Source organism: Chanodichthys erythropterus, chromosome 24 (genome assembly GCF_024489055.1).
Source record: "Chanodichthys erythropterus isolate Z2021 chromosome 24, ASM2448905v1, whole genome shotgun sequence".
NCBI classification, from domain to species: domain Eukaryota; kingdom Metazoa; phylum Chordata; class Actinopteri; order Cypriniformes; family Xenocyprididae; genus Chanodichthys; species Chanodichthys erythropterus.
In genome coordinates this window covers 31,119,871-31,191,959 of record NC_090244.1, presented here as the reverse complement: position 1 = coordinate 31,191,959, position 72,089 = coordinate 31,119,871, and the positions used below count along the sequence as shown (strand labels likewise).

General features: G+C 41.5%; 2 protein-coding genes across 2 annotated transcripts; both read left to right on the top strand.

Moving 5' to 3' along the window:
• Nucleotides 1–21,091: 21,091 nt before the first annotated feature.
• On the top strand, nt 21,092–36,876 carry LOC137015296 (alpha-2-macroglobulin-like). The gene is made up of 33 exons (XM_067380156.1): nt 21,092–21,180; nt 21,479–21,659; nt 21,781–21,937; nt 25,616–25,668; nt 25,763–25,783; nt 25,946–26,111; nt 26,220–26,304; nt 26,486–26,606; nt 26,705–26,825; nt 26,943–27,052; nt 27,134–27,304; nt 27,376–27,609; nt 27,685–27,897; nt 27,986–28,135; nt 29,308–29,439; nt 29,568–29,658; nt 30,095–30,188; nt 30,370–30,595; nt 30,666–30,792; nt 30,870–30,991; nt 31,066–31,117; nt 31,196–31,279; nt 31,365–31,541; nt 31,705–31,780; nt 31,967–32,123; nt 33,192–33,266; nt 34,005–34,167; nt 34,244–34,437; nt 34,530–34,742; nt 34,852–34,970; nt 35,290–35,479; nt 35,581–35,686; nt 35,804–36,876. The coding sequence occupies exons 1-33, from the start codon at nt 21,098–21,100 to the stop codon at nt 35,842–35,844; spliced, it is 4,305 nt and encodes a 1,434-aa protein (XP_067236257.1). The 5' UTR covers nt 21,092–21,097; the 3' UTR covers nt 35,845–36,876.
• A 7,652-nt stretch (nt 36,877–44,528) lies between these two features.
• On the top strand, nt 44,529–46,669 carry LOC137014848 (uncharacterized). The gene is made up of 2 exons (XM_067379353.1): nt 44,529–44,573; nt 45,218–46,669. The coding sequence occupies exons 1-2, from the start codon at nt 44,529–44,531 to the stop codon at nt 46,667–46,669; spliced, it is 1,497 nt and encodes a 498-aa protein (XP_067235454.1).
• Nucleotides 46,670–72,089: the final 25,420 nt, after the last annotated feature.

The window sequence follows — 72,089 nt, the reverse complement described above, 5'->3', positions numbered from 1 at the left end:
GTAGGCTGTGAAAAAAACCTTCTGTGATGTCTCAAGCTCATCATGATATATGAAACATACAGAAAAATATTATTACAATATAAAGTAATGATTTTATATTATACTTTAAAATATAATGTATTTCTGTGATGCAAAGAGTCTGAATATAGGCTTTTAGTTTAAAAGCATGCACATTTGGAGAAATATTGGATTCTCATATGCTTATGTCAATTTTCTATACAGAGGAGATATATATATATATATATATATATATATATATATATATATATATATATATATATATTATATATATATATTTAATATTCATTGTCATTACTATGAGCGCTGGTGTTTTCAATTCATCCTTGAAGTCTGTGCATTTTTAGTCCACAAATTCATCTAAAAGAAGAAGATGCTATTCCATAAATGGAGTTTCCAATTCATACTGCAGCCGGAGGGCGCTAAAGAAACAAAAAACTCATCTAAAATTCATCTAAACTGCATGTCTTCTAGAGCTCCCAAACCATGACTTTTACATCCAGATAAACACTTTTCAAGACAATAAATACACGATTGAGACGATGAATGCATGTATTGCCTCTGAATTTGCGTCTGAATAGCGCTGGCTCCGTGGGCGTGGCCACATTAGCAGATAATGAGCTGAATCACGGACTTCTGACATGGCTCTCTTTTCATACAGATTACATAAACACAGTAGGTTTGTTTTCGATTTGACTTACATGATTTAAAACCTGACATCTTAACGTTTTTTTAGACATAAGTTTAATTATTCTGTGATTGGTATTCACTAAGTAACAGTTCATTTTCTGAGAACTATCAGATTGGACTGCGTTCAGAGGGAGAGGAGAAATCACGCATCATGTTAGTTTTCTTTATTTTACAAAAAGCACAACAAATACTCTGAGTGTATACAAATAAAAGAAGATATTCTATAGTTTCAATTGATATATTACTTATGTCTCTATGACAAAAAATGACAGAGTATTTTAAGTCTGTTTTGCTGCAATGTAAAAAAAAAACATGCAAAACGCGCCTGCACGTTTTCAGACCTCAGAGTGTTAAAGCTACCGTGTTTCTTCCTTGCAAATTACTACACCCGGTTCTCCCTTTCAGATGCTCTGGAAAACTCATGTTTTCCCTATGTGGAACATGTGCTCGGTCTGAAAACCAAACAACAAGCTGTAACCATACTGATGAAGAGAGGTCACTCACAGGTTGTTGGGTCAGTATTAAGCTTTTAAAAGCCATTGAGAAGGGTTACGTGGTAGATAGGATCTATGAAGTTTGGCATTTTCAGCAACAATTTGATACATTGTTCTGCGATTATGTAAAGACTTTTTTACAATTGAAACAGCAGGTCTCCGGTTACCCGTCAAACGTTGTCACGGATGGTGACAAAGCGACTTACATTCATGAATATTTTGAAAAAGAGGGGATTCATCTTGACCCCGAAAAGATCAAACACAACCCGGCTCAGAGGTCAATAAACAAGTTAATCTTGAACAGTCTTTGGGGTCGGTTCTTGATGAGGTCAAATTTACCCCAGACTTAACTGGTGAGAGACCCTGAAGAATTTACCAGAGTTGTTTTTGGTAAAACCGAGGGTCTAAAATTTTTCACATTCGTCTCAGACGATGTTGCGCTTGTCCAGTATAATACCGCAGAAGGTTATGAGCGCGAGACCCGTGACATTAATGTGTTTGTTGGTGCATTTACAACAGCACACGCCCGTCTGGAATTGTAAAACTCATGGATAAACTCGGCGATCACTTGTTATACTCAGACACAGACAGCGTTATATTTGTATCAAGGGTTGGGGACTGGGTACCGCCTCTGGGTGATCATTTGGGGGAGCTGACGAATGAGATAGATGACAATGATTATATCACAGAGTTTTGCTCTAGCGGGCCAAAATCTTATGGTTATCGTACTGCCAAAGGGAAAGTGGTCATGAAGGCTAAGGGTATAACGCTGAAAGCTAAAAATTCGCAAGTTATCCGATTAGATTCTCTGATCGACTTAGTTGATGGGTATGTGACATCACGTCACACTACACAATACATCCTGGCCCACACTGAAAACATTGTGAGGAAAAGGACTCTCACATTGTACAACAAATCATCAGTCGTTAAAAGGTTTAAGGTGGTGTATAATAAACGCAGACTTTTGTCTGATTTCACCACAGTACCTTATGGCTACTGATTCGATGATGCACAGAGGGTCGCGGGATGTCTCTGATTTCGATTTCAGACTTCAACATCCATTCAGTGCAGTGATAAGTGGTCCTTCTAATTCGGGGAAGAGTTATTTTGTAAAAAAGTCTGTTAGAAAATGGGTTAAATATGATTTCAAAAAAAATTGAAAACATAGTTTTTTATGATGTTTTAATGACAAAATTCGGGAGGAGCAACGTTCAAATAATCTGACTAATCATCACGTCATCTCGGCCAGCTGTCAGCAATCAGTAGTCAACATATCTACCCAATCAGCACAAGTGAAAGCATATATATAAGAAACGGTCGACTCACCCATATTCCTCGACAGTTTGACAGCATCTGACCCACCCTAAGTTCCCACCATGTCCGAAATTAATCTCTTTGTTGTCTGATGAAGAATCTTTCGTCCTCTTTGCCACAATCCTCTGGCCTTACTAGGAGCAATTACACCGCCGCCGATTCATCTTCATCTCGTCAGCCCAAACAAACGGGTCCCCGCATGCCAAGACGCCGAGGCCGACTCTCGTCACTGTGGTCGAAACATCCGTGATCTCCTTCCGTGTATTTCCTAGTCCTGCTCATTCTATCATTCCTGCCATAAAGAAATGGACAACAAGGCAGTCGAGCACCAAGCTCGAGTCTCGGGTAATGCCGCCTCTTCCCACGAAGGAACGGGCCTCGTTCCAGCATCAGGCCGCCGCAGCAGGCCTTCAGCAAGCCAGAGCCGCGCCGCAGAGCAGATTCAATCCCAGCCAGCTCGGATCTTCCTCCCCATCGGCTCAACCCCGTAAAAGCACAGTTTAAATCCTTCTCGTTTTCCGTCCCTGAATTAATTTCCACATTATGACATCTGTATCAATGCTGATCAGGGGAATTCACATTTTAAACTGTTTCTGTAAAGTTTACCGTTCTAATTAACGTGCCGCTTGTGGTTTAAACACTCAATCAGCTGTTATATGCTCGTAGCCTATGACGTTCAAATTGCACGCACGTTCGCATAGATTCATTAAACTCAGAACTTATTGTCATCGCTGTTCTGCGATTCATCAACAAATCGCTTAGAATATGTATTTCTGTTTCGAAGTATAACCACAGCTTCACTATTGGAGACGCAGAGACTGGTAGGACAAATTCTTTTCAAATCGTTATTTTGATGCAATGATGGTACAAACAGTACTGTCATTTACAGTATCAAACCATTGTGTCAGAGGTGAATATATGCAGGTTTAAAGGATTTCAGGCTGCTTCTGAGAAAATAAGAATATGTAAAAAGTTTAATAATCTCTCTCTCGGCCCTGCACTTTCGCTGAGCTCAGGTTTCCAATCGCCCCGGATAAACGATGGGTCCAGCCACGTCCATTGAATTTCTGGGATTTAACTTGAATACAGTTCATTTCCAGGCATAAGGAATCAATAGGACATTTTTGTTTGCTTCCACCTTTCTAAACAGTCCAAACTGTTCTAAACAGGAATTACTATCTTCGCTCAGCTACTTAAACTTCATCATGCGAGTAATTCCACAAGGCCAGTCTTTCATCTTACATCCTCACTCTTGTATATTCAATTCATGTGCTAGAAACAAGCGTCAGGCCACAGCAGCAGCAAGCGTGGGTCGTGCCCCAGATTCCCCACTTTCTTCCTCCCTCCGCTTAGCCACACACCGCGGCTTTCACCGGCGCCGCACACCATCCAACAATTCCTGCCCCTCTTGGTGAATGCATTCCCTCCTAACGTGAGGATGCCTTTACTAGCGGAGCAAGCTCAGCCGTCTCAGCCATTTCATCCCACCATCTCTAACCCTACCTCTCTTTTGCCTTTGGTCTACAGTGTCAACTGCGGACCTTAGCGTGAGGCTGCCTCCGCTTTCGCCGCAGGCCTAGACGTCCTATTTTCCCCAGCTTCCCTCTTTTTCTAACCACCCTGTTCCTTCCCAGGCTCCAGCGGCCAACCCGAGCAAGAGGCTGCCTCTGCTAACGGTGCAGGCCCGGACACCCCAATTTCCCTTTCTCAGTTTCCCTCTTTTCTAACCTCCTCATCCCTCCCCTGGCTCCAGGGGCCGACCCGAGCGTGAGGCTGCCTCCGCTAACGGCCTTGGTCCCGGCCTTTCTTCCTCCTTGCACTTTCCCATAAGCAAAATGCCGTTCACCCTGTCTACTACAACACTGATGCCCATCCCACCAAATGCTACAGCCTAGGAACCAAACCCCTTTGCCAACAACATCAGATTCTCTTAGAAATTCAAGCTGTTGGCAAGAATTGCCTGGAATGTGGACCCATTCCCAACCCATGTACCTTATTATTCAGAGCTGATATTTCCATAAACCACCTACTTAAAACTATCCTTGACACTTCTCTCAACTAGATTCTTCAAGCTGTCTCCCCTAGAACCCTACAATCCATTCTGCATTCTGCAAGCCGCCATATCCAACTCAACTAATACCATCATTCCAATACAACGGAAACTTTCTATCATTTCCGCAGCAGTGATGTGCCTCGGCTCCCACAGGAGCTCAGTTCCTCAGGCTATTCTCTCCACTGTCGCAGCAGTGATGTCGCCTCAGCTCCCGCAGGAGCTCAGTTCTTCTGGCTAACTTGTCCACTGCCACAGCAGTGATGTCGCCTCGGTTCCCACAGGAGCTCAGTTCCTCTGGCTATTCTCTCCACTGCTGCAGCAGTGATGTCGCCTCGGCTCCCGCAGGAGCTCAGTACTTCAAGCCGATTTCTCCACTGCCGCAGCAGTGATGTCGCCTCGGCTCCCGCAGGAGCTCAGTTCTTCAAGCCGATTTCTCCACTGCAGCAGCAGTGATGTCACTTCGACTCCCATAGAGGCTCAGTTCTGGCTAATTTCTCCACTGCCGCAGCAGTGATGTCGCCTCAGCTCCCGCAGGAGCTCAGTTCTTCAAGCCGATTTCTGCTTGAAGCAGCAGCAGTGATGTCACCTCGACTCCCACAGAGGCTCAGTTCTGGCTAATTTCTCCACTGCCGCAGCAGTGATGTCGCCTCGGCTCCCGCAGGAGCTCAGTTCTTCAGGCCAATTTCTCCACTGCCGCAGCAGTGATGTCGCCTCGGCTCCCGCAGGAGCTCAGTTCTGGCTAATTCCTCCACTGCCGCAGCAGTGTTGTCGCCTCGGCTCCCGCAGGAGCTCAGTTCTTCAGGCCAATTTCTCCACTACCGCAGCAGTGATGTCGCCTCGGCTCCCGCAGGAGCTCAGTTCTGGCTAATTCCTCCACTGCCACAGCAGTGATGTCGCCTCGGCTCCCGCAGGAGCTCAGTTCTTCAGGCCAACTTCTCCACTACCGCAGCAGTGATGTCGCCTCGGCTCCCGCAGAAGCTCAGTTCTGGCTAATTCCTCCACTGCCGCAGCAGTGATGTCACCTTGGCTCCCGCAGGAGCTCAGTTCTTCAGGCCAACTTCTCCACTGCCGCAGCATTTATGTCACCTCAGCTCCTGCAGGAGCTCAGTTCTGGCTAATTCCTCCACTGCCGCAGCATTGATGTCACCTCGGCTCCCGCAGGAGCTCAGTTCTTCTGGCTATTTCCCCCACTGCCGCAGCAGTGATGTCGCCTTGGCTCCCGCAGGAGCTCAATTCTGGCTAATTCCTCCACTGCTGCAGCAGTGTCATCACCTCGGCTCCCGCAGGAGCTCAGTTCTGGCTAATTCTTCCACTGCCGCAGCAGTGATGTCGCCTCGGCTCCCGCAGGAGCTCAGTTCTTCTGGCTGTTTCCCCCACTGCCGCAGCAGTGATGTCGCCTCGGCTCCCGCAGGAGCTCAGTTCTTCTGGCTGTTTCCCCCACTGCCGCAGCAGTGATGTCGCCTCGGCTCCCGCAGGAGCTCAGTTCTTCAGGCCAATTTCTCCACTGCCGCAGCAGTGATGTCGCCTCGGCTCCCGCAGGAGCTCAGTTCTGGCTGTTTCCCCCACTGCCGCAGCAGTGATGTCGCCTCGGCTCCCGCAGGAGCTCAGTTCTTCAGGCCAATTTCTCCACTGCCGCAGCAGTGATGTCGCCTCGGCTCCCGCAGGAGCTCAGTTCTGGCTAATTCCTCCACTGCCGCAGCAGTGATGTCACCTCGGCTCCCGCAGGAGCTCAGTTCTTCAGGCCAACTTCTCCACTGCCGCAGCAGTGATGTCGCCTCGGCTCCCGCAGGAGCTCAATTCTGGCTAATTCCTCCACTGCTGCAGCAGTGTCATCACCTCGGCTCCCGCAGGAGCTCAGTTCTGGCTAATTCTTCCACTGCCGCAGCAGTGATGTCGCCTCGGCTCCCGCAGGAGCTCAGTTCTTCTGGCTGTTTCCCCCACTGCCGCAGCAGTGATGTCGCCTCGGCTCCCGCAGGAGCTCAGCGCTGTCCAGTGTCTTCAACCATATGATGATAACTCTACCGGTCCTTTACTAACCCTCCTAGCAGCACATTCTGCCTAAGCAAGGCAATTTTGGGGGTCATCAGTAATGTTCCGGCTGCTGTCCTGCATTGGTTTGTTTTATTAACAAAATTCGGGAGGAGCAACGTTGAAATAATCTGACTAATCGTCACGTCATCTCGGCCAGCTGTCAGCAATCAGTAGTCAACATATCTACCCAATCAGCACAAGTGAAAGCATATATATAAGACACGGTCGACTCATATTCCTCGACAGTTTGACAGCATCCCTCCACCACCCCGTCTCCTCACACCTGCACTGGTTACTTTCCAGAATACTAACCAGAATGGGGGGAGTAATCTGGGTTCGGGCCAAAATACCGAGCTCGGAGCCCTCTCCTCGGACAGCACGCCAAATACGCATACTACTACGCATACATTTTTCTATCTGATTATTTGTAAGTGTGAACTCGTGAATGTATGATTGTTGGCAACGTCTGTATGATGAATTACTTAAATTGTATGACATTAAATTTGTGGAAGGAGTACCCGAGAGTCTGAATAGTGATGATTTACTACCTGTAAGGTACGGGTCTTTACACAGTATGTGCATCATCGTAATCTCAGCGCTATATACATTGTCCAAAATGTATTTGTTCAAGGTAAATCCAGCAGAACCATTTTTTTAAACACCAGTTACTTGATTCTGTTTAAAAACCGCCGGGATGCCAATCAAGTCTCGGTGCTAGGGCGCCAAATGTATCCTGGAAATGCTAAATACTTTTTGGAGTGTTATCAAGACGCTACCAGCCGCCCTTTTGGATATTTAATGATAGACTATAAAGCAAAAACTCCTGAACAATTCCGCCTCAGAACCGGTTTGCTTTCCGACCGCCAAGTGGTTTATCTCCCGAAAAAAAAGAAGAACGTGATCAGTTCGCCATGTCTGCCAGACTTTGTAAGCATCTACCGTTGTTAAAACTGATACATATAGCTACGCCTAAACAACGACGGCTTATTTTACAATCAGCGTCTGACAAACTAATTTTAACATTGTGTGAAGTAACCCTTAACATCCTCTATGGTACGATCCCTATCAACAGACAGCAGTACCAGAAACTTAAAAGAAGAAAAAAGGAAATTTCATTTGTCACCAATAAAAAAATTGGTATATCGGCCAAGAAGCGAGTCTTCAATCAGACTGGAGGATTTCTTTTACCACTCCTAAGCATTGCAGTACCCTTTATTTCCAGCTTAATAGCTTCTAGACGGGGTTGAGGATGGAGTATGCGGAGAAAATGTATTTAGTACCCCAACACCAGTTGGAAAAGCTGAAAAATGAAAACATTCGCGAGAATATTCAACAGGTCGTAGAGAACGATCTGGATGCATCCATAAGAAATATCTTACTCAGGTCTGATTTGAGTCTCTACTCAAACATCCTGAACAGGTTTTTGACAATCGTTAAACAAGGTGATCAGGAGAGTAACGTTTTAACGCTATCGTTACCGTATTCTGAACACGATCATAAAGACGAACAGCCAACAAGAATGCCTGAAGACAACGGCGGTGTGGATGACGTTGTGAGTGAAGCTCTGAAGAATTTACCGTCAAGAAGTGTAAAAAACAGTAGATACATATTGGACAAAATGCTAGATGCTAAAGCTAAAGAACAGAGTGCATGGAACAAGTCGGGGGAGTTTGTGTTCAGGGGGGAAGCTATACCTGGTTCACACATGCTCGACTTGTTAAAGAATGTCACATCACTGCAAAAGGTTCGGGATGACAGAAGACCGCTAGGATGGTCAGAGTTTCTACACTCATTTGCCGAGTTAAACATTCCTTTTTCTACTGTGCCGAATCATAATGTTAGACGGGCAATTAATTCTTTAAAAAGACCTGATACTGCTACACCGGAATATGAAAGTCCTTCTAAAAAAGTAAAAAGACCTGATACTGCTACACCGGAATATGAAAGACCTTCTAAAAAAGTAAAACCTTCTGATATTGTTACAGCAGAGCGTAAATCGCTTTCTAAAAAACCAAAAAGAAAAAAAGTACATTGGTCGGCTGCTTCAGAAGGTTTTGTCTTTAAATCACCGACTACCGGTCAAAGTCAATGGTTAGAATTTTAACATGATTGTGAATATTTCGTCTTATGATGTGTATATGTATTGATCAAATTTAAAATAAAACACAATAATAAAGATATCACTTTCAAGAGTCGTTATTTATAATAATAAAAATACAATGTAAATTGATTACTCAATTATGGTTCGTATAAGTATTACACGTTTGCACACACTGAATACATGAAATTTTTTTCAATACAAACATTTGGTTTTAATCTTTTCACAAAGCACGATACCATTTTATCATTTTTAATGTAATCATCGCTATACAGTTTCATCACGTCGTTATAGTCATGACCACTGGCCAAATGATACAGAAAAAACACACAGTGCTGCCCGCAAGTGTCCGATTCAAAATCCTGGACACGTCTGTCAGAATATATGGTCTCATCAGCATTGGTTAGCAGAAAGTTTTGGATGGTGACTGGAAAGCGGTCGCTGTCAAGGGGGTTGCCAAAACTGTCTAAAAAATACCCGGTACCATCACTTTGTAAATAAACAGCCTACCAATGTTCTCCCGATAACTTGGCTGGATGGGTATTCATTATCAGCATGGAAGGTAAGTTTCTTAATGGTCTTTCAGGCAGTTGATCGCTCGGGAGAACCCAGAGAAAATGAACATTACACAAAATTTTGTCCATGATGGCCGTGAGCTGTATGGTGTTCATTTCAATAGTAATCGACCAGAACCTGTCTGCGGTTAGAAATTTCAATCAGACTGTCAAAAACAGCATAAACAATTAAGTTAATAGTACGCGGTAACGGCTGTCTGAAGCGGGCCTCGAGTCTGATGTTACTGGACTTGATGAGTGATATGTGCTGACCACAGTCTTCGTCAGGTGTAAGATTAAAGGCATAAAGGGTGTAACCGTTCATAAAATCATTTCTGTCGATAGAGAGCGGTTGATTTTTAAGATGTCTTCCAGACGCCATCGCCAACTGATAAAATTCTCGTACAGCCGACCCTGATTCAAAATTTGGTTGTAGTGGTTTGGCGGGGAATTGCTGACCATCGACGTAGACTGCAAGGAACTCCAAATTGTAATGTTTGAATGCAAATGGATTTTTCTCGTAGGTGCCTGTGAAGGCATCATTATCAACCATACCCAGGATGATAGATTTTGGTAGTGTTCCTAAAAACAAATGTTCTTGATTTGAAACATGAGACCCAGCCTGTATGGAGAAATTTTTCAAGCAAACTCGATCTATCGGATACTTGGCTGTGCTCAAGAGAGTAATGCCTGGGCATGTCCCAGTCTCACAGGCGGTGATACAGTGACTTTCTTGACGAATAGGCTCGCTGACTGAATATTTAATTTGTATGCCACATCACCGTCTCTCATCAGGCAGAATTCGTCTTTGGCTCTGATCATACGTATTTTAATGTCCACACCATTCAACTTTTCCTGAAAGAAGATATCGTTGTGTATAGGCGCCAGCAGTTACACCACTCGACTGTTCGCTGTGTAAGAAGCCCTCTTTGTCAACCCCTGGTTATCACCGCCAGGGTCGGTCTCATCCATATGCCCGGCTGTGTCTTTGTAAAACAGCCCTGCGGAGAAAAGCAATTCCAGCGCATCTTTACTGTAGTTGATGAGACTCTCGATGATACATCGATAAGCATATGTGCTTGAACTTTGAGATATCAATCGATCACCGAGACTCACATCGACTTGTGAAAATATAGTAGCCCCAGGGTAATTTAGCAGTCCGACCTTTGCATCATTTGCTAAATCTGCACCATTAGGTCTCGTGATTTTCAGACGTAGATACAACAATGTGTTATTTAGATCGATGTAATCTTCTCCAGTTCCAGCTATAAAAAACTCCAAAGGTGAAGAATCAGATATAGCCGATAAAGGGGTACTTCTAAATACCCGTTTTTCTCAATGACTGTTTGCGTCAGAGGAACCTTACATAAATCCAACTCAGACTTGATACATTCTGCTGACATGCGGTGAAGTAAGGCCATGTTAGAATATGGTTCTCTTAATTGATACGTTTCGCTTCACAGTCTTCTTACGCTTTCTGTGCACGACTGAGTGCTTCTTAGGTCTACGCTTTGTTTTCTTTATTGAATGACCACGCCTCCTTATACCTAGCGGTTTAGACATTCTATTACGGGTCATGACCATTAGACCCGAGCCGTCTTGAGGTTTGGTGTTATCGTTATATGATCTTGACAACGCGTTTGAGACGACATCGGTTACTATATTTTTAGCGGCCGATTTTAGGTGGGGTTTAGCAATACTGAACCCCCTTTTCAACAAAGGTATGGCCATCCTAAACAATCCTCTGAAAAGTCCACCGAGCCCCGACCCATACATAACACCCCCTCCTGCGTATCCGGGTAGCCCCGCTCCGTCCTGATTTTGGTAATAGTTAACATATTCCGTAGCATCCATCCCGCATGACTTTTTTTTTTTAAATAGATTGTTTCACCGGTTTAAAGTGAAGTTTTACGATGACTTTCCCATAAGAAAATGGTATTTCACGGTTTTGGTTTAGCTCTATGGTAATGTCTGTGATGAACTCCTTGTTGATCGATGTGTAATGGGGTTTTTCGTATCTAACACTGACAATATCATTGTTTTCACCCGTTATATGTACGCATCTCAAAAGGGGGACATACGAATCACCGACCGATTGATATTGGATAATGTCGGTGTATACGTACATCGTATAGAAACCTGCTCTGATATCGGTTGAATGAGGAGCGTATATAATTGTACAAAATCAGCATCTTTATGGTAGGTCGAACGTCCAAAAAGGATCATCCGGGGTAACACTTTATTTTAAGGGTCCAGAATAATGCATTAGTTAAGCATTAATTAATGATTAACTTGTTCACATTAGTTAAGAATAAACACACTAGTAATTAATGATTAACTTTACATTGTAAGGGTCAGAATTATGCATTAGTTAAGCATAAATAAACTAGTAATTAATGATTTACTTATTCACAATTATGCATTAATTAAGAATGGACACAATAGTAATTAATGATTAACTGAATGTACAGTAAATGCCTTTTAGTCATTATCTACAACTTAATAAACCATATATTATTTTTGTGAAGTGATGTAATTATATTTCTGTGCCATTCTATTAAGTTAACTGAACAATAAACTAGTAACTATGCTTAATTGCTGATGGTTTTGCAGTTATAAATTGCTAAAATAGCGTAATAAAGACAATTTGACCCCCAAAGTGAAATGTATATCCTCATTAATTATGGCACTTATTGAGTGATGTTCAAGTTTATTGAGCAGAATAAGCCAACAATTAAGTGATTAAGTGAGTAATTCTAAAGTGTATACTAAATACATGGCCCTTATTAAAACAATTATTAATACATAACTTTTACAGACACAAAACATAAGTTTTTTTGTATGTTTGGATAAAGGGTGATAGATACAACATGGACGTATTGGCAACATTTAAACGTAAGGATATTACGCTTTTAGCTACCGCCGAAATACTTAAAAGATTTACTAATCTTTTACATCATAAAGATATCTGTATAATTTCCCTTTTACCGTTTTATAGATAAATGTTTTATCCCTAAACTCAAACATAACCATTTTATAGAGAATATAAAATGAACGTAATGGATTTTAATATTTAGAAAAATGACAATTTTAGTAACACTATAGCATTAAAAGAATGCTTTGAGCCACTAAATCCACTCAAACCTCTAAACCTAAACATAACCATTTCTTTAAAATATGTTGAATAGTATAAAAACATAACAGACAGAAAAGTGTAACTTAATCACAACAATTTCTTTATTAAGAAAATTTCAAAAGCGATACCAATAGCTGTCCGAATGACGATGTGTTGCAGTATACAATCGTTTTATATCAGGTAGAGAGCAGAATTTAAGTTATTAATTCATACGAATGGTATTCCGCTTCACTTCACGGCATGTCGCAATCTGTGACGAAGCAGGCGAGAGCCAATGAGCGTTGACATCACTGCCGTAAAACATGCCGTGTCAAGCTTTTTGAGGCGGAAATTTTTGAATTCATAACGATCGCTGGAGTTGTTTACACAGTCGCTGTTGAGGACGGAGATGAAGATCGGCGGATGAAGAATTCAATTTGTATCTGTTCCTCGCAGTCGTATGGATTATAAAGATGTGGATTAAAGCGGATTAAATTGACGTCTTTTGTGAATTTGTTGCATTTTGGTGTATTGTCTAGTCCTGTGTCTGAGAAAACGCCCTTTGTTTCCCACGGCGAACAAAACAAATATTACATGATAGTTAGATGATTACAGAAATGTTATTCATTTTAAGGTTTTAAAGTGATGTTTTGTTTAACATAATTCTTTGAAACGAGTTTGCAGTGAAAGTCACGAATAGCAAACTGTTTTTACATGTAATAATTTTTAGTGCTGTCAATATTGTAAGATTCAGTGTATGAAAACGTAATTAAATATGTGTTGTAGAACCACACTTTGCGTAAAAATACATTCTCGTGCGATCACGCTGCAGAATAATTCAAAACAAATAGTGTAAATAAGAACCTATAAATGGATCAAATTATCTTTACTGTATTAGTGGCAGTTTAGCCTTAATTATTGGCTTATTCTCCTCAATATAGTTGAATATCACTCAATAAGTGCCATAATTAATGAGGATTTAGCTTTCACTTTAGAATAGGGGGTCAAATTGCCTTTATTAGTACTGTATTAATGGTAGTTTTGCCTTAATTGTTGGCTTATTCTGCTCAATAAACTTGAATATCACTCAATAAGTGCCATAATTAATGAGGATTTAGCTTTCACTTTAGAATAGGGGGTAAAATTGCCTTTATTAGTACTGTATTAATGGTAGTTTTGCCTTAATTGTTGGCTTATTCTGCTCAATAAACTTGAATATCACTCAATTAGTGCCATGATTAATGTGGATATACATTTCACTTTAGGGGTCAAATTGTCTTTATTACACTATTTTAGCAATTTATAACTGCAAAACCATCAGTAATTAAGCATAGTTACTAGTTTATTGTTCAGTTAACTTAATAGAATAGCACAGAAATATAATTTCATCACTACACACAAATAATATATGGTTTATTAAGTTGTAGTTAATGACTAAAAGGCATTTACTGTACATTCAGTTAATCATTAATTACTAGGTTATTTTTGGTTAGTTATAGCATGTGTATTTTCAAATATTTAATAAATTGTAAATAATGGCTAATATGTATGAAAAATTCCTTCCCCTGATCCGTCTGCAGGGTCTGCGGTACGCGACCCACTTCGAGTATAGATTTAAACGCTTTAGTAACCTCGATTCCGCTTTTATTTTTTAGCACACAAGCCCAGGCGTACTTGCTAAAAACATTGATACATGTTAACATATTTATTATCATCATTTTCCTTGGAATATGCCGACATGTCAACAAGATCTGCTTGGAACTGGGTATCCACTCCGTACACTACAACTCTATTACGTATGTATTTTATAGGAGCGGTTCTGTGTAATGTGTAAGCATCCGCCCCGGCCAACCAATCTGAAACCTGCTTATCGCTTAGACGCACTCCGCATTCCTTTAAGACAGAATCTTTTAATCGTTTTTTACCTCCTAAAGAACCGGGGTTGGACGGCGTGTAATAAACTTTGTTCATAAGCTCCGACATGTTGTTGTTGTTTCAGCCTATCCAAAGAATAAGACATACAACTGGAATGAATCAATCATTTATTAAAATTCAATGTAATGACGTTACAGATGATAAAAGAAAATATTTAAAACAAGATACATGATGACCGTATGATCTAAATATGTATAAATTGAAATGGGGGGTTACATAATGATCGTATGATCTAAATAATCAGGAATACAAGAATAAATTGAAATGCGATTACATAAGGACTGCATGCTCTAAATAAGAATAAAAGAATACATTGAAATGGGGATACATACTAAGTAAAGTGTTATAATGACATTACATGTAGTCTAGCCAGAAAAGAAAGTCTCGGCATGCCTTCAAATCACGGTCTAGGGTATAGTTGACCGTTGTTTCAACAATATCACGCATGGTGAAAGTATCAACACCACGTTTTCTAGTCAATTCCACACAAACATCTGTTACATATGTATAGATACAGAGGATGTCACTGTAGCGAAACTCTTCGCTACATTGAGTCATCACATCCAGAACATTTCGTATCATCTCACAATGTGGTTGGGTTCCTTTAACACATATGTTTGTCAAATCTTCCCATGAATCTGCCAGTCCTCTTATATGACACATGTATTTCTTGAGATTTGATTCACGGGGGGTATCCTCATCATCATCATCAACATCATCATCTTCATCCGAATCGGGTGCATCTTGGATCATCTTTTCCAGTAATGCAATCATTTGTCTTTTGTAATGACTTTTAACCCTCTGGAGTCTGAGGCTGATTTGGGGCCTGGAGAAGTTTTGACATGCCCTGACATTTGTGCTTTTTTCATTTGTTCATAAACATATAAATGACAAAAGTGTCATTACACTGTATTCAGCACAAACTAGACTACAATAATATGTGAGGAACATGTATGTACATGTTTGTGTTTTTGAAGGAATAACATTTATGCGTGGTTATTGAAAAAACAAAAAACTTAAATCACTGAAATAAGGCCAAAAAAGTATAGTAAATCTGTGTTCACAAGACTTCTGGGTATTGGAGGTTGTAGACTAGAGTTTTTGCTTCAAAATTATGTAAAAATTATGCTGCCTACTCCTTCATATAAAACAATATATTGATTTAGTTTTTGTAAGACACTTTTTGCCAAGAAACACAGTATGCAAGGAGGCGTGAATCACCACTGAAAATGGGCCATTCTCACCTGAGAAGACAAAAGAATTGGATAGTAATGAGCTGAAATGACTTGCATATTAATGAGGCATTTCAGTCAGGTAGGCTGTGAAAAAAACCTTCTGTGATGTCTCAAGCTCATCATGATATATGAAACATACAGAAAAATATTATTACAATTTAAAGTAATGATTTTATATTATACTTTAAAATATAATGTATTTCTGTGATGCAAAGAGTCTGAATATAGGCTTTTAGTTTAAAAGCATGCACATTTGGAGAAATATTGGATTCTCATATGCTTATTGTTATGTGTAGCTGGTGTAGAGATGAGGCAGATACGGATTTCCACAATTATACACTTCTTTAATAAACAAGGCAGGAGGCACCAAACATACACTTAACATAAACAGAGAACGGACGAGGAGTGAAGGAAGTGAGTGCAATATATAGGAGTGCTGACAATAGAGTCCAGGTGCAGGTGATGAGTGATGATGAGGAGCTGACGAGGGAAGTGAGTGCAGGTGTGGAGAACAGGAGGATCTTGGGATATGGAGTCCAGGGAAACAAGGGTTCTGTGACAGTACCTCCCCTGGTGGGCGCCCTGGAGACCTCAAGCCGGAGCAGGGGGAAGAGCAGACTGGAGTGGAGGTCTCCAGGTCTCAAAAGCCATGGCGGGTCAGGAGCCGTGGACGGCCATGGAGGGTCAGGAGCCGTGGACGGCCATGGAGGGTCAGGAGCCGTGGGCGGCCATGGAGGGTCAGGGGCTGAAGGCAGCCATAGAGGGTCAGGGGCCGAAGGCAGCCATGGAGGGTCAGGGGCCGAAGCCTTCGCGCCGATGAGCCCTGGCGGCGCTGAAGGACCGGCGGGAGATGGCGGAACCAGCGGCTCCGCCGACCGAAGCGCAGCCAGGGCTCCAGAAGGCCGCAGTTGAATAAAGATGACAGACAACACAGTGAACACCAGGGGGAGTGAGGAAGCCAACTGGAACCGAGGTACGGAGGGACGGAGCAGAGATGGAGGAGTGCAGTCCAGAGGGGAGGGCAGGCTGACGAGGGACCAAGGTGTGAACGGGGGCAGGATGGAGACTTGTGAGGCTGGAGGACTGATGGGCCATGGTGGAGACGAGGGAGGTTGGAGCCAGGGTGTAGGTAATCGCCCAGAGGACCGAGGTGGAGATCTGGGCGAAGGGGCGTGAGGTGGAGGTTCAGTGGAGATACAAATGGACGGAGGTGGGAGAGGGAGGCAGGGAGGGGAAACAGTCTTAGGGCTGTATGTTTCAACAACAAAGTTCATCATAATAAAGGGCTCGGTGGCGGCAGGAGCGGCTGGCTCGGCGGCGGCGGTGGCTGGAGCTGAGGGCTCGTAGTCGGCGGCTGGAGCTGAGGGCCAATCCATACCCTCAAATACAATTAAGATTCCCGTAGGAACGGGCACGGGCTCGGGCTCTGGAGAGACTGGAGCGAGCTCTGGAGAGACTGGAGCGAGCTCTGGAGAGACTGGAGCGAGCTCTGGAGAGACTGGAGCGAGCTCTGGAGACGCTGGAGCGGGCTCTGGAGACGCTGGAGCGGGCTCTGGAGACGCTGGAGCGGGCTCTGGAGACGCTGGAGCGGGCTCTGGAGATACTGGAGCGGACTCTGGAGATACTGGAGAGGGCTATGGGGATACTGGAGCGGCTTCCTTCCTCCTCATCCGCTTTCTGGGCCCAGTAGAGGCATGTGGGTCCAGCATGGGACAGGTAGGGAGTTCGCTGGAGGGGCATGCGGAGGAAGACGGAGGTTGGCTGACTGGCCGGGCTGACCGTGTTTTTGGAAGGACTGGACGAGAGGAACACTCAACATTCTGAACCCCTTGGACTAAGAATTTGGAGCAATTTAGATACAAAACTAAATTTATAGCATCAGTTAAGGAAACATAATCGTTAGGTTCAATAAAGCGAATAGTGTTCTCATCCAGTCCATCCAAAAACAGGTCGATCAACTGAGCATCCGACCAATCTGTCAAATAAGCGATCTCTACGAACTCCTCCACATACCTTTCCAGCAAACGACCCACCTGTAGGAGCCCGATGAGTAGATCGCCAGCAGTTAGAGGTGTGAGAGGCATTGGAGGAGCAAGAGCCAGGGAGCATGGGTAAGTCTCCATTCCTCTTTTAGTGGAAATCCAGTCAGTATGGGTCCGTTCTTCTGTTACGTGTAGCTGTTGTAGAGATGAGGCAGATACGGATTTCCACAATTATACACTTCTTTAATAAACAAGGCAGGAGGCACCAAACATACACTTAACATAAACAGAGAACGGACGAGGAGTGAAGGAAGTGAGTGCAATATATAGGAGTGCTGACAATAGAGTCCAGGTGCAGGTGATGAGTGATGATGAGGAGCTGACGAGGGAAGTGAGTGCAGGTGTGGAGAACAGGAGGATCTTGGGATATGGTGTCCAGGGAAACAAGGGTTCTGTGACACTTATGTCAGTTTTCTATACAGAAGAGTTATATTAATTTAATATTCATTGTCATTACTATAAGCGCTGGTGTTTTCAATTCATCCTTGAAGTCGGAGGGCGCTCTGTGCATTTTTAGTCCACAAATTCATCTAAAAGAAGAAGAAGCTATTCCATGAATGGAGTTTCCAATACATACTGCAGCCGGAGGGCGCTGAAGAAACAAAAACTCATCTAAAATTCATCCATAGAAGAAAAGTAAACAGGAACTAACTGCATGTCTTCTAGAGATCGCTAACCATGACTTTTACATCCAGATAAACACTTTTCAAGACAATAAATACACGATTGAGACGATGAATGCATGTATTGCCTTTGAATTTGCGTCTGAATAGTGCTGGCTCCGTGGGCGTGGCCGCATTAGCGGATAATGAGCTGAAACACAGATTTCTGACATGGCTCTCTTTTCATACAGATTACATAAACACAGAAGGTTTGTTTTCGATTTGACTTACATGATTTAAAACCTGACATCTTAACGTTTTTTTAGACATAAGTTAAATTTTTCTGTGATTAGTATTCACTAAGTTACAGTTCATTTTCTGAGAACTATCAGATTGGACTTCGTTCAGAGGGAGAGGAGAGATCACGCATCATGTTAGTTTTTTTTTATTTTACAAAAAGCACAACATTTTGTTTTTACTTTGAGTGTATATAAATAAAAGAAGATATTCTATAGTTTCAATTGATATATTACTTATGTCTCTATGACAAAAAATGACGGAGTATTTTAAGTCTGTTTTGCTGCAATGTGAAAAAAAACATGCAAAACGCGCCGGCGCGTTTTCAGACCTCAGAGTGTTAAACAGAAATTCTATGATGCTCCTTTGGCTACATACAGCACCCATGGTGGCAGTGGCGGTGGTGGAGTCTGGCTCACTCTCCATTCACAACTGAGAAACCTTGCCAGAGATCGACGGTGTCATGCACCACTTTCTCACAGGATTTGTCCAGAAGTTTGTCTCTGATTTCTTGTAGCTTTGCAGCTATGAATGGTTTGTATTTTAATTCGTGCAGAATAGCTCCGGCTGCTCCTTGAATTCTCTGAGGATGAGACTTTAAGTCAGACCGGTGTAGGGCGTAGGCTATGATGGTTCGGAGATCAGGTTTAAACAGTTTGCGGGTCAGCTCGTCAAAGTGAGAGTCGAAAAAGTAGGTGGGTGGTTCAAACAGGCATGAATGTTGCAGTTGGCTGGGATGATTTATTGCACAGCCTTCACAGTCCTCCTTCAGCTTTTCATTGATGAGATGTTGCAGGAGTACAGCAATCAGAGCTTTGATGATTTTGAATCCGGGGTCGGTGAAGCATCCGTCTGGGGCATCGATCCCCTTGTCGGTTGAGGTAGAGGCTGTGTCAGACAGACCAGATAGGTAACTCAGGTTGTGATGTCCGAGTTCTTTGCAGAATTTATCTAACCATTTTTTACTGGCAGCAGATGTTCCGGGTTCGTCTGGCTGAATATTATCACCATTGTTGTCATCAGGTGGGTCAGGACCGTGGTCGAAAGAAGGACTGTAGCTGCAGCCTGGAGCATTGTCTTGAGACATGGCTTATAAAGATGTTGTGCGGGGTGGGACTGGCTTGCAGCACTTCTTATGGCTGTAGTGAATGGGCGGGGACGGCAAAGAGTATGTACCGCTGCGCGCGCATCTCTCAGGGTGGAACAGCTGCACTTTAACTTTATTGTATCCGTCACGCATGTCACACCATTTGAACATTGAAAAAAGACAACTCAGCAGATCCCTATCACACCACTTGAACAAAAATTGCATTTCGTACATGTCGAGATGATCATTTTGTATGATTACTCCTGAGACATCGCTGAGCTTCGTCTTGTCTTTACAGCAGAATATGTAAATGCACTCATCCGGATTCTTATTAGAGTGATCACCCACCACTCGAGTGAGTCCCTCAGTCGTCCTCAGTGTGAAAACACGGATCTCAAAATCATTCAGTCACTGCTGGAAAGGGTTCAAATATGCAAAAATGCTTGAAAACTGATGAATCTGCAGGAGCTGGAGGACAGAGCTCAGTTTAACTGCTCAGGACAAACAAGAGACTCATGAACAACCATCACAAAACATAAAAACAGTCGTGGATCATCAGGTAACCACACAGTATTGAGAATCAATGCTTCACATACTTTTTAACTTTTGAATTCAGCTTTTTTTTTTTTTTTTTTTTGTCTTGTGAACTAAATGCAAACATCTTCTATGTAAAATATCTTACTCAAGACAGTACTAAATAAAAAATAATAATATGCATTTTGTATGATCCCTCTTATTTTGTCAAAGTTTTCACATTTTCACAGATTCTGTAAGGGGTTCACAAACTTTCAAGTGGCACTGTATATACATATGAAATAAATGACACTGCCCATCTGTTTAGATAATCTCAGGTAGCAGGAAGTGTCTTGCATATTTAATTTTACACAACAGATTTTCGGTGACTTTCAGTAGCCATGTTTAGTTATATTGTGTAGACAAATGCAAACAGCAGTTTACAGTAACTGTCCCTCAGTTTGAGTGGGTGTATGTGCCACTGGATGTTAAATATCAGTTGTCTTGGCCCACTATTTGTCTACACAGAGTTAAACGTCAGTAGCTGTCCTTTTCTCTGTAGATGAAGATAAGAGTTTGTTTTCAGAAGATCACATGTACACTTTCATTTACTTTAAAGATCTAAGCTGATTTCTTGCATGTGATTGACTACTAAAAATTTAACATACCTTCTAATTTGACTCCAAATAAAATCATTTTGATTATTTAGATTTAAATTCTTGAGTATTCCAACATTGAAACCTTTAAGTTCAACCCTGAATTATGTGGTCAGGAGTAAAGCTTTTGCATGTTTTTACTTGAACTGAGCCCATTTATATTTATCAAACTCATCACAAATGAATTTTTGGACAAACTAACAAGCTGCATATTAGCACAGGTTTTTGAACTCCATTGCTTACATGGTTGAATCATTAATCAGATGATCAATACAGATGTTTTGAAGGACCTCCTTTAGCATGAGAGTCCCTTTAAAAGAGACAGTCCAGTTGATCTCATGACATGGATGATCGCTCGTCATCATGGCTCTGAATATGAGCTGCTGTTGGAAAGGGCTCCTTCTGCTCTCTTTCCTCCTGATATGTGTCAATGGACAAGAAAGGCTGTGAGTTTTTAACCATTTCTGCTGAGGAAGGCAGACATTGTTTGTTTTCTAAGTGTGATAAATTATTAGTATACCTTTAGTCATTGTGTCAGATAAGTCTTGATGCTTTCTCCTGTATTTATTAAACTGATCTGTGTTGCACAGTAGAGGTTTGCTGTTTGAAACACAACTTAAGGCATGTATAACATGACTCATAATTGATTCATCATTGATTTTTGCTCCCAGTTTAATTTTTTGTTATATTTCTTAATGTATCTAACTACACAGGCAATATTGTATGATAATTGTGTCTGGACAGATCTTTCATGGTGACATTTCCTGCTGTGATTGAGTCGGGATCTGAGGCCAAACTGTGTGCAAGTCTTCTCAAGCCCAATGAAAGCCTTGTCATGAACATTCATCTTGTTCATGGAAACCAGAGCACGTTACTGCTGCAGGAGAAAGCTGAGGAAGAGTTTCACCGCTGCTTTAACTTTAAGGTCTGCCATCAACAAAATGTGCCCAAGATGATGACAATATAATCAAATATGTTCGTTTCAGCATAATGCATCTAGTTTTTGTGATGGCAGGTTGTAAATACAGTACATAATCTCTCATCAGGCTCCTCTGGTCGAAGCAGAATCAGTGCAGAATATAAAGGTAGAACTTCACGGAAAGGCTTTCAAGATGACCGAAGAGAGAAAAGTCATGTTCAAGCCTTACCATCCTCCGACCTTTATCCAGACTGATAAACCCATCTATAATCCAGGACAGACAGGTGAGCTGTGAATGCTTCAAAGACTAAACCTCAGTAAATAATGCTGGTGTCACTGACATCTAATACACATCAAGTAAAGCACGTTATGGTCATGCAGTGAGCTGATGTAGCTGTCATGAATGGAGACTCAGGCAGGAGATCCAAGTGCAGCATTTATTTACAAGTGAGAGTGGTCGTACAGGCAGGGTCAAAACAGGAACAAACAGGAACAGAGAGGGACAGGCAGGATCGTAGTCAGGGTACAGGCGGTAGATCAAAAGGCAGGCAGATATCACTCACAGAACGGTATACAAAACACAGGTCAGGACAGGCAGCAATGGATCAACAGCGGGTAAGAGGCAGGAACAAGAACAATAGACAGACCGGATATAAACGCTTGGAATTGTAACATGAGTTAGCAATACTTCGCGGTGAGGTGGTGTGTGTGGAAGTCCTTTATAGTCTAGGTAATGAGCTGCAGCTGGGTGTGGTGATCAGTGATTAGTGTGAAGTGTGTGCAGGTGAGTGGCAGAGAGGATGATGGGAGATGTAGTCCGGGAACAGTGACAGGAACAGACGTGATCGTGACATAACGAGGGGTGGGTGCATTGGAGATCTAATGGTAGACGGGAACAGATCTCCAATGCAGGTTCCAGAGACTTGGGCAACCACGGAGGGTCAGGAGCCTCAGGCAGCCACGGCGGGTCAGGAGCCTCGGGCAGCCACGGCGGATCAGGAGCCTCGGGCAGCCACGGCGGGTCAGGGGTGTCAGGAAGCCACGGCGGGTCCGATGGCTCAGGCAGCCACGGCAGGTCAGGTGGCTCAGGCAGCCACGGCAGGTCAGGGTCCATAGGTGACCCCAGCGGATCATAGTCCATAGGAGACCCCAGCAGGTCAGAGTCCATAACTGACCCCAGCGGGTCAGAGTCCATAAGTGACCCTAGCGGGTCAGAGTCCATTGATGGCCGTAACAGTTCAAAGGCACTTAACGGCCATGGTCGAGCAGGGTCCCCACCCACAAGCTCCCCACCCTCAGGTACACTGCCCCCCCCCCCAAAAGTTCTTGGGGATTTCAGTGGAGCCCGTAGCGGGTTTGTGGGCAAGGAGTTCGGGTGGTTCCGGCAGGGCAAGGTGTTTGAGTGGCGCCGGCAGGGCTGGAAGCTTGGATGGCGCTGGCAGGGCTGGAAGCTTGGGTGGCGCTGGCAGGGCTGGAAGCGTGGATGACGCTGGCAGCGCAAGGAGCTTGGGTGGCGCCGGCAGGGCGAGGAGCTCAGGTGGCGCCGGCAGGGCGAGGCGTTTGGGCGGAGCAGGAGAGACCTCTGGAATGGTCCCCAGGCCCACAGCGGCCTCTTGAAGGGCATCGGCGTCTTGAGGAGAGGAGGATGCCTTCCTCCTCCTCCTCCTCCTCCTCCTCTTTTTCCGAGGGTGAGTCGATGATTTACCGGTTGGAGTGGGTTCAGGAGCAGACTCACTGGCTGAAGCGGGTTCTGGAGCGGACTTAATGGCTGGAACGTCCCCTACCTCCGTGAGCACCGAAGGGGCGGCCATCTTGCCCGTAGGCACTGGCAAAGTGGCCATCTTGTCCATCGCGTCCAGGGCGCTTGAGAGCGTTGCAACAGGCGAGCCTGAGAGCGTAGCGTCCGGCGAGCCTGAGAGCGTAGCGTCCGGCGAGCCTGAGAGCGTAGCGTCCGGCGAGCCTGAGAGCGTAGCGTCCGGCGAGCCTGAGAGCGTAGCGTCCGGCGAGCCTGAGAGCGTAGCGTCCGGCGAGCCTGAGAGCGTAGCGTCCGGCGAGCCTGAGAGCGTAGCGTCCGGCGAGCCTGAGAGCGTAGCGTCCGGCGAGCTTGAGAGCGTAGCGTCCGGCGAGCTTGAGAGCGTAGCGTCCGGCGAGTTTGAGAGCGTAGCGTCCGGCGGGCTTGAGAGCGTAGCGTCCGGCGGGCTTGAGAGCGTAGCGTCCGGCGGGCTTGAGTGCAAAGCGGCCGGCTGGCTTGAGTGCGAAGCGGCTGGTGGATGCTTAGGGATGCCAGCCGCTCGAGCTGAAGTCATCGGCGGATCTGCCACACTGCAACGCAGTCCTCTCCGCTCCCTGACTGATCTAGAGACGTGACGTGACTCTGGACGATCAGCGGCGACGTGACCTTGCTCTGGGCGATCAGCGAATGCGTGACGTTGCTCTGGGCGATCAGCGAAGGCGTGACGTTGCTCTGGGCAATCAGCGAAGGCGTGACGTTGCTCTGGGCAATCAGCGAAGGCGTGACGTTGCTCTGGGCGATCAGCGGAGACGTAACTTGACTCTGGCAGATCAGCGGAGACGTGATGTGGCTCTGGGAGATCAAATGTGGCTTGACTTTGTGTTGTTGTTGTGACCGCCATTTTATGAGTGTTCACTTTAGTGGCAGCCATTACATGATTCACCATAGTGTCACATTTCTCTGCGACACCCACAGTAAAAAGTGAACCAACTGTGAGCAGGGCAAAATCCAGAAATTCCACAAACGATCCTCGGGGACCATTAGTGAGTAAATAGTCCTTCAGTGGTTCATTTAGTCCATATGCAAAAAAGTCAACGAGGGCACAGTCCGGTAAATCAGAAAGATGAGCAATATCTAGGAATCTCTGAATATGTGCCTCCAGGGTGCAGTTACCTTGACGAAGGCTTACAAGGTGCCTTACGGGATCCATGCTGGGACTGGACACGCTCACAGAAGCTGCTGGATCTGGGTTGGCGAAGTATTCTGTCATGAATGGAGACTCAGGCAGGAGATCCAAGTGCAGCATTTATTTACAAGTGAGAGTGGTCGTACAGGCAGGGTCAAAACAGGAACAAACAGGAACAGAGAGGGACAGGCAGGATCATAGTCAGGGTACAGGCGGTAGATCAAAAGGCAGGCAGATATCACTCACAGAACGGTATACAAAACACAGGTCAGGACAGGCAGCAATGGATCAACAGCGGGTAAGAGGCAGGAACAAGAACAATAGACAAACCGGATATAAACGCTTGGAATTGTAACATGAGTTAGCAATACTTCGCGGTGAGGTGGTGTGTGTGGAAGTCCTTTATAGTCCAGGTAATGAGCTGCAGCTGGGTGTGGTGATCAGTGATTAGTGTGAAGTGTGTGCAGGTGAGTGGCAGAGAGGATGGTGGGAGATGTAGTCCGGGAACAGTGACAGGAACAGACGTGATCGTGACAGTAGCACCATAAGTCAAAAATTACAAATGCTGCACAAACCAGCAGGTAGTAAAAGAGTATGAAGTACACATGTATTTCACACTTTTACACAGAAAAGAGGAGCAGAAGAGGGAAGCAGATAAGTTTGAGGAGCTTTGGAAACATGAGAATTGGTCATCTAGTGTGTGTTTGAACAATCCCCTCACATTATTCAGCCTAAATACTGTAATTACAAATATCTGATGAAGTAAATCTCTTGATATCAGTATCTCTATGAATTTATTTTATATGAAATCTAGAGATGCTATAGATCAGGGGTGTCTAACTTAGTTCCTGGAGAGCCACAGCCACAAGACATGTTCACCCAGCAGCAGAATGCATTTGTCAACCCTGTATTTGGTCCTTAATACGGTTACTTTCACACACATTTCAGTCATTTACAGGAGTGAAATACTGACAGACTGTGCCTTACATAAGAGCTGAAGACGTCAAAAGTGGAGTTTTTTTAATACACATTTCTATTTTACAGTAAACTTCAGAGTTGTTTCCATGGATACAAACTTTGCACCCCTTGTTCAGCAGGTCAGATGTGTTTATCTTGCATCGTTGAATACACGTTTAATAAATAAACACATTTTTAGCTCTTAATCTTTAATTACTCTTTGCTGTTTTACAGTATAGTAGAGTGGTTCTTGAGGTAAGAACACAAAACCGTTTGTGCAGTCATTACAAACACACCTTTCAAATCTGATTCTATTACCTTTGCAATTATTGCATTTTCAGTAGGCTAATTAAACATTTCTTCATTGATAGTCAGGATGTTACTAAATCTCTGCACTGTGGCTTTGGTATTAAACAGGACAGTAAAGGTAATCGGATTGGTCAATGGACAAATGTTTCTTCACCAAGGTGGATTTTGCAGCTTTCTTATGAATTAAACCCCGAGGCCCGTGAAGGCATGTACAAACTGAAGGCTTTTATTAGTGACTGGATGATCTCACATGGTTTTGAGGTGAAAAAGTATGGTAAGTCATAAAAACAAATGATTGCATTGTTGCGTGGGAAAAATTTCAGTAATATGTTTGAATATTAAAATCTAATTTGACTAGTAATTTCTGCCTTTTGACTTCTAGTTTTGCCTAAGTTTGAAGTTACTGTAAAAAGCCCGAATAAATTAAATTTTGAAGAAGAGGAACTGATAATTGAGGTTTGCGGAAAGTGAGTGGTTTATTTTATTTCCTGCATTAAGAGAGCATTGTGTTCGTCCATTCTTGGCACAATTAAGTTGCTTGATTTAATTGATAATTAAATCAGTTACTTATTGTAACCCCCATCCTAATATATCAGATGCTTAACTCAAGCCTGGGCTGTAGATCAGTTGCTTGTACTTTTTTCACAGATACATGTACGGACAGCCCGTAGCTGGTAAATCATGGGTGAAAGTGTGCCGTGATAAGTCCCATCATTTTTTTTACCTCTTCCGTCAAATCACTTCACTTTGTTTAGAGGAAACCATTGAGGTATATGAGTTGAAACGCACTAATAGTGCATTGTCTTTCCTCCATTTCTCCAATTAATTAGTCAGTATGCTATGTTTGTGTTCATTCATTATAATTAGATAGAAAAGACAGGCTGTGCCATCCATACCTTAGATACATCAGTCTTTCTGAACACCACACTAAAGGCTGTCCTGCAGAATTTCCTTTATGTTGAGGCAGTGCTGACGGAAGAAGGAACAGGTGAGCTGTTGGATTTGGTCACATCCCATTACCCACATTTATTGAATTTCTCATTTTTGATGTTTTACTCTTATTTGAAGAAATACTTATTTTGGTGTTTTTACTGTTACTGTACAGAGATCACCATGAGACAATATAAATTTGTATCTCTCACTCATGAAATTGGTAACGTCACATTTATTGACCTTCCCAAAACATATCAACACGGATCAGTTATAGAAGGAAAAGTAAGTATGTCTCACTTTAACACCATTGATATGTACAGAATTATTCTGTCATTTATTCCTTCAAAATCTTATTTTCAACAGATCAAACTCTCAATTTTCAAAAGCGCACCAATTCAAAACAAACAGGTTTATCTTTTAGAGGATAAAAGTTGGAATTCAAAACTGCTCCTAAATCTCACGACAGACAGCGATGGACTGGCCAGCTTCTCTCTCAATACATCCAGTCTTTCTGAACAGGATATTGACCTAATTGTTAGAGAGTTTGTGTTCACTTTTCTTTTGTGTTCGATTGCAGAAGTTATTTGTGATTCTTTGTTATCCAGGCAAGTGTCTATCAAGGGGGGCGTTTTTATTACCACTACGGGCCTTACATCTCTGCGGATATAAAAACAGTTCAGCTCCTCCATCCTGTTCCATATCCATACAATCCAACAAGTGAACTGATTATAGAGAATACTGAGCAGCCATTAAAGTGTGACTCTGAGTTTACAGCCACCATCAAGTACTCCTTTTTTGGAGAGACAGTTGAAGACTTCAAAACTGACATTGTCTATATGGTGAGAACATGCGCAGTATGTCCATTCTTACAGTGATGTTTTTGTTTAACAGTGATAACTGGATGCCTGTTTCAGGTCTTGTCCAGAGGAGTGATCGTTCATCATGGATATGAGACGGTTGAAGTGAAATCTTCTAATGGAGTAGCAAGAGGCACGGTGTCATTCAAACTGTCTGTTGGTGGATATCTGTCTCCTGTAATGCAGATTCTGGCGTACTGTGTTCTGCCCAGTGAAGATGTTGTTGCTGGTAGCAGAAATTTCGACACTGAAAAGTGTTTCAAAAACAAGGTGTGTATTGTAGCTTTAGAAATGAGCCTCTTTAAAACTGTATTACTGACTCAATTCTAAAATAAAGCCTATTCACTGTATGTCACAGGTGTCTCTGCAGTTTTCTCCTGCTAAAGCAGTTCCTGGTGAGAAAAACACTCTCCAGCTCTCAGCTCAGCCTGGTTCGCTGTGTGGCCTCAGTGCTATAGATCAGAGCATCCTGATCCTGAAGTCTGGAGAACGCCTGGATACTGACAAGGTGCAGATGCCTAAAGATTTAGGGCCATATTTTAACGATCTAAACACAAAGTGTAAAGCGCACGGCGCAGGTGCACTCAGGGCGTGTCCAAATCCACTTTTGCTATTTTAACGACGGAAAAACGGTCCGTGCGCCGGGGCGCATTTTTGAAATGGGTTGTCCCTATTCTCTTAATGAGTAATGGGCGTAACGTTCAATAAACCAATCAGAGTGTCATCTCCCATTCCCTTTAAGAGCGAGATGCGCTCGTGCCATGGCGGATTGCTATTTACATGGCGGAATTTGTTGGCGGAAAAGCTGAACGCTTTTCAAGCGAAGAAACCGATCTGCTCGTGCGCGAAGTTAAAGCGGGCTTGCAAATGCAGGCTTTCAAATAGCTCAGCGCGATGAGTCAGTTAATATATATGTGTGTGTATTGGCACGATTGTTCAATTAATTAGCCAATTTCGTTCATCATTATAAGTAGTAATAGGCTGAATTGAAAACAGGTAGCCTAATTCTAATACACGCAATGACTATTCATCATTACATTTTTATATTTATGTAGCCTACACAATAATATTCTTTTACACTGTAATCCTTTTGTTTTTAATATTTGGCATGTTTGTGTGATGCGCATCCCTGTGTGTAATAATCAAAGTCAACACGCACTGTGGACGCGCCCAGAGGCGCAGTTTCTACCAACGCACTCTAACAAAAAAATATTGCGCCATTGACTTTAGACTTTAGACCAGGTTTGAGTTGGTCTATGGCGCAGCTCCTTAAAATAGCAATGCGCCTGAACACACCTCTTTTTTTTTGACCAGCACGCCCATGGGCGCAGTAACTGGCGCAAATTCATTTACTAAGTTAAGGACATGGCGCTGAATGGGAAAACGCGAACGGCGCCAGACACAAACTAGCAAACACACTTGCGCTGCGCCTGCGTTGCATTGCGCCGGGTGTATTATAGGGCCCTTAGTATTGAACTGTGACAGTGTGAATCAGACTTTAGTTATTACTGCTGTGATCCATCAGTGTTTAAACTGACATCCGTTCTCAGCAGATTTAACATTAATCTTCATTCTTTCTCACCAGAATGCATTTAAAGTTTTGTTGGAAAATACATGATTTATTTAGTGTAGAATTTTTTGAAATCATACTGATAGTGTGTGAATGTGGTCCCGTCACAGATCTTCAACCTGCTGCCAGTGCAGTCGAGGTCAGATTTTCCTTACGCTGTTGAAGATGAGCAGGAGGAGGAGTATCTGCTCATGAGACCCCATCAACGTGTGCCGACCGGCAAAGCCTATGCAACCTTAACGGTAACGGGTGCAGTAGATGATGATTAGCAGAGTAAATGCTGCACATGCGCCCCCTTGACTATACTGACAATTAAAAGTAATTAGAATTTTCTTGGCTTTTATTGTGGTTCATCTTTTCCATTTGACAGAGAGTGGGATTGAAGATGGCAACAAATTTGGTTTTGCGATTCCCTCGGTGTCTGTCATGCGCTGGCTTGATAATTGACACACACCATATAGGTACATCATGTACTGGTATTACAATTCAAGCTCTAATGTTTAAATATGTATGTGTTAGTAATGAAATATATTTCAAAAAATAAAATTGTGAGACTTGTTCAATTTGTACTCAATTCTAGTGATGTGACATAGGATTTTCTGGGGTTATTAACTTTGAATCAGTTATCGTTGGTAACAAAAACCTAACTATTTAACTTTTGTAAAATAAAATCAACACATTAACTTTGACAGCCCTAAAATCTAAATAAACTGAAACTAGAAAACTTTGATAGCACTAAAATAATTCAGTATATGAAAATAAAATAATGTATATTAGAAAGATGATCCAACTTCCATTTGCTGTTCATATATGACTGATATAGACTTGGTTATTTTGAGGTGCTGTTCAAATACATAAAATATAAAACTATAAAATATCACTTTTTTCCATCGATAGCTCCAAAGGATCCTGATTTTGGTGCTGAAGATTTTTTTGTTACGGTTCGCTCCGTCTTTCCAGAAACCTGGATCTGGGAACTTGTTGAAGTGGGGTATGTGAAGCATAATCGATATATTTAACATCACATTTATCTTATTACTCATCTTTAATACATCATCTCCCATCACGACCACAGGACAGAAAATACATTGCTTGCTTTGCAGATTCATAATCATCTGTGTGTTGAAACAATGGCAGAATCAAATATGCCTATTGTTGTAATTCTTCCACAGGGACTCTGGATCAGCTCAGATTCCTGTCACGGTTCCTGACACCATCACTTCTTGGGAGACGGAGGCCTTCTGTCTGTCCTCCGACGGTCTGGGTCTGGCTCCTCCTGCTCAGCTGACAGTTTTCCAGCCCTTCTTCCTGGAGCTCTCTCTGCCTTACTCCATCATCCGTGGGGAGATCTTTGAGCTGAAGGCCACTGTCTTCAACTATCTGTCCAAGTGCATCATGGTGAGATTTCAGACTCAGTCTAATCAAATCATATCCAATATGCCACTAATCATGTGTGGTTGATTGACAGGTTAAAGTGACTCCAGCTCCTTCATCAGACTACACTCTCAAAGCCTCCTCTGATGATCAGTATTCATCCTGTCTATGTGCTGCTGGAAGAAAAACCTTTAAATGGATCCTCACTCCTTCTGTTCTTGGTGGGTTTTCCAGTCTGAATCATTGTTTCTCAGTGTTTGTGTCTGATGCATCTACATGTACATGTCTTGTGCTGCAGGAGTCTTGAATATCACTGTCAGTGCGGAGGCAGAGGCGTCCCAGACTGTGTGTGACAATGAGATCGTGACCGTCCCAGAGAGAGGACGCATTGACACAGTCACACGAAGTCTGCTCGTACAGGTCAGCGCACATCAAACAGCCTTAATGCTGCTTCTGTCAGTATGATGTGTTGATGTGATTGTTTTATGCTGCAGGCAGAAGGAACTGAAAAGACTGAGACTCACAGCTGGTTACTGTGTCCAAAGGGTAAGTCCACAGACTCTATTTAACATCATAGCGTTACTCTGCTGATCATCGCTGATATGTGTTTCTGCCTCTTTACAGGTGACACTCTCTCAGAGGAAGTGGCTCTGACTCTTCCTAAAGATGTGATAGAGGGATCAGTCAGATCCTCTGTTTCAGTCATTGGTAACATTTACAAATACAAGCAGAAATGAGGAGATTGGGTTTGGATTATAAAATGTAGTGAGTTTTATTTGGGTATGGTTTCTAGGAGACATATTGGGTCGGGCGCTGAGGAATCTTCACGGATTATTACGGATGCCGTACGGCTGTGGAGAACAAAACATGGCTGTTCTTTCTCCCAATATTTACATACTGCAGTATCTGGAGAACACGGAGCAGCTCACCTCAGCCATCCGAGAGACAGCCACAGGCTTCCTGAAGAGCGGTGAGAGACATAAACCATGTCAAGAAAATACTAAGAATAAGAAAATACTGAGATTGTGTTTTCTTTTATATACCAAATTACACATTTTTAACACACCTGAATGTCATTCAGTAAAGTTAAATTATCAGACACTTAAAGTGTTAACCATCATCACACTAAACAGGATACCAGAGACAAATGAACTACAGGCATTTTGATGGATCATACAGCACATTTGGTAATGGTGATGGGAATACATGGTAAATATATTTCCACTATTTCTTTTGTTAAACAGAACTAATATCAAGGTAATCTTCAGTAACAAACCTAAGAAGATGGTACAAAATCACATTTAAAAATGTGTCTCTCAGTTCAAATGATTTGTTTTTAGATTTGTGATGAATAGAATGATTTATTGAATTGAATTATATCTTCCACACCATCAGGTTGACTGCCTTTGTGCTGAGGTCCTTTGGCAGAGCACAGAAATACATATTTATCGATCCAAACATTATTCAGAGTGCAAAGGAATGGTTAATAAACAGACGGGATTCAGATGGCTGTTTTCTCCAACAGGGAAGACTGTTCGACAATAGAATGAAGGTCTGTTAACATCTATAAATCTATATAAACCAAAACCATAGAAACCACCTAGAAATGGCCTGGTAACTATCTAGAAAACCTGGAATCTATAAGACCATTTAGGGCCCTATTTTAATGATCTAAGCGCATGGTCTAAAGCGCACGGCACAAGTGCAGTTAAGGCGTGTCCGAATCCACTTTTGCCAGTTTAACGATGGGAAAAATGATCAGTGCGCCTGGCGCATGGTCTAACAAGGTTGTCCCTTTTCTCTTAATGAGTAATTAGTGTTTAATACAATAGTCAACATTTGAAGTGGATCAAAACCTTTCATTAAAGTTGTCGTAAAACCAAAATGCCATACCTGTTCTTGTCCTAGGACAACTTTTAACTTTTTTGATCCGCTTCAAATGTTGGCATGTTTGTGTGCTGCTGCGTGTGTCTGTGTGTGTAATAAGCAGAAGCATATAGGCACATATTATTAGTGTAACGGGGGTAAACCTCCTCTGATCTCAAGAGATGCTCTAGTGACTGACGCTGGAGGTTGCAGCCTTTAGCCTCCTTGTTAGAGCGTCCGACTCCCACGCCGGAGACCCAGGCAAGCAGGTATGGCAGAGAGCAGGCAGAATCGTAGTCGAAGAACAGGCAATGGGTCAGGGCTGGCAGATAACAATCGTAAATCCAAAGCACAGCAAATAGTCCAAAGGGCAGGCAGCAGAGAATCGTACACAGGGAACAGACAGGATCAGGAACAGGCAGACAGACAAGATAGCTAACGCTCAGAATTGCAACAGGAGAATACAAGAGCACGCAAAGTGTGTGAGGATGTGAGTGGCTTAAATAGTCCAGATAATGTGAGTGCAGGTGATTGGCAGGGAGGATTCTGGGAAATGTAGTCAAGGAACGACTGAAACTGTGCCGGACTGAAACTAGCAAAAAATACTTGCGTCGCTCCTGGCGCTGCATTGTACTGGGTGTATGATAGTGCCCAAAGACTTTCTCAAGCCAACATCAAAGTTTGTCTAGATACACTTTCCTTTAGTTGTTTCAGTGTGTTGCTTTATTTATCCTTTATTTCCCATATATTGCAGGGTGGAGTCAATGATGAGGCAACCATGACTGCCTACATTACTGCATCATTGCTTGAACTGGAAACTCCAGTCACAGTAAGTTCATCTACAGGAAACACAGTATAAACTAGGGCTGCACAATATATCACGATTTATTGCAAATTTTATCGCATGCAATTTGGCAAAGGCTGCGATTCTTTTATGTGCAGCTTGTCAGAGCTGTACGGCTCTGTGATCAGTAGTAAATGCTTCTCCATCTGAAAGCCAGAGGGCGCTCTTGTGCAGAAACTACAAATATGTCCTGCTGCGGTAGTAGATAACACGCGTCATTCCAGGAAATCCTGTATTATCGCTGCTGTAGCTGAATAAACAGAAGATTGTAATGCTTTGATTGATTAAACATGACTAATAAACACACGACTGCCTTATTCTGTGTAAGAAGACTCATCATCTCACATGCTCAACTGTCGTTATGGGGTGAGTTTGGAGTAAAAACGTGTTATTAAATATTGTCTTTTGTTGGACAAGATGTTAATAAATGCTTCTCATGTCTTGAAAGATGTTTGACGCGTGTTTCTTTTTCAAATGTACATTATAAGCGGCTCAAACTCGCAGTGCTTTCAGATGGATTAGCATTTGGAGCCATACTTCATTGACAAGCTGCACATAAAAAAATTATTGCAGCGTTTGCGATTTCATAATCGCACTAAGAATGGCGTTTAAGCACTATATCAATGTTATTTTTCGTATCGTGCAATAAAACGGGCTGCCCTAGTATAAACTCATAGAAAAATGACACTCACAGCGTTTGTTTCTTTTCGTTTTTTGTCACAGGATCCTGTCATCAGTGAAGGTTTATCATGCTTGAGGTCTGTCATTGCAGATGTCAGAAACACTTACACCACTGCTCTGCTCGCCTACACTTTCAGTCTGGCTAGAGACACGCTCACTCGACAGCAGCTTTTCAAGAAACTGGAGAAAGTTGCTATTTCAGACGGTAAGAGGTTTGTTTCTGATGACTTTGTTGTCTTTTATGACTGCACTATTGTACATGTGTGTCTTTTGTCCTTTAGGGTCTCTTCTCCACTGGTCTCAGTCTGCATCTGCTGATGACTCCGAGTCTCTGGCAGTGGAGATCAGCTCATATGTGCTGCTAGCCGTTCTCACTGCAGATTCAGTCACCACAGCTGATCTTGGCTATGCTAACATGATTGTCAGGTGGCTTGTGAAGCAGCAGAATGCCTATGGAGGATTCTCCTCCACACAGGTTACTCAAACTTCTCCACTCAAACACACTATTGCTGAATGTGCTGGTGTGAATGAGTAAAAGTGACATTACTGAACACATTTATTTCCCAGGACACAGTGGTGGCTCTTCAGGCTCTGTCTTTGTACGCCACCAAAGTGTTCAGCTCTGACAGCTCCAGCACAGTGACTGTACAGTCAGAAGGAGACACTCACCACTTTGATGTCAATCAGGACAACAAGTTACTGTACCAGGAGAAGCAGCTGCAGAACGTTCCAGCCAAATACAGCATTGAAGTGAAGGGCTCGACCTGTGTGTCTGTGCAGGTCTGTAGTGTGTTCAGCTTCATTTACTCATACTCACTTTCTCTCTTTTGTGGTTATTCTGCTGTGAGATGATTTATGAATGTGTATTTGTTTGTGTTGACTCTCTCAGATGGCCCAGTTCTACAACATTCCCACTCCTACTGAAGCTAAAACATTGAGCATTGATGCTAAGATTGAGGGAGATTGCAAAACATTGGGACAAAATTTCATTTTGAAGTTCACTGTCAAGTAAGAACATTTGTGTTCATCAAAAGACAAGAACATGATTATGAGTTAATATTTACTGACAAATAAATCTTTACTGAATATTTTGGTAACACTTTAATTTGATGGTTCCTTTTGAACATTCTATTGACTGTAAGTATCTTTGCAACAACATTGTCCCATCATTTCCGGTGTTCCTCAAGGTTTGTGTCTCGGCCCTGTTTTGTTCCTTATATATGCTCCCTCTGGGATTAATCTGTCAAAAACTGGCTTTTCTCGCTTCTCGCTTTTCTTTGTAAATTTATCATTTAAGAACCATATCTTTTCATTTTCTCTTTTCCAGATATGATGGTCTACAGGAAAGGACTAACATGGCCATTGTGGATATTAAACTCTTATCTGGATTCACAGCTGAGACATCACTTGTGAGTTTTAGTGATTCATCACAGCTTGGAAGTTCTTCCAGAATATATGCATCACTTGTGGAAAGGGTCGATTCTAAAAATGATCATCTCATAGTTTATTTGAAGGAGGTGAGAGAACAGCAACATTCACATGATTTTATTTCATTAGATTGATTCATCAACATATTATCTGTAATGTCCATGACTGATGAGTTTGTTTCCTCCTGCAGATCCCACGAAATATTCCAATCAATTACCAGATACAAATGAAACGGGTTCTTCCAGTGAAGAATCTCAAGCCAGCTGTGGTCAAAGTGTATGATTACTACCAAACAAGTAAGATTTAATATGCCAGCGTTGAATGTTTTGATCATGTGACGCACATTGTTTATTCAGAGTTTTTCCCTGTACAGGTTTCCATTGTTGTATGAATGTGAAATCTTTTTCTTTCAGGTGACCAGTCAGAGGCGGAGTACTCCTTCCACTGTGAATGAAGTGCATCAGCCATGACAAAGATGTTTGAAAACTCAAGTTTAAAATTATTATGTTCATTCTTTATCCTGGACAAAATTATTTCCAATTGCCCAAATTTGAACAAACCCCCTAATCAGTTTTTGGCCAACTTGACTAATGAATTCTCAATGCATATGATTAATAAAAGTGATGAAAACAAGTTATGGTGAGCTGGTTGAATTGTTGAATGTGTAGTAGCTACATGGTATGGCAACATTTCAGAATCCAATGAGATTATTATGGCGACATCTTGTGAATTTTCTGACACACTTTAGATTAGGGTCCAATTCTCACCAACTAACTATTAACTATGACTTTTGCCCCATAAACTCCTAATTACTGCTTATTAATAGTTAGTAAGATAGTTAAGTTTAGGTATTCGGTGGGATTATGGGATATAGAATATGGTCATGCAGAATAAGGCATTAATATGTGCTTTATAGGTACTAATAAACAGCCAATATTCTAGTCATATGCATCATAATAAGCAACTAGTTAATGGTGAGAATTAGACCCTAAACTAAAGTGTTACCATTTTTTTTATCTTATCTCAGCTCTGCTTTTTTTGTGACACACTGTAAGAGGGCAATTTATATCCATTAGTGTCACAGAAACGGTCTCTGTGGTCCCCTCCGATCGCCACCTGAGGGCGCCATCACCGGAGTACTAACCGGTCTCTAGAACTACAACTCCCATCCCACATACCTGGACTGATTACACCTCCCACCTGCAGTGCATTCCCTGGACTATTTAAGACTCCCATAACCCATCATGCTTCGTGAAGTCTTAATTTGCCCTGCATTCATTTCTGAGCGTTTACCCTGTGTGTTGTTATCCCGTGTTTGACCTTGGACTGCCTGACCACCTCGTTTGCCTATTGCCGCCTGCCTTGTTGTACCTCTGCCTGTTCTCTGGACTATTCTGCCCTGTCTGACGCCTGTCCTGACCCTCTGCCTGGTACCGACCCTGTCTCTGTTTATTCTACGTTGTTCCTGATGCTGTTATCTGACCATTGCCTGTACGACTACGATTGTTTATTAAAGCTGCATATGGATCCCATTGAGTCTGCTGCCTCGTTACAATTAGGTCCTCGTGCTTTTGAATATTTATTTTGTCCTTCACTATTAACTGAACAGCATCAACAAACAACAACCAAATTATGAAAAATATGAACAAATATAAATTTCACAAATCACTTCATTGAGAGGTTAGAAACTTCACTCATCCCATCACATCATTATTCCTTAAAAAAAAAAAAAAAACACAATATTTTATCAGGAAATTTCATAAACCTTGAGCTTTTCCTGCCTGTGTGTCGCACCTGCCGATCTGCATATCTATCCCAGTGTTAAACTGTATTTTTAGTAACATTATAAGATGATCCCGGGCAGAAGTCTTAATCATGGTGTACACACTCAAGTAAAAGTATCATTTAATTGCTCATTTAACAGATTTACTTGACAGTTTTGAATGATAAAATCTTTTCAGACATCATATTAGAAGTGGTCAAGGGTTTTGTAAACATAAACCAGTGTTTACAGTAACTCTCTCACTCTGAGTGGGTGTAGGTGATTCTTGACTCTGAATTTCAGTATTGTTTGTTTTCAGGAAACGGGTCAGTAGCCTGTTTTTTTCTGTGCAAAGTTTGTTCAGATGATATGATGTTGTTACAAAACTGCTAAGAGACTTAAAGGGTTGGAGATCCAAACGCAGCTTTAATTATAGGGACAATCCAGACACATTATCCAGAGTATGGGCAAGGTCAAACACAGGCAGGCAGTCCAAACAAACAAACAAACAACAAGGCAGGGAACACAGGCAAAAGAGTAATCTAGAAACAGGCAAATTAAATTTCATGAGATTAGTTCCTCTTCTTGGCTGGGTTATGTTTCTCCATGTCATAAACTCTAGGGGAGAGGCTTGTAAAATGTGAATTTTTAGGGGTGTGAAATTCAAATGACGATTGTTTTCAGCCGCCACATTTACCATTGTTCGATCATTCGTGTGATAGGATTGCCAGCATACGAATGTTTGATGAATCACACGTGAAACCCATAGATTTATAAATGAGGCCCATTAACTTGCTCTCAAAAGTGTATTTATAAGAATATATTTTTAGGTGGATGGGATTTTGTTCATTTTAACAGTTTCTGAAGCTACCAAATACGCAGTTCAAATACGCAGTATTGTAACTACACGTTACCTATATCTATGAAATTGAACCATATAGGGCCTTAAAAATGAAGATTACAGAAGAAAAGTTTCATAAGAACAAGAATCTAAAATGACATTAAGATATCTTTAACACTTCTTGAATTAAAGACCTGTAAACTTCAGAAAAATGTGTGTTTGGCCCTCAGACAGGTGTGATGAATTCAGTTGTTTTGATAGAGGAATACAAGATTCATTTCTATTTTCAGTGTTATTTGTTCTTTACACATTCTTCTTTAAACACAATAACTATCAACATTGTTCTTGACCATTGAAAATGGGTAAATTCAACAATTTGAACATGGAGTCACATTGGGGTCCCAATATCAATGGGAATGAAATATATAGGGCCTTAAATATAAAGATTTCAAAAGGAAAGTTTATTAAGAATGAGAATGAAATTAAGATATCTTTAATACTTCAAGAGATACAGGCATGACAGCTTGTATGGCACTCAGACAGGTTAGGACAGTGGTTCCCAAACTTTTTAGCTTGGAGTACCCCATGAAGGGACTACCATCCTTCTGCGTATCCCCTCTCTTTAGACTGCAGTTACACCTTTACCATTAAGGGACAATATTTGCCCGCTAAATAGATTTTCCAGTGCATATTTTTACCTTTATGAATAACTTTATAAAATAAATGATGTTATAAAATAAATATATAAAAATGTTCAATAGAGAAATATGCAATGATGGTAAAACTAAGTTAAACTTTTAAATATTAAACTAAAACTGCCAGTAGGTGGCAGCAAGTCACTGTTTTTATGAGTGAATCATCGAGTCATTCATTCAGTAATGAAGCAAGTGGCTGTGATTGAATCATTGAATCATTGACTCTCTTGATTCATTCGAAGCCGCAGAATTGTTCGTGAAACACAGAGGTGTGTTGAAGTCAGGCACGTGCACACATAGACATGAAAGGGGGCTTGAGCAACTGCCCTTTTTCTTCCTCGAGAGAAAGTGCCCTTTTTTCTGGGGTGTTTTTTTGTTTGTTTTGTTAAATAAATGAATATATAATCCTGTTTGTGCGCAGCTTCCCTGTCAAACAAATATATTAACTGAATAAAAAAAAAATATATATAGGCTATATATATATCATGTCGGCTTTGTCGAGTTCAGCAGCCCTCCCTCCGCGACACGCCATTCATTCCCGCACGCACACGTGCCCCGTCCCGCCTCGTGTTTGCTGCTTGCTGACAACTCGTGACAACTATACCCGGGAAAAGATAACAGCTATCTGGTGATGAGAAGCCAAAAAGAAAAAAGCCCTAGATGAAACCCGTGCATCTCTTCAGGTAGCCATGTATGTTCACAAACATGTCAAAGTTTTGCCTATTTAAAGCTGCAGTCCGTAACTTTTTTCGTGTTAAAATTTTACAAAAATTATATAATGAGAATATACAACATGAATCCATTTTCCAAACCGTGTTTTTGTCTTATCCTGAATCATTATGGTACACTTATAATAAGTGTTTATATTCGGACTATTTCAGACCAGACTGATAGGACCCGCCGCAGAGTATCACAGTAACTGCGTGACTCGCCATAGACATACACGGAGAAAAGAAGCTCCGGCTACAATGTTCCTCCGCAAGACGCGTGCAGTTCTGTTTATTAACCACTAGAGGGCCAGCAGACAGCAGGACAGCTGCGGACAGCAGCTTTAAGGGTGAAATTATTTCTATACGTTTAACGCCGCGTAGGAGTAGGAGTATTTGTCCACCAGCAACGCATCTGCCTGATTTGATACTAAAGCAGTTTATGTCATATTATAATTTAAATTATTTTAATGTACTCTGCATTGCGTTTTGAACCATGGTAAAGATATCTGTAGGGCTGTCAATACCAGAAGAGGAGCTTTCCACAGATGCGGATCCATGAAACCATTTAAAAATCGTAATGCAGCATTGCATAATGCTATCATTCTTAAATCTACGCTTACACAGGATAATACATCAATAAAAGTTTAAGCCCTCGCTCTGAGTGTGCATGTTTAGATGTCCACATATTCTTGTTCAAGACATTACAGTGGCTGCAGAGTTCTATCATAAAGAAGTGGCCGAATATTATTTTTATTATTATTTAACTAATATTATATTTTTTAATTATGCTGGTTGTCCAAAAACGAGGATTTGCTGTGTAACAACAACTATCAGCAGGCATTTGGGGCCCTCTGCAGGCATTTGTTATAATATATATTATATACTTCTAACATTTCAGGGGGAAAAAAACACTTGATGTGTTTAAATATGCAGATTAGCTTGTTTTGGTTAATTTAGAAGAAATCTACTGATGCAAACAGACGGAGAGTAGTAGGCTTAAAACAAACACCATCTAAATGTGTATTTTGAAAGTTTTCTTTCCATTAGAGTAAAAGAAGACTAGGAAGCAAAAATAGACCAAAATCTTAAAATTGTGCACAACATGAAAGAAAAATTCCAATAACACCAAAAGAATTAAAACGATTTATTGATTTTGCAAAATAAACAAATTATTGTGAAACGATGTCCCTCTCCTTGATGCAGTCATTTATTCTAAATATATATAGCTACGTGACAATAGTAGTAGAAAACATGCACACTGTGGCATAGTTTCCTTCGCTGTTCCCTGCTCTTGTGATAAACCTATGAATACTAAAGAAGAACATGGTCTCTGTGTGAACTGATTATTTTGTTGAAATCTGTGGAGTATGAAACAATTGCGTGAGTGTGAATTAAAATATTGGTAAGGAAGTCAGAGTTGTGTTAATACATTTAATGTTTTGTTTATTTTTTTAAAATAAATAATTATGAGAAGTGCCCCTTTTTCCTCTTGAGCCCCTGCCCCCCAAAACGTCAGTGCACGTCCCTGTTTACTGTTGTATAAAATAAATATCACATTTGCAAATCGAGCAGATATTCAGGAAAACAGCACTTTTTCTCATGTGATTGCTTAAAGGTGCCCTAGAATTAAAAATTGATTTTATCTTGGCATAGTTGAATAACAAGAGTTCAGTACATGGAAATGACATACAGTGAGCCTCAAACTCCATTGTTTCCTCCTTCTTATATAAATCTCATTTGTTTAAAAGACCTCCGAAGAACAGGCGAATCTCAACATAACACTGACTGTTACGTAACAGTCGGGATCATTAATATGTACGACCCCAATATTTGCATATGCCAGCCCATGATCAAGGCATTAGACAAGGGCAGCCAGTATTAACGTCTGGATCTGTGCACAGCTGAATCATCAGACTAGGTAAGCAAGCAAGGACAACAGGGAAAAATGGCAGATGGAGTGATAATAACTGACATGATCCATGATATCATGATATTTTTAGTGATATTTGTAAATTGTCTTTCTAAATGTTTTGTTAGCATGTTGCTAATGTACTATTAAATGTGGTTAAAGTTACCATCGTTTCTTACTATATTCACGGAGACAAGACTGTCTGTATTTTCATTTTTAAACGCTTGCAGTCTGTATAATTCATAAGCACATCTTCATTCTTTATAAATCTCTCCAACAGTGTGTAATGTTAGCTTTAGCCACGGAGCACTATCAAACTCATTCAGAATCAATGTAAACATCCAAATAAACACCACATTTACACGATTAAGACATGCTGCATGACGAACATTTTGTAAAGATCCATTTGAGGGTTATATTAGCTGTGTGAACTTTGTAAATGCACTGTATTATAGTCGTGAGCTCGGGGGCGGGAGCGCGAGGATTTAAAGGGGCCGCGCAGCCTGAATCGGCGCATATTTAATGATGCCCCAAAATAGGCAGTTAAAAAAATTAATAAAAAAAAATCTATGGAGTATTTTGAGCTGAAACTTCTCAGACACATTCAGTGGACACCTTAGACTTATATTACATCTTTTAAAAAGACGTTCTACGGCACCTTTAACTATATCATATGAAATATAAAACAAAAACCCATTCGGGGCATTTTTATCCTCATATCTTGAATTTCGGCACATTCTAACTACATTCTAACAGGCTTCATCACACAGTGAGTCGCTGTCTTACATCATCTTACATCACTATGCAACTGCATGCCATGTAAGATGGTGTTCAGGTCTGGGACGGGGCAGGATGCACTAAATGCGTTAATATCAGTGTGTTATTTTTTCCATAATTAACCGCACCAAATTAACACGTTAAATCAACAGCCCTAGTGAAAACATTATCAGAATGTGGCAAAAACTATGCACATGTCCACCCTGCCATGTACCATGTCCACCCTGTCATAGAAGGCTTGATTACAGGGTGGACAATGATAGGGTGGACATTTTTGGCAAAATTTAGCATTTAATGGACACATGGTGTAACTTCAGTTAGCAAAGTAATTCATTGTTGAAGCTGACAGTGTACTGTTTAAAATATATATTTTGAATTTCTGAAAAGTTTTTATATTAATTAATATTTCTCTATGACAGGGTGGACATGCTAAGCTTGACAACATCCAACTACAAACACAGTATGATGAAAATAAGGAAAATAAGTGTAGATTCTCAGTGTACTTGCAGCAGATGTGTTAATCTCCATTGAAAGAAGACCAAATGGGGGTGATGATGTCACTGACTACATCAGGTGGATTCTTAAATGACAGGGTGGACAGCAATTTCAGGGACACGTTCAAAATGCTTAATATTATTATAAAACTAGAATATAAATTATCAAAATGACTTGTTTTATCAAATATCTTGTTGAGGACAATAAGAACATTCAAAAAGTTTTTGAATTTTATGTCATTTATTCACTTTTTACACTCACTGAAGTTAGCTGAGCAGTGTCTGGGACATGCCAAAACCGCATACATCCAGTCAAAGAAAATTGTATAAAATAAGAAAAACACATTTCAAGAGACTTATCATTATTCTTGTGAGTAAATGTTTGGCCGTTCATAATAAAACCTCATTATTTTGCATTATATTCATGACGACTGAGTGATTCTGATGAGGACACCACAGGCACTTTATAGTGATACTGACCCAATTATTGTGGAGAACGGCAGTAATGTATTTTGCTTTTTAGAAATGCATGCTTCGTTTTCAAGCATATAGCTTCAGTTCTGGCAGACACGTCAGTCAAGCTCGCGTCAGCTGACATTCAGCTGATCTATGCCATCCAATAGGGATACATTTCAAATTAGACCGCATCTTTCAAATACACCTTCCAGCATTCATATGCTGCTTGATCGCCGTGCTGCGCTCGTTATAATGAAGAAGGATATCAAGAGAAGATCAAGCATCCGCGTCACAGCCGGCTATTTCACTCTCCTTCATCTCTGAATGTTTTCAGAAGCAAGCTAAGTTCCTTTTAATGTTCTTTGTTTTAAAGCTATCAGGTTATTGGCAACATACTGTTGCTAAGGCTATCATGTTGCTTAGGCTTCTTGTCATTCTCAGAAAAAAAAATGTTTGTACTAAGCTTTTGCGATCGTACTGGCAATGTGCGTTACTTACCTGTTGTCATTGGCAACTTGCTCGATCGCTGCACGCGCTGGTCGGGTCACTTTAGTTTTTGTATAGCAACATGCTATACATGCTGGTTGGCTCGCCTTTGTATAACGCTATATGTGCATCGCTGATTCAAGCAACTTTAGAGACAGGAAAACAACGATTCATGGTGTAAATGGATTATTCTGCTGTGGCACAGCACATAGTAAACATGCTCGTTCTAAAAGTCAAGTTGTTATTGAAACAATTTGTTCTTAAAGTCCCCCTGCCCTGCTGAAAAATCCAGCTTAAACCAGCCTAAGCTGGTTGGCTGGTCTTAGCTGGTTTAAGATGGAAGTAAATGGTTTTAGCTGGTCTCCCAGCCTGGGTTAGCTGGTGTTCAGATGGTTGAATCTGGTCTCCCAGCCTGCCTTAGCTGGTCAAGCTGGTCTTCCATATACATTACTCCCCTCCTATTCCACAACACACAAGATAACTTTTGTTCCTTAACAAGCATTTGCAGCATATCATATACTTCTTATACTTGAATCTCCTGGTGTAAGTATACTATCTATACAAACTTCTGGTTGAGGTGGCAGTTTCCTATACTTATTTCACAGCTTATGCTGCTTGCTTTTCCATTCTGTCTATTGAGGCTGCCTCGTGCACCAACGCAGTCTTCTCCACACCACGGCCTAACGTAGCCCTCTTTCACGGTCTATGTGGCCTTTCTCGTACCTCGGCCTATCATGGTAGTATACACAGCCTACGCAGCATTCCTCACAACACTTTAGGCAACGGCCTAATGATTCCCTATGTTTAATGATTTTAACACCTTATGTCAATGTCTGCATATTTCAATAATATCTATTTTCTTTGCCTAAACATTTTAGAAACTTCATCCAAGGAATACTCCACTGGTGGGTATCTATTTTCTCTCTCAGTTCTTTTGGGGTAGACTCCCCCCTTGCCTTCATCTTCAGGCAGGAACTGCAAGTATCTGCTACCCTTTGGATTTGGACTATGGATGGGGCCTACACTAAAGAACTTTATCATTTCATCTTTATGGTACTTCTTTGCATATTAACTGTTAAATAAATCGGTAACACTTTAGCATAGGGAACACATATATACTAATAACTATGACTTTTCCCTCAATAAACTCCTAATTAACTGCTTATTAATAGTTAGTAAGGTTGTTGTTAAGTTTAGGTATTGGGTAGGATTAAGAATGTAGAATAAGGTCATGCAGAATGAGGCATTAATATGTGCTTAATAATTATTAATTAATAGCCAATATTCTAGTAATATGCATGCTAATAAGCAACTAGTTAAAAGACCCTAAAATAAAGTGTTACCAAACATTCAAATATGTCCACTGAGAAACAATGTAAGACGATACATTTGATACAGTAGTTGTTAACAAAATACAGCTGTTCATTTTTTGTTCATAGCTTTTGATGTTAATATTGTAGTAGTAAATGTTGAAATTAACATTAATAAAGATTAATACATGCTGAAGAAGTGAGCACTATTACTTACTAATTCATTAATCAGAGTTTCTTGTTAGTTAATAGTAGTTACTAGAGGGTTAATAATGCATTACTCATTTGTTCCTGTGTTGTTATTCATTAATGACTGAACAGTAAACGTATTTTCTCACAAATAATAAAACATCAAACTAACCATCTAGCATAATATTTCTTCTGTAGATTTCCGAACCTCAAGGGCATGGGCTATACTATATGGTCCGTGAGACTGAAGATAATAAATACACTTATAAAGGAAATCAAGCCATCAGCGATGACTACAGCGACACCGGATACGATCGCGGACACCTGTACCCGAACAGCTTCCAGTGTGGTGAAGGCCGAACGGCAACAAATACATTGACCAACACAGCACCTATGGACGCGTGTTTCAGACGTAACAAATGGGGAAAGTGGGAGAAAAATTTGAGGAGTTTTTTAAGAGACATGCTTAAAAGTGACGGTGGTGCTGCTACAACCTTCATTGTCACAGGTACAGTACCCAATGCGGATCTACGGATACCACAAAGAGAAGTCTCTGACGACCCTGAAAGAGTGACGGTGCCCTCTCACATCTGGACGGCTGTCTGTTATAAACACTCAGATGACACAAAGTCTTTCTCTTTCGGCTATATAGGGGAAAACAAGCCGGAAGGTGACATAACCCTGATGAGTGTCTCAGACCTGAACAGACAAATAAAAAATCTCTATCGTCAGCCTTCAGAAATTAACATTTTTGTGGATGATTGTTTTGGTGACAATAATAATAAATTAGAGAAGGTTAAGGCTGAATTTCAGACATTAATCAATCTACCAGTGAACCAAGGAGTCCAAATAATCTCAGCCATACAAAACACATATCTCGCAGTAAAGAGCACCATCGGCAGTGACAGCATACCTAAAAAGAAATTCAAGGGTGAGATGACATTAAAATTAGCCTTTGACAGCATGAGCACTTACCACAATGTAGCAGAGGATCTGAAGGTTTCTGTTGGAAGTGCTTGTCTTATAACTCTAGTAAGGGACGTATCAGGGGTGTCAGATGCTGTCGAATGCCTGCTGGTCCCAGAGAAGCAGAAGACTGCAGCTGATGGATCACGGTGCTTGAGCGTCTCAGAATCTAGTGACGGCTGTCAGTGCAACACAGCAGGAGGAGAAATTAAGCCCTGCTGCTCCACTCCCTGCCTGTTCCAGGACAAACTCCATTCCTACAGGTGTTACTCAGGCCAGACGCTGATCAAGTGCTCACCCCGGTACTCCCTCATCACGTATACAGGAGAGAGATGCAAGGATCATCACCCATGTGCCACATACGGTCAGGACTACTACTGGTGTAGTACCATCGCTGGCAGCTGGGGCTACTGCAGCCCTCCGCTGTGGACGAGTAAAGCTATAAACGGGAAGTACTGCCGCAACAGCCACGCCTGTGCCACATATGGTTCTGGATATATGTGGTGCTACACGGATAAACAAGGCAATTATGACTACTGCTGTACTTCTGATGACTGCTACTCCGCTCAGAATGGCCAAACCTGCCGGTCTAATCACAAGTGTGGCTACCATGATAAAAATTACCTGTGGTGCTACACAGATTATGACGACAACTGGGATTACTGTTGCAAATCGTGTCAGTGATAATTGGTTTACAATGTGTGGTATGATTATGACTAAAGCAGAACTTGGCAAATTTGATTGAGATTGTACTATGAGCTCTTACTAACTACAAACTATTTAACATTAAAAAAATGTGCTTCTAAAATTAAAAGCAGCTTAAAATATATTTTTTCCCTGAGTATATGTATGCAAAAACAAAAAGCTCAATAAAAACATCTATGCATCTATAATGTGTTCTCATATTTTTACACTCCTCAGCAGATGACATTCATCCCAGGGAATGTTAATTCAAGTTCACATTGTGCAGATATTTGTGTTGTGCTTTCCACAAAACCTGTAGATTCAGAGCAGCTGTAGGAATTTGTATTGAAACAGAAACTGTACACTGTCTGTAATGTCTTTAAAGGCCCTTTTAGGCTTGTAACTAATTATAATTTTGATGGTCAATTAATCTATCAATTATTTTTATGATTATCAATTAATCTAGCAGTTATATGTATGATTACTCTATTATTTTCTGATAAGTTGATAATCCTTGCCAATAACTAATAAGCATAACTTCTGACTTTAAACTTTCAAAGATTCATTCAAACATTTTGTCATTAAATAATTTTACTTGTAAAAAAACCCAACACTTTACGGTATAAGGGTACATGAATTATCATGAATTCATGCATTATTACAGAGCATCCAGGAAAGTGTTCACAGCGCTTCACTTTTTCCACATTTTATGTTACAGCCTTATTCCAAAATGGATTAAATTCATTATTTATCTCAAAATTCAACAAACAATACCCCATAATGACAACATGAAATAAGTTTGTTTGAAATCTTTGCAAATTTATTCAAAATAAAACAAAACAAAAAAATCACGTACATATTCACAGCCTTTGCTTAATACTTTGTTGAAGCACCTTTGGCATCAGTTACAGCCTCAAGTCAGTACTTTTTAATTTAGTATTTAGTATTTTAGTTAATAAAATTCATTCAATCACCATGAGTTTTGTGATATTATTGGCCATAAATACGACACATTGACTGCTTGTCACAGACACGTCAGGTTCCACCTCACTTCCTTACCCACGCAAGCAATCACCAGCCTACTAATCACTGCCACCTGCTAATCATCACCACAGTCATCAACCACAGGATATATACCACACACTCACACACACACATTGTCCGTTCTCATTTGTGATACAACCTGTTGTACGCTTACCTTCAAGGACTCCAAAGTGATACTTACCTGTCTCCATTATCTCCTTCGTCTCCATCGTCTCCTGGTTTCCTCGTGTGCTTACCTTCCTGTGTGTGAGTGTGTTCATCTGCCAGCTCCAGCGTCTTCTCCCAAAATCACCTGCATCAAAGAACAAGGGCAGTATTAACTCTCATTCTCATTCAAGATCATCGTATTCACCAGTCTACTCACCTGTTTCTCTGCTGATCATATCAATAAACTGCATCATTGCTTTTATCTCTGCCTCCGGTGTCTCTGTCATAACAGAGGACCGGACCTTAACAACCATCGATCAGCATGAGCCATCACGACCCGTTCCAAGAGCTCGTGGACGCACTCCGACGAGCTCTCACTCCACAACCACCGTCACCGTCACCTGTATCCACCGCCGCGGCTGCTTCCGCATCCACCACCACCGCTGCTTCTCCTGTGTTCACCGCCAGTCCCATGGCCAAACCGGCGCCCTTCTCAGGATCGGCGGAGGACTGCAGTGGATTCCTCCTTCAGTGTGAGTTGGTCCTGGAGATGCAGCCGCACTTATATTCTACCGACACGGCGAGGATAGCGTTCGTGATTTCCCAACTGAAAGGCAAGGCTCTTCAATGGGCGGATTCCCTCTGGGCTCAGAAAGGACCTGTTGTAAAATCCTATGCTGCTTTCGTTTCTCACTCCAGAGAAGTTTTTGGAAGACCCCTAACTGATTCATCAACTGGTGAGAAATTGTATAATTTAAAACAAGGAAACAACACAGTTAACGATTATGCCTTGCAGTTCCAAACACTCGCCGCAAACAGCGGATGGAACGAACAAGCCCTCATCACAACCTTCCGACAAGGTCTGGAACCCAACGTGCGGCTGCATCTCGCTGCATACGAGGACTCCATAGGACTTGAACATTTCATCCAGCTCACCATCAGAGTGGGTTCTCGTATGCAGTCTCCTTGAGCACCAGGGCCAGCCACTAGCCGGCACGCTCCTCCGTCGGTCCGAGCCCGTCAGCTCTCCAGAACCAGCCACCGAACCCATGCAGTTGGATAACTCTCATTTGTCACCCACAGAAAGACAAAGGCGGCTGACCCTGAATCTGTGCTTATATTGTGGATCACCTGGGCATGTCATCTCTACATGCCCAACCCGTCCTCCTCGACCCGTGGTGAGTGCCATCATTCCCTCTATCCAGAACATGAAACCACTCACTACAATCGTAAACCTTACTGCTGCTGATGTTTCCATTCCAGTGGTGGCACTCCTCGATTCAGGGTCAGCAGGAAACTTCATCTCCGGCGCCCTCTGTCGACACTTCGGGCTCAAGACCTCGCCGTCTCCGACTCACTATCAGATCAACTCCATCACGGGCAAACCCCTGAGTCGTAAGACGGTTCGCCGTGTCGCTGGACCACTTCAACTACAAGTGGGTATCTTCCATCACAAACTCATCCATCTGCTGGTTCTGGAGGAGTCCACCGCTGACGTGGTTCTAGGGCGCCCGTGGCTGGAACTCCATAATCCCACCATCTCCTGGCGCACGGGCGAAGTCCTGAAGTGGGGCGACCACTGTTTCTCCAGCTGTTTTCCAGACCTTCCTGTTCCAAGGTCTCCTCCCTCCAAGAACCTCTCCATCAATGCTACCTCCATCGAGAGCCCTGTAGAAAAACGCTCCGTCGACATACCTCCCGACTACGCCCCTTCAGTGACGTCTTCTGCCCGCAACGCGCCTCCAAGCTTCCTCCACACCGGCCATGGGACTGCGCCATTGATCTGTTACCGGGTGAGCCAGTGCCTAGGGGACGCATCTACCCCCTATCTGTGCCGGAGGAGAAGGCCATGGAGGAATACATCAAAGAGGCCCTTAACCAAGGATACATCCGCCCGTCTACTTCCCCTGCTGCTTCAAGCTTCTTCTTCGTGGCCAAGAAGGAAGGAGGCTTGCGGCCCTGCATCGATTATCGGTCACTAAAGAAGATCACAGTTAAATTCCGGTACCCACTTCCCCTCGTCCCAGCGGCCCTGGAACATCTCCGCGGTGCTACTATGTTCACCAAGCTGGAACTCCGCAGCGCGTATAACCTCATTATTCCGGATACGCGAGGGGGACGAGTAGAAGACCGCCTTCGTCACGCTCACCGGTCACTACGAATACCTCGTGATGCCGTATGGCCTGGTCAACGCCCCCTCCGTATTCCAGGATTTCATCCATGAGGTGCTCCGGGAGTTTCTCCACAAGTTCGTGCTGGTATATATCGATGACATCCTTATTTACTCCCGGAGCTTGGCCGAACATCGCCACCACGTTGCGGAGGTCCTCCAACGCTTACGGCAATACCATCTGTTCCTGAAAGCAGAGAAGTGCTCTTTCCACCAGCCCTCTGTCCACTTCCTTGGATATGTCATCGATCACAGTGGCATCCGGATGGACGAGGGGAAGGTATCTGCCATCCAAAACTGGCCAGCTCCAAGCACCGTAAAAGAACTCCAACGATTCCTTGGTTTCTCCAATTTCTACCGTCGATTCATCAAGAACTACAGTACTATCGTCAGCCCACTCACCAACCTCCTCCGTAAACAGCCCAAGTCTCTGTCCTGGTCCCAACCTGCCACAGAAGCGTTTGAAACCCTCAAGAAAGCCTTCACCACCGCTCCCCTCCTCGTCCACCCCAACCCGGACCTACCATTCGTCGTGGAGGTGGACGCCTCCACCACAGGAGTGGGAGCGGTCCCATCGCAGCAGCAGGGGAATCCAAGTAGGCTCCATCCATGCGCCTTCTTCTCCCGCAAGCTCAACCCGGCAGAGGTGAACTATGACATCGGGGACCGTGAACTCCTGGCTGTGAAACTCGCCCTTGAGGAATGGAGGCATTGGTTGGAGGGGGCCAATCATCCTTTTCAAGTTCTCACCGACCACAAGAACCTTGAATCCCTGAAGGCTGCCAAACGACTCAGCCCTCGCCAAGCCCGCTGGGCGATGTTCTTCTCAAGATTCCATTTCACCATCTCATACCGACCTGGCTCCAAGAACCTGAAAGCAGATGCTCTCTCTCGTCTCCACGCTCCAGAAGAAAAGAACGAAGAACCCGAAACCATCCTGCCTGAATCCATTTTCGCCAGCCCCATTAAATGGTCAGAAGAGACCTTACCCTCCTCCAATGCCTCCTCACGCACTCCGCCGGGTTGTCCCCAGGGCTTGCGCTACATCACCAGGACACGACGCACTCCACTTCTGCACTCCGTTCACACTTCACTTGGCACTGGTCACCCAGGGGTCAATGAAACCCTCTCGCTGCTCAAACAGCGCTTCTGGTGGCCAAACATGGCCAACGATGTCAGGAGGTGCGTGCAGGGCTGCAGGGAGTGCGCCATCTCCAAGAGCCCACGCCATCTTCCCACCGGCAAGCTCCATCCTCTGCCCATTCCTGAGAGACTCTGGTCACACCTGGGAGTAGATTTTGTCTCGGATGTCCCCGAGTCTGATGGTAACACCTGCATTCTGGTTGTCGTAGACCGCTTCTCTAAAGCCTGCCGCCTTATTCCCCTGGAGGGTCTGCCAACTGCTATGACCACAGCAGAGTTAATGTTCAACCATGTCTTCCGTCACTACGGAATCCCCGAAGACAGTCTCAGACAGAGGACCACAATTCATCTCGCGGGTCTGGAAGGCCTTCTTCTCCCTCCTGGGTGTGACCGTCAGTCTGTCGTCTGGATACCATCCTCAGTCGAACGGGCAGACGGAACGGAAGATCCAGGAGATTGGCCGCTTCCTGCGTACCTTCTGTCATGGCCACCAGGACTCCTGGAACCAGTACCTGGGCTGGGCCGAGTATGCCCAGAACTCCCTCCGTCAAGCTACAACAGGATTAACACCTTTCCAATGGGTGCTCGGCTTCCAGCCCCCACTGTTCCCCTGGGACGGGGAACCCTCCAACGTTCCGGCTGTCGACCACTGGTTCCGGGAGAGCGAGAGGGTATGGGACTCAGCTCAACACCAGCTGCAGAGAGCCCTGCGCAGGCGCAAGACGACAGCCGACCTTCGGCGCTCCCACGCTCCAAACTACCAACCGGGGCAGAAGGTCTGGCTGTCCACCAGAGACATCAAGATGTGCCTGCCCTGCAAGAAGCTGAGTCCCCGCTTCATTGGCCTGTTCACCATCCTGCAACAGATCAACCCTGTCACTTACCGGTTACAACTCCCAGCACAATACAAGAGAATTCACCCAACTTTCCATGTTTCACTATTAAAACCTCACCACCCTTCTGTTCTTCCTCCCACAGAACCTGACGTGGCAGCCGTCGAGCCCCCTCTTCCACTCATCCTGGATGATGGAACAGCCTACGTTGTACGTGAGATTCTGGACTCCTGGCGCCGTGGTGGTCTTTTAGAGTATCTGGTGGACTGGGAGGGCTACGGTCCCGAAGAACGCTCATGGGTCCCCAAGAATGATATCCTTGATCCTGCTCTGTTACAGACCTTCCACACCAATCACCCAGACAGACCTGCCCCACGACCTCGAGGACGACCACCACGACGTCGGGGTCCACGGCCCTCTGGAGCGGGCCGTGGGAGGGGGGGTACTGTCACAGACACGTCAGGTTCCACCTCACTTCCTTACCCACGCACGCAATCACCAGCCTACTAATCACCGCCACCTGCTCATCATCACCGCAGTCATCAACCACAGGATATATACCACACACTCACACACACACATTGTCCGGTCTCGTTTGTGATACAACCTGTTGTACGCTTACCTTCAAGGACTCCAAAGTGATACTTACCTGTCTCCATTATCTCCTTCGTCTCCATCCTCTCCTGGTTTCCTCGTGTGCTTACCTTCCTGTGTGTGAGTGTGTTCGTCTGCCAGCTCCAACGTCTTCTCCCAAAATCACCTGCATCAAAGAACAAGGACAGTATTAACTCTCATTCTCATTCAAGATCATCGTATTCACCAGTCTACTCACCTGTTTCTCTGCTGATCATATCAATAAACTGCATCATTGCTTTTATCTCTGCCTCCGGTGTCTCTGTCATAACACTGCTGTAACACTGAGGCTGTTTGTAGTTGTGGTGGGGCCTATTTGGGGAAAAAATCCTGGCTGTTTTTTACTCCTGATATCGGCGGATGGCCGCAGAGGAGATCGCTGAATCAGCTTGCTTGCTAAACATCGTCAGATCCACTGCGAGGCTCGTTTGACAAGAAGTGAGTGGAGTGTTTTCAGTCTTCTTCGGGCAGCGAGACAATCTGCACTGAAGGAGATTCTGATCTGATGCTGTGTGACTGATATAGGCAGTCAGCCCCGCCCCTTTTGACAGACTGAAACGCTATTTGTCTGCACTTGCACAGACGTGAACCAATCAGGCTTCAGGATTCTGAGAAAACAGGAGTTTTCCCCTTAAAGGGTTAGTTCACCCAAAAATGAAAATAATATCATTAATTACTCACCCTCATGCCGTTCCACACCCGTAAGACCTTCGTTCATCTTCAGAACGCAAATTAAGATATTTTTGATGAAATCTGATGGCTCAGTGAGGCCTGCATAGCCAGCAATGACATTTCCTCTCTTAAGATCCATTAATGTACTAAAAACATATTTAAATCAGTTCATGTGAGTACAGTGGTTCAATATTAATATTATAAAGTGACGAGAATATTTTTGGTGCGCCAAAAAAAACAAATACAATAAAATACTGACTTTTCAACAATATCTAGTGATGGGCGATTTCAAAACAATGCTTCAGGAAGCTTTGGAGCGTTATGAATCAGCGTATTGAATCATGATTCGGATCACCAAAGTCACGTGATTTCAGCCGTTGGCAGTTTGACACGCAATCTGAATCATGATTCAATACGCTGATTCATTACGCTCCGAAGCTTCCTGAAGCAGTGTTTTGAAATCGCCCATCATTAAATAAGCAGTGGTGTAATGTAACGAAGTAATAATACTCCGTTACAGTACTTAAGTATTTTTTGAGAGAATCTGTACTTTACTTGAGTCTTTATATTTCTGTCAACTTTTACTTTTACTCCATTACATTTGCTAAATAAAATGTATACTTTTACTCCGATACATTTTCTCAAAGCATTTTCGTTACTTACTACAAAATAAAGTCGGAAGAACACAGACTGCAAGCAAGTGCTTGCACAACCGCGGTTGATTTCATTATACGGGTTGCATCCGTTGCTGGAGCGGCTGAGAAGAGTGCGCTGTCATTATACAGTATGAGAGCGGCCTCTAGAGGCGAAATAAAAACTATTACTGATGCCTCGTATAGTTTTTTTGACACGTGACATGAGGCTGCGCGCTGCACAGAGCGGGACACTTCAAAAACGGATTTAAAACTAACAACAAAACGGTATGTTATACAGTGTACACTACAGTACATGTTTTCATATCATTATAAAGTAATTAGTTAGATGCTGCATTAGTGGAGAACAGTAGTATGTTCTCCGTCGAGGCTAGCATTGTTTTAACCGCTTGAGGTACTACTAATGTGACAAAAATACCAACTGTTTAATGTCACTATTGTTACCATTCATTTGCATTAGTTTATATCCATTTGTTCGCTGTTATGCATTCGTTATCCAGCGAAGTTGCATATTTAAACTGTATCATCATCATGCAGCGACAGAAACATTTATCAGAAATGTATTCGATTTGTTCTTTTTATTGGCACTTTGTGTGTAAAGATGGTAAGTTTTAAGCATGGCTGTTATGAAATGGTAACACTTTACAATAAGAGTCCATTTGTAAATTAAAGGTTTATAAAAGTATTGTTCATTGTTAATTTCGACATTTACATTTTTACATTTTAAAGTTGTCTCTTACATTAGTTATAATGCACTATGAATTAACATGAACGATCAATGTATAATTAATATATTAGTATTTTTTATATTTAAAATTTATAATAAACATTTTGCCATTTTTTAATTCAAAGAAACAAAATGTAAGAAAGATTTAAAACTGAGCACAATCTTGCTGCTCAAACTGTGTATAGAACAATTTTTTATATTTTTTTGCTCCTTTTGTATTTTACATTTACTTGTACTTTTACTTTCAATACTTAAGTACGTTTAATATATAAAAAAAAAATACTTTTCGTACTTAAGTACAAAAAATATCACATACTTTAAAACTTTTACTCAAGTAACATTCTAAACAGTGACTTTGACTTCTACCAAAGTCATTTTCTGGTAAGATAACTATACTTTTACTCAAGTATGGTTTTCGAGTACTTTATACACCACTGTAAATAAGTCTTTATTTTGTTTTGTTTTTTTGGCACACCAAAAATATTCTCATGGCTTTATAATATTAATATTGAACCACTGTACTCACATGAACTGATTTAAAAATGTTTTTAGTACCTTTATGCATCTTGAGAGAGGAAATGTCATTGCTTCCAATGCAGGCCTCACGGAGCCATCGGATTTCATCAAAAAATATCATAATTTGTGTTCTGAACAGTGGAACGACATGAGGGTAAGTAATAAATGACATAATTTTCATTTTTGGGTGAACTAACCCTTTAAGCATCAGCATATCTGAAGCAATGCGAGTGAACCCTATCGAAAGGGAAAGAGAGAAAAAGTAAACGGTAAAATTATTTCAACGATATATTTTACAGTAAAATAGATATATCATCTTGTTATTATATATATATATATATATATATATATATATATATATATATATATATATATAAATAACAAGATGTATACAAGATACAATAACAAGATATATATATATATATATATATATATATATATATATATATATATATATATATATATATATTATGGTAAATTATAAGATAGGCTATTAAATCTACATCTAAAATCTGTGATTTCTGGCTGCATGTCGAGAATATTCTTCCCTGGCGGCTCTTTTATGCCTCCCATATGCATTGCCCCCAATGAAATATTCAAATAATGTAATTGATAAAAACAGTCTTAAAATCTGGACCCAATTTTTGTGGCATTTTGGCTTTCATAATACTCCCCTGTTATCCCCAATCCATTATAACCTGTTGCTTCACCCCTCCATCTTGGACAGTGCTTGCGCCTCCTGGAGGGACCGTAGGTTGGTTTCTATTGCTGACCTTTACATCGATGGTGTTTTTGCCTCTTTTGAACAGTTGACTGCTCAGTTTAATATTTCCAAAAAACATTTTTTCAGATATTTACAAATTTGAGATTTTGTACGAAAAAAAAAAAAAAAAAAAAACTTTCCAAATGCGCCTCTCCCTTCAGATTTGGACACCATTCTGAGTGTGGATTCTTGTACTAAAGGGTCAATTTGTAAGTTAGTGAATATAATTATTCATTTGCAATTTTCCTCTGATAATTTACGCTTTGTCTGGTCCCAGGACATCAGTACTGATATTAACGAGGAGACATGAGGGCAGTCCTGAACAGGGTTTACTCCTCATCTCTCTGCGCACGTCACAGGCTCATACAGTGCAAGGTGCTTCATAGAGTCCACTGGTCTGAGACCAGGTTAGCACACATTAACCTGTCTATTGACTCGGAGAGTGACAGGTGTCATTCGGGTTCAGCCACTTTAATTCACATGTTCTGGTCCTGCCCTGTCTTCCTTTTGGAGGCAATTTTTTGTCTCATTTCAGCCATTACCTCTGCAGATATTCTACTTTGTCCAGTCATTTCAGTTATTTGGGGTTCTCCTGCCTGGCCATTCTTTGCCTTCTCACATTTCAGATTTTGTAGCCTTTCTGACTCTTTTAACTAGGCGTTTAATTCTATTGAATTGGAAAAGCCCTCACCCTTACACTCACTGGATAAGAGATGTTCTTTGTTTGATGAAACTAGAGAAAATGAGGTACTCCCTTCACCGACCTAGCACCATCTTCATCAAGCTTTGGCAACCCCTTTGTGAACATATCACAACTCTCCAGCTTGACCTGCTCTTTGTGTTTGATCCCCTTTCCCCACATCTATCACCAGTCTGGTGAAAACATGCTTACAGTGTATCACACAAACATCTGGAAAGAAATGACATGAATACAGTGTTGTTACAGATCCCTTGTTCCCCTGGACTCCATATCCCATGATCCTCCTGTTCTCCACACCTGCACTCACTTCCCTCGTCATCTCCCTATCATCACTCATCACCTGCACCTGGACTTGATTATCCTCACTGCCTTTATATTGCACTCACTCCTTTCACTCCTCGTCGTTTCTCTGTTGTGTTAATGTGTATGTTGGTGTTCCATGCCTTTGTTCATTAAATATATCTTGTATTGTTCAGTTCAGTTCAGTTCAATTTATTTATATAGCACATTTAAAAACAACCATGGTTGACCAAAGTGCTTAACAATGTCCAGAAAATAAAAAATAAAGAGTCACACACAAATAAGACAAATACAATAAAAAACATCACAATGTCACAGCTCAGCTCAATATAAAAGCCAAGGAATACAAATGTGTCTTAAGTAATGACTTAAAAATTCCAACAGTCTGAGCAGTTCTTATGTGTACAGGTAAACTATTCCACAAATTAGGTGCCACCACTGAAAAAGCTCGGTCACCTTTATTTTTTAACCTAGTTCTTGGAACATTTAGGAGCACCTGATTGGATGACCTCAATGCTTTAACAGGAGCATGGACATGTAAAAGCTCTGATAAATACTCAGGCGCCAACCCATTTAAAATCTTAAAGGTCCCCTTGAACATGTTTTTAAAAGATGTAATATAAGTCTAAGGTGTCTCCTGAATGTGTCTGTGAAGTTTCAGCTCAAAATACCCCATAGTTTTTTTTTTTAATTAATTTTTTAACTACCTATTTTGGGGCATCATTAACAATGCACTGATTTTCACTGACGCCGCCCCTTTAAGAGCGAGCGTGTTCCCTGCCACATGAGTTGTTGACTATATTACAGCGCATTTACAAAGTTCACACAGCTAATATAACCCTCAAATGGATCTTTACAAGATGTTCGTCATGCATGCTGCATGCATGCTTCGAATTATGTGAGTAAAGTACATATTTGGATGTCAAAGTTTTATTTTGAGTGAGTTTGAGGCAGTGTTCCGTGGCTAACGGCTAATGCTACACTGTTGGAGAGATTTATAAAGAATGAAGTTGTGTTTATGAATTATACAGACTGCAAGTGTTTAAAAATGAAAATAGCGACGCTCTTGTCTCCGTGAATACAGTAATAAACGGTGTAACTTTAACCAACAGTAGCCTACATTAGCAACATGCTAACGAAACATTTAGAAAGTCAATTTACAAATATAACTAAAAATATCATGATATCATGGATCATGTCAGTTATTATTGCTCCATCTGTCATTTTTCGCTGTTGTTCTTGCTTACCTAGTCTGATGATTCATCTGTGCAGATCCAGACGTTACTGGCTTTTCCTTGTGTAATGCATTTGAACACTGGCATTATGCAAATATTGGGGTGGAGCCCCCGACTGTTACGTAACAGTCGGTGTTATGTTGAAATCCGAGTGTTTTCCGGAAGTCTTTTAAACAAATGAGATTTATAAAAGAAGGAGGAAACAATGGAGTTTGAGACTCACTGTATGTCTTTTCCATGTACTGAACTCTTGTTATTTAACTATGCCGAGGTAAATTCAATTTTTGAATCAAGGGCACCTTTAAAAACAAATAATAAAATCTTGAAATCAATCCTGAAGCGGACAGGAAGCCAGTGTAGTGAAGCTAGGACAGGGGTAATGTGCTCATACTTTTTTGTCCCAGTCAAAAGCCGAGCTGCTGCATTTTGGACTAACTGTAAGCGTTGAAGAGATGACTTATCCAGACCAGCATATAAAGAGTTACAATAGTCTAGTCTAGATGTTATAAAAGCATGAATTACACTTTCAAACTCCTTGCGTGGCAGGTAGGGCTTGACTTTAGCCAACAGTCTAAGTTGAAAGAAACTGGCTTTTACAACAGAACTAATCTGTTTTTCAAATTTAAAAGCACTGTCAAAAATCACACAGAGATTCTTGGTAAATGGACGAACATATAAACCTAAATTACCAAGTGCATCTACACAAGCACTTAAATCCCCCGGACGACCAAACACAACAATCTCAGTCTTATTTTCATTAAGACAAAGAAAGTTATGATCCAACCATACTTTTAAATCTCTCAGGCAATTAAATAATGACAAAAATGAAGCTGTGTCATTAGTTTTGACAGGCAAATAAATCTGAACATCATCTGCATAACAGTGGAAGGTGATATTGTGCTTTCTAAAAATATACCCCAAGGGCAGCATATACAAAGAAAACAACATAGGGCCCAACACTGAACCTTGAGGGACACCACAAAAAAGAGGGGCAGCAGATGACGAAAATTCACCAAGGTGAACAGAAAAACTTCTGTCAGTTAAATATGATTGAAACCATTTAAGGGCTATGCCCTTAATGCCGACACACTGTTCAAGTCTAGATAAAAGAATAGAATGGTTGACCGTATCAAAGGCCGCAGTCAAATCCAAAAGGACTAAAACAGCAGAGTTACCAGAGTCCACAGTTAAAAGAAGATCATTAGAAACTCTTAAAAGAGCAGTTTCTGTGCTGTGACGGGGCTTAAAACCAGACTGAAAAATTTCATTAATTCTAAATTCATCGATAAATGACTGAAGTTGATTAAAAACAACTCTCTCCAAGACTTTCGATAAAAAAGGGAGTTTAGATATAGGTCTAAAATTAGACAAAATGGAAGGATCCAAGTTATTCTTTTTTAGTAGTGGTTGCACCACGGCATGTTTAAAAACAGCTGGTACACACCCTGAGCTGAGAGATATATTGACCAAAGATACAATGCTTGGCCCAACAGTGTCAAAGACATCTTTAACCAAACGTGCAGGAATACTGTCAAGGGGGCAGTTTGTAAGACGTAGCTGTTTAACTATGTCAAAAAGATAGGATAATGTAACCAGCTCAAACTGCTGAAAGACAGCTGGGCAAAAGGAAAAATCAGGGGAGTTACTAATAACTGTAAAGGGTGGAAAACTGAGACCAGCAATTTTGTCCACAAAATGCTTCAAAAAGTTTTCACATAATATTAAAGATGGCACAATACAATCTGAATCACGTGGGCTAACAAGAGAATTAAATACATTAAAAAGAACCTGAGGCCGCTGGCTGTTACTGGCTACAAGGTCAGAAAAAAATTTAGTTTTAGCCGATTTAACTGCTCTCTGGTATTTACATAATGCGTCCTGCATCATTTCGAACGAGATTTTAAGTTTATCTCTTTTCCACTTTCTCTCAGCTACTCTGCAGGCACGTCTGAGAGAGCGGGTAATGTCATTTAACCAGGGTTCTGTCCGAACTTTAGGACGTTTTTTCCTCAAAGGAGCAAGAGAGTCTAAAATCTCAGTACAAGTAGAGTTAAATAAGACCGTGAATTCTTCTACACTGAGATTACAGTCATCAAGATTGTACAACAATGAGTCTTTAAAAACACTAGAAAACTGTGAAGCAGTTAAATGGTTAATTGCTCACACACTGGGTTGCTCAGAACCACACGTTGAAATCGAATTGGGAACAACCAGAGTAAATAAAACAGGCAGGTGGTCTGAAATGCATGTGTCACATATTTCACTGATAGTAATACATAAACCATACGATAACACAAGGTCCAAAGTATGCCCTTTTTCATGGGTCGGACCAGTGACTGACTGCGTTAGATTAAATGAATCAATTAGACAGAGAAAATCTTTAACCAGAGGTTTGGATTCACAGCACACATGTATGTTAAAATCACCAATAATTAAAAAACGATCATATTTCAATGCAATCCCCGCCACAAATTCTGCAAAATCCTGGATAAAATTCTTATTATACTTTGGAGGTCGATATACCACCGCACATAACACAGTCGTGGGAAAACTGGTCTCAAAAAGCTGCAATTCAAAACTGTTGCAGGCGTCCACCGCTATCTCCCGACAGTGAAAAACTGATTTAAATACAGTAGCCAGTCCTCCACCTTTACCGGTGGTCCGAGGCGAGCTTAGAAAGTCACAGCGGGGAGGAAGAAGTTCGGAGAAAGAAATTAATTCACCAGCATTAAGCCAGGTTTCTGTCAAAAACATGAAATCCAGCTCACGTGAAGTGAAAAAAATCATTCAGCAAAAAAGTCTTATTAGCTAGTGATCTAGCATTTATCAGAGCCAAACGAAGGGTGTAATCCTCTCTGGTCGACGGCACCGCACGGTTCAGCGGGCGAAAGTTCAAAGAATCCACACCACTTCTGCGGACCTGGACCCGAACTCGCAGAGGAGGAGAAAACACAGGTGACAGGTCGGCCTCGGAAGTCACCGTCGGGAAGACAGGACGGAGCCACCTCACTCTCATTTCCAGCGAACACCGAGCAGCAGGAACGTAAGGTCCATCATGACGTGCCGTCACAGATGTGGACACCAGGTAAGCCTTGAATCTGACAAGGACACCTCCACGCTTCCCCCGTCGTCTCCAACGCTTCTTGCGAGGAATAACATATGGTGATCCGCGTAAAAATGCCGGTATATCTGCCAGGAAGGGTGGAAGGCCCGTAGTCTGGTGGTTTCCCGACACATATCTTCCAGACATGGTATCTATATTAGTTCTAATATTAAAAAGTGTTTGGCGATCATAGACGAGCAAGGCAGAGACATCTCGACAACATATACAAATAAACAAAGCAATAGCAAATAACAAACTGAGAAGACAACGCGGAGACAGAGACAGACGGCATGCCATAGACACCAGCGCCATCTTGAACCCTCTTGTTGTGGAAATCCGTATTTGCCTCATCCTTCTACCAGCTACCGTAACAGAAGAACCGACCCATACCGACTGGATTTCCACAAGAAAGGAAAGAAAATGGAGACTTTCCCCAGCTCCTTGGCTCCTGCTTCTCCCATGCCTCTAAGCTCCTTTACAGCCGGCGATCGTCTCATCGGGCTCCTACAGGTGGGTCGTTCGCTGGAGAGGTATGTGGAGGAGTTCGTTGAGCTTGCTTTTTTGTCTGACTGGCCTGAAGCATGTTTGATCTCCCTGTTTCTGGATGGATTGGATGACGACACTATCCGTTTTGATGAACCTGATTATTGTTTCTCCTTAAGTGAAACTATCAATTTAATTTTGTGGTTAAATGGCTCCAAATTCTTCGTGGATACGGTTCAGGATCAGTGTATGTCTCCAGGTCATCCAGAAACACGGTTGGCCGGGCCAGTCAGTCAACCTCCGTCGTCCTCCGCATACCCCTCCAGCGAACTTCCTGCCTGTTCCACGCTGGACCCACACTCCTCCGCTTGGTCCAGGAAGCGGAGGAGGAGGAAAAGAGCTACTCCAGCCCCCTCCGAGAAGTCTCCAGCCTCTTACGAGCTGCCAAGAGATGCGGTATTCACTGAGCCAAGTTCTCCAGTCTCAGCCGCCGAGCCCGTATCTCCAGTCTCAGCCGCCCAGCCCGTATCTCCAGTCTCAGCCGCCGAGCCCGTATCTCCAGTCTCAGCCGCCGAGCCCGTATCTCCAGTCTCAGCCGCCGAGCCCGTATCTCCAGTCTCAGCCGCCGAGGAATCCGCTCCAGCCGCCACCGAGCCAGCCGTTCCAGCCGCTGCCGAGCCAGCCGCTCCTATTATGAACTTTATTATAGAAGTATCCAGCCTAAAGACTGTTTCCCCTCCCTGCCTCCCTCTCCCGTCTCCTCCCACTTATGTCCACACTGCACCTCCTCTAGCCACTTCGCCCAGTACTCCACCTCGGCCCTCTGTCCCATTACCTCCACCTTGGCTCCAACCTCCCTCGTCTCCACCATGGCCCATCAGTCCACCAGCTTCACCAGTCTCCATCCTTCCTCCGGTCAAACATTGGTCGTCCATCAGCCTGCCCTCACCTCAGGACTGCACTCCTCCGTCTTCCCTCCGTCCCTCTGTTCGTTTGGCTTCTGCACTCCCTCCTGTTCTCCCTGTGTCGTCTGTCGTCCTGGCTCCGCTGTGGCCTTCTGGAACCCTGCCTTCGCCTCAGTCGGTGGAGCCGCCGATGTCACCATGGTCCGACGGTCCTTCGGCATCGCCTGGACTCCATGCCTTTTCGGCAGGCTTCGGCCCCTGACCCTCCATGGCTGCCTTCGGCCCCTGACCCTCCATGGCTGCCTTCGGCCCCTGACCCTCCATGGCCGCCTTCGGCCCCTGACCCTCCATGGCCGCCTTCGGCTCTTGACCTGCCATGGCTGCCTTCGGCTCCTGACCCGCCATGGCTTTTGAGCCCGCCCTGGAGACCTCCACTCCAGTCTGCTCTTCCCCCTGCTCCGGCTTGAGGTCTCCAGGGCGCCCACCCCCCTCCCGGTTGTTACATCTACGGCGCGAGGACGCGCCTACCGGGAGGGGGAGGTACTGTTACAGATCCCTTGTTCCCCTGGACTCCATATCCCATGATCCTCCTGTTCTCCACACCTGCACTCACTTCCCTCGTCATCTCCCCATCATCACTCATCACCTGCACCTGGACTTGATTATCCTCACTGCCTTTATATTGCACTCACTCCTTTCACTCCTCGTCGGTTCTCTGTTGTGTTAATGTGTATGTTGGTGTTCCATGCCTTTGTTCATTAAATATATCTTGTATTGTTGTGGAAATCCGTATCTGCCTCATCCTTCTACCAGCTACCGTAACAAGTGTGCATTAGGCAAAATTTACAGGCCTCTTGAGATTCACACCTCTGGTGTCTTGAATATAGTAAAACTGTATCGTGTGGTCAGACTCTGTTAGCCGAACTCTTAAACCAGTCCAATCATAACCACCTCTAATGCTTTTACAAGGCATGCAGCTCACTTATCACCGTTATTCTCTACTCACATCAGTTATAAGCCCCAAACAGAGCTTCCAAATCTGATCTTTATTATCAACTCAACTAGATCTCCTCTGGAGCAGCTCACAGTGATAATTGGCTTGTCCTGCTTGCAACAAACCTCAAAAAAAAAATCAACTGTACAGTAATGCTCTTACAAAGTACAACACCACAAATAAACATAATTAATTTGTCTTAGACTGTGTCCAAAACCTTTAAACACTGCATCAGGTTTATATTAGCTGGTTGTGAGCGCTTGTGAGGAAGAACTGGTTGCAAAGTTTGTCAGGTTCATCAAATATTTGATAGTTTTTAACCAGTTGCTCCAACAGTGACTTGTTATTGTGAAATCACCTGTTTCAAATTTAACCCTATAATACTTAATGCATCACATTTGATACATGAGTTTGTAAGATCTTGTCAACATGGTTGATACTTTCCTGAAGAAAAGCCTGTTGAATAAAATCTACAACAACTCTGCTGACCCCTGGTGGATGATCCATGCTTTTCAGGAAGTACAAGGCCTTTACTTTGTCAAGTAATGTGTTCCAAACCACAAGAAGATTGGTGCCTGCAGATCACATCTGAGATGAGTTGTGTTTGTGTTGTAAGTGATTATGTTTGTGTCATAAAGGACAGTGTTCAAAGACAGAGTGACAGTTTGCGGGAGATGGTCATGATGTCCCTTACAAATTAGTATACTTCTTTTAAACTAAAAATATGAAAGTATATTTTCAGTCTACTTTTATATACTTCTCAGAAATATACTTTATGCACTTTTCAGAAATATACTTAAAACTGCACTTAAGTATACTTGACTTATACTGACAGAAAAGTCTAAGTATATTTGGCCTATTATACTCAGTCTTTTGATTGAGATATAAAAAAAGTATTGAAAATATAATTACGTATTCTAAGTCTAAGTCTTAAACACATTCTTATAAACTTCCCTAGAGAAAAAAAATATATACTAAAATGTATTTGATATACATTTATTTTGTGCTAAGTATACTACAAATGCATTAACATATTTATGTGCTTAATGGTAATCTAAACTGGTACACTTAAAGTCTGCTAAATTGGAACAACTAATTTTGTACTTAATGAATGTTAATAGCGCAGAAGTAGTGCTGAGGTCCAACTAAACATATGTGACCAGTCACAGAAAGTAGGGACACAAGTCGGTTCTGGGGCATTTTGAGTTATTCACAGATTCAGAAAGTGTAGTCTCCAAGCTTCCCAACGATGTCTAACGCATGGAAATCTGATAATATTTGGAGAAGTTGTGGCCATTTGAAGGTAGGCCACAACTTAGCTCTTTAGGGAGAAAAATGCCTCTAAAGTTGCAGTTCTCACCTGTTCTCACCTGCTGGGAGTGACAATAGGGCTCATTTACATCTCATTTAGATAAACCATACCCCCTGTAAAGCTGCATGGACCGCATACTATTAATAATGAAGGATACTAAATGAACTAAAAGAAGGCCAGAGATCGCTAACTATGGCTATTCAAAACACTTTTCAAGACAATAAATACACGATTGAGATGATGAATGCATGTATTGACTGAATTTGCGTCTGAATAGCGCTGGCTCCATGGGCGTGGCCGCATTAGCGGATAATGAGCTGAATCACGGACTTCTGACATGGCTCTCTTTTCATACAGACTACATAAACATAGAAGGTTTGTTTTCGATTTGACTTACACGATTTAAAACTTGACATTTCAACGTTTTTTCAGACATAAGTATAATTTTTTTGTGATTAGTATTCATTAAGTTACAGTTCATTTTCTGAGAACTATCAGATTGGACTGCGTTCAGGGGGAGAAGAGAGATCACGTTATTTTTCAAAAAGCACAACATTTTGTTTTTACCCTGAGTGTACACAAATAAAAGAAGACATTCTATAGTTTCAATTGATATATTACTTATGTCTCTATGACAAAAAATGACGGAGTATTTTAAGTCTGTTTTGCTGCAATGTGAAAAAAATCCTGCAAAACGCGCCAGCACGTTACCCGACTCCAGAGAGGTAATGTCTTATTATGCCGCTTTCATCGTCGCTCAGATCGTCTTCAGAATCAGTGAGCGCTTGTTCATAAGCATCCGGCTTGTCGAATAAGTACTTCAAAACATTTTCGGTGTAACGACCACGGTTCTTCATTGAATTTTGATATCAGCTAGAGCCGGCCAGAGCGCTGCATAGTAAGTAGCCACGCTTCCCAGTATGGAAATACACACAGACAATAACACGCCCCTACTGCGTGCTAGAATCTCCGAAAAACAAGCCAATTTCAACCTCAAAATGTACGCTTTTAAATATCCCAATACTGCTATCTCAAACATGGAAAGGCTTCTTCATGATCTCAACTAACAGATTCTGCAAAAAAAAGAAAATCACCAATTTTGAAAAAAATGCTTCTTTCTCATTTTGCTCGAGAGTTGTGATGCCGACTTGTGTCCCTGGTTTCCGTGACGGGTCACATATACTGAAGTATGTTTGATTGTGCTAAAGCGGAACTACTGCAAGTGTGACGGGGAGATAATCGGAAAGGGAAACACTAAATTCAGCTGACTACGCCACCCTGTCAAACAGGGAAAAATAATTATGAATTGATCACCTACACAGGGCACACAGGAACATGGTTTCAAAGACAGAGGCCCGAGACATGGATACCAAAGTACAAAAGCTTAATTTCAACAATAATCAAGCAGTAATCATAAAACATTACTGTAGGCTGGGATATATTATACAAACATGGAAGACACACACAAAAAAAGGAAACCGAGGCTTACCTATGGCAGGTAAGCTAGTTTAACAAGCACAAGGCTACTATATCACAAAGATCTTACCACCAGGTGCACAGGTCTCACTACACAACACACACACACACACACACACACACACACACACACACATAAAGAAAATCTCAAAGATAGAGAACATTCGAGGTTATTTTACCTTAGAATATCAGATTTCCCCGGCATTCCTTTCTGCACGGTCTTGAAAAATAAATTATCCTCGCAAAAACAAAGTTGCCACTTTTTTTTTTTGGGCACCAATCGTAAATAACTGTTGTTTATCAGTAGGTAAAAACACATATTTTCACGCGCGCAAAAGATAGAATTACTCCCTTGGGAAAAATGTCATAAATGAAGCAGTGTCTTTTTGTCAACCCTATATGTTGACACATTTTGATCTCCGAAACAGATGCTGCGCTCTGTCACACGCGAATGGAACTCGGACGACATCTAGCGGTCACAGAGAAAACAAATGTCAATTAAAACTCTCAGTGTTAAACAATGTTGAACAAACTCTCAATGTTAAACATTACGAATTATTTCACATTTAAACATTTTTTCTTTCACAATTGATATTTTTCATATCACATATATATTTCTTATCTTTAAATACCACTAAAACTGTGGTATAAAACTGTGTATATATAACGCATGTGAATATGCATAAATGTAACTCAAATGAGTTTATTCAACGGTCTGATCTTTTTTTTTTTTTTTTTATCCTACATTTTCAATGATACAAACAGTGTACATAAATGAGAACGGTTATTATATAATCTAATAAAATAGTTTAATCATACGTCAATGCATTCGATGAGATATCACACACATTAATAAAAATCTCAGAAAGGCAGAGAGAAAAACATTCATGGTTATTTACCTTAGAACCGGGGGCGCGAGTGGCTACTGGATGGGAGGAAAAAAACCTGAAAAAAAATTAGCAAATTTTTTTTTATCACTAAACTACTGTCATAAAAAGTTATAGTTTTGTATATACATAACTCCTGAATAAAAATTAAAATGTGTTTGGACTGATTAAAAAAAAAAAAAAGTTTGAAAAACAAATTTGATTGGTTTGTCGATAGTGAGCGCAAATGCAGGTGATAAGCGGTTTTTTTAAGCGAGTCATTGAGTCGTTCATTCACGATTCGTTCAAACGGCCAATTCATTAAGAATGAGACAGATGTTTGTGAATGGGTCATTGAATCTTTGACTCAAACGATTTGTTCAAAACACTGAATCATTCAAAACACGATTGAGTGTTGCTGTGAGATGCGCTATGTTGTGATCTTTGTTTGGATTCGTCGGATCTATTTTCGCTGCTAAAACAGACCAAAACAGTAATTATTTCGTCTAAAATGTAAGTGACTTAATATATTAACTTGTTTGTTGAACTGTCATATCAGTGTCACATTTTCAATCGTGAGGTGATGGTCATTTGTCAGCTCTCTTGGTCGTCAGGTCGTGTGATGTATGTTGCTGAACTGTATTCAAATGTTATAAATATAAAATAATATATAATGTTATAAATATTGAAATTTAACTGCAGTATGTCAGTTTAGTTTATTTGTGTGTGCTGCGGATCCAGATCTTGGAAAACGGCGCTCATTTGTTTGATTTCTCCTGCGCAGGCCTCAAAAGTTTAAGGTCCTCCTTGCACCTGACTGAGTCCGAAACTGTCGTATTCATTTTTTCATATTTGTCATTTGGTGGATCAATTGTCAAAAACCCCTCAAAATATTTGCTACGGATGCGAAAAATGCCGAAAATCGAACCAAACGTATAAAACGTATAGGCTGCAAACGTATAAAACGTGAGGTCGTATTTAGTTTATATATATATATATATATATATACACACAGGGTGCGATTTGTAGGAGGGGATGGGGGGAATTTCCCCCCTTGGTCTATGTATCCCTCCCTCTGGTGAAATATTTTATCCCCGGTGGGGTAATGCTACTCCACAAACCACCAACAGAGCATATAAAATACCAAAAATAAAAATATTTTTTTCAAACATCGCCAAGTAAAACGCTGTGTTTATATAGAACTACCACCACAACAAACTGGACACTTTTCAGACGCGCATTCCGACTTCGTCTCAGTGCCAGGCTCAAGTCAAATGAGGGAGGGAGCTTCAGTTGAACAACAGTGAATTGCGGTTAGATGAGATTTTGTCAGGCTATGTCTGTAAAACTCAGAAAAATGAGCACGACTGTCTAATCAGCATTATACTGTGCTAGTGGAGCGCACTCAAGAATTGCATGCGCAAATGCGCCGGCGCGCGCTGCATAATTACTTTATTATAGCTTAAATAAAGCGCAAAAGAAACTACGAGCAATGATGGTCGTTGTTCTATTGTAAGTGAAGTAATGAAATTGCCAAACATGCGATTAAAGCTGCCTCAAAACTGTGCATGCATCGATATATGTTGACATGGTTTTAAAGCTATTGTTATCCAATTTGTTGGCCTTGAAACGTCTTAAAATGCACATATGTACACCAGGGAAATCTAAATTTTCTCGGTGGAGCATGCCCCCGTACCCCCCTAGCAAACTACATTTTCTGACCTCGGGAATTCTGAAACCCTGCGTACGGCCCAGCTTCAATTCTATATAATAAAATCTGAGGTAAACGTGTATGCAAAAATAAATGGGGCCAAACGCGATTGAATGTAAAGGTTTGTGTCTCATTATTCTATTAATAACTACCGATTGATTTTGCATTTCTATCAGAAATTAAGAATTATTAATGTCATTTTAGTGGTGCAAATATGTAATAGGCCCTACTTCAAATCTCAAGGTTAAATCAGAAGATTTAAAAAAAAAATGTTTCTGTAACAGCTGCCAAAAAATAGTATATAGCACTGTGGTTTTTAACAAATTAAAAAAAAAAAAGAATAAAAAAATAAATTCAAAACATCCTCCCCTCTGGTTTTTTCACAAATCGCACCCTGTATATATATAAACAAATAAACTAGTCAGAATATAAGCTACAGTTAAAGCTTTCCTTTAGTTTTTGTGAAATGCTCGCACGCACTGGGGCCCCAAATGCAATGAATTAGCTTTGGGGGGCCCAGCTTGCAAAAGGTTGAGAACCCCTGCCTTAGAATATCAGATTTCCGCGACATTCCGTTTCTGAACAGTTTTTAAAAAATAAATTATCCTCGAAAAAACAAAATTGTCACTGCTTTTCTCCGGTCGTAAAATATCAAGTCAAGTTTTGTCAATATAGTGTTTTCAGTAGGAAAAAAACACGTTTTTCACGCGCAAAAGATAAAATTACTCCCTTGGGAAAAATGTCATAAATGAAGCCGTGTCTTTTTGACAAGCGTATGTACTCATACAAAAACACACCCAAAACAGATGCTGTGCTCTCTGACGCACGTGGAACTCGGAGGACATCTAGCGGTCACTGATTGAAATTGTATCATGTGAAAATGAATAAACAAAAAAGATTAAAACGGTTAACAAATGTGAAAAAAACAAATATATTAATAAAAAAACTGATTTTAAACATTGCGAGTGCAAAGGTATTTTTACACTTAAACATTCCTAGTTAATCTTATGGTCTTATAGTTAATCAATCCTTTCACAAAATGACTGAATCAAATGATATTTCTTCTCTTTAAACGGATGAAAATTAAGAAATAATATATGAATAAGAAAATAATTTTATTTAAAAAAGAATATATTCATCTATTTTAAATCGTATACTCTATTGAATAATCAAAATAATATTCATAATCTAAAAATAATGTGAAATATATGATCATACTATATACTTTAAAATGTGTGATTATTAGAATTATTATTCTAATAAATGTATGTAGAAATTTGTGAATCATCAGAAATTCGTCTCATCTCAAGCTGATTTTTCCAGGCTTTTTTACAATGACTCAGAAACAAGGTGAGTTTAACTCTATCTTTTAAAAATACTTGTCTAGGTTTTGCTATCCATTTTGAATGTCTTGTTCACCATATCTCTTGTATAATTATGTTGTAGACAATGTTTTATAGATTTTTAATTATAATAATGTTATATTAACTAATTAAGCATATTATTATTTTTTAGAAAGTATTTTTCACATAACAAGCTTTACGTTTTAGTCACAAATGCATTGGAATTGATTGCATTCCAGGAACTGGATCGAATCAGTAAGTTTTCTCAGTCAATGTTTTTTTCAAAATTAAATGTCTATTTTTCGTATTAAATATTGATTATTTTTTGTATGTCTGTGTTTTCATAAAATAGCCGCTGATCAACTCAGAATCCGGAATTCGGATGATAATCCTGCTCAAGGTAATTTACCTTCGGGGGGAAAAAAAAGCTTGACTGATGTGGGCCGCGAACTCTGAATCTGTTGTACCGCAGTCAAACGTGCTACGTATTACGCTATCATCTGCGCTTCATAGTCTGTATATCTGTCTCTCGAGTTTTTTCACAGATTAAATGTTCTACATGTGTTAATGTGACAGGGGAAAAAAAACGTGGAATAACCTAACCTAAAAAACTTGTTTTTTCTTTGTTTTAGACATCCAACAGTTTATAACCCAGCCCGGTTTTGTCGATTTAACGCAGTCTTCCGAATTGACGGAAGAAGAAGAATCGTCAACTGAACAGGATGCAACGCCAAGTTCCACCACCAGGGATCGCTATGATGATTCTGAACTTCTGTCAGGACAACATGTGAATCCGGTCGGTGAACAAAATAACACGGAAGGAGGCATGTCTTTTTTTTTTCATTCTATAGATATTTTTGATAGTTTTAGTTAAATGATTTGTCTTAATTTTATCTTAATTTTAAAAAGTTTCTAAATAGAAATGTTATTTCATAATGTGATATTTTTATCTTAATTTAACAATTTATTTTAGTTTAAAAATTTAAATGATTTTCATAATGTGATATTTTTTCTTAATTTAACAAATTATTTTACTTTCTAATTTTAAATATTATTTCATAATGTGATATTTTATCTTGTTTTATCATATTTTAATTTTTTAAAAATTTATTTCTTATTGTCATATTTTACCTTAGTTATTTTAGATAATTAAAATGTTTTTTATTTTTTAAATGATCTCAATTTCACTTCAGTATGCTTATATTATTCTTTATATATATATATATATATATATATATATATATTTTTTTTTTTTTTTTTTTTTTTTTTTTTTTTTACAGACACTGACTTAAACGAACCCGTTGGACATCTACACAGATGAACGCATGGGACCAATCATCATGGAGCAGTGATTGTGAAGTGGCCCCCAGAGGTCGTCAGACACCGTTTGCATTTCAGGAAGAAACAGTAGATGGTTCTCTGAATGGTTGAGGTGACGTTGGAAATTTATTTGTTGAAATCATAAATTGCCTTAGTAGTCAACGTGAAGAAATTCTCACCAAAATGCATCAGTACCATAATGAGATTTGCAACAGACTTGCCATTTATGACAATTACTTCAATGCGATTTTCGATCGTCTGAATAGACAAGATGACATAATGCGTGAGCTGCAATCTTTCACGATGTGTTATGTGAACACTTAAGAGCGTCGTTTGATGGTGGATCTCCTCGGTGCTATACATTACCAATT

Excerpts from the sequence above, each read along its gene's own strand:
- LOC137015296 (XM_067380156.1), top strand. The coding sequence starts at position 21,098 with ATGGCTCTGAATATGAGCTGCTGTTGGAAAGGGCTCCTTCTGCTCTCT. Across the intron at positions 35,480-35,580 it reads TCATAGTTTATTTGAAGGAG|ATCCCACGAAATATTCCAAT; the intron begins GTGAGAGAACAG and ends TTCCTCCTGCAG. Across the intron at positions 35,687-35,803 it reads GTATGATTACTACCAAACAA|GTGACCAGTCAGAGGCGGAG; the intron begins GTAAGATTTAAT and ends TTTTTCTTTCAG.
- LOC137014848 (XM_067379353.1), top strand. The coding sequence starts at position 44,529 with ATGGATGGGGCCTACACTAAAGAACTTTATCATTTCATCTTTATG. Across the intron at positions 44,574-45,217 it reads TTTATCATTTCATCTTTATG|ATTTCCGAACCTCAAGGGCA; the intron begins GTACTTCTTTGC and ends TTTCTTCTGTAG.